This window comes from Telopea speciosissima, chromosome 11 (genome assembly GCF_018873765.1).
Source record: "Telopea speciosissima isolate NSW1024214 ecotype Mountain lineage chromosome 11, Tspe_v1, whole genome shotgun sequence".
Taxonomy (NCBI): domain Eukaryota; kingdom Viridiplantae; phylum Streptophyta; class Magnoliopsida; order Proteales; family Proteaceae; genus Telopea; species Telopea speciosissima.
This window is the reverse complement of record NC_057926.1, coordinates 46328815-46400903: the sequence shown is the minus strand read 5'-3', so window position 1 is coordinate 46400903 and position 72089 is coordinate 46328815. Positions and strand designations below refer to the sequence as shown.

At 38.8% G+C, this 72089-nt stretch overlaps 3 protein-coding genes and 1 long non-coding RNA gene across 4 annotated transcripts; all 4 read right to left on the bottom strand.

Moving 5' to 3' along the window:
• Positions 1 to 18033: 18033 nt before the first annotated feature.
• On the bottom strand, positions 18034 to 21857 carry LOC122646337 (aconitate hydratase, cytoplasmic-like). The gene is made up of 4 exons (XM_043839876.1): positions 21790 to 21857; positions 21579 to 21671; positions 18455 to 18640; positions 18034 to 18234 (listed from the first exon to the last, which is right to left on the bottom strand). The coding sequence occupies exons 2-4, from the start codon at positions 21630 to 21632 to the stop codon at positions 18049 to 18051; spliced, it is 426 nt and encodes a 141-aa protein (XP_043695811.1). The 5' UTR covers positions 21633 to 21671; positions 21790 to 21857; the 3' UTR covers positions 18034 to 18048.
• Positions 21858 to 21859: 2 nt separating this feature from the next.
• On the bottom strand, positions 21860 to 22675 carry LOC122646338. Its single transcript, XR_006330594.1, has 3 exons — positions 22655 to 22675; positions 22182 to 22287; positions 21860 to 21902 (listed from the first exon to the last, which is right to left on the bottom strand). It is a non-coding gene; the product is annotated as an uncharacterized LOC122646338 (long non-coding RNA).
• Positions 22676 to 32371: 9696 nt separating this feature from the next.
• Positions 32372 to 47214, bottom strand: LOC122646085. Its single transcript, XM_043839560.1, has 4 exons — positions 46562 to 47214; positions 40142 to 40366; positions 35209 to 35592; positions 32372 to 33141 (listed from the first exon to the last, which is right to left on the bottom strand). The coding sequence occupies exons 1-4, from the start codon at positions 47102 to 47104 to the stop codon at positions 32668 to 32670; spliced, it is 1626 nt and encodes a 541-aa protein (XP_043695495.1). The 5' UTR covers positions 47105 to 47214; the 3' UTR covers positions 32372 to 32667.
• A 3827-nt stretch (positions 47215 to 51041) lies between these two features.
• Positions 51042 to 61292, bottom strand: LOC122646086 (nicotinamide/nicotinic acid mononucleotide adenylyltransferase). Its single transcript, XM_043839561.1, has 9 exons — positions 61131 to 61292; positions 60656 to 60729; positions 58804 to 58889; positions 57492 to 57575; positions 55163 to 55247; positions 52683 to 52762; positions 51935 to 52036; positions 51279 to 51337; positions 51042 to 51201 (listed from the first exon to the last, which is right to left on the bottom strand). The coding sequence occupies exons 1-9, from the start codon at positions 61205 to 61207 to the stop codon at positions 51099 to 51101; spliced, it is 750 nt and encodes a 249-aa protein (XP_043695496.1). The 5' UTR covers positions 61208 to 61292; the 3' UTR covers positions 51042 to 51098.
• Between the last annotated feature and the right edge of the window lie 10797 nt (positions 61293 to 72089).

Genomic DNA, 72089 nt, shown 5'->3' with positions numbered 1-72089 from the left:
CTAGACCCAACTTCCGGGCTGATTAACTTCGCCTATATTTGTCGAATTCGCTACTATAATAAGAAGTTTTCGGAAATGGGAGATAGATATCTATAGGTGAAACTAATTTAGAGGAAATATCGGCCTAGTTCTTGTATTCTCTGGACCGACAGAATGACACCCAATCCAACAGAAAGTACTAAAATTCTTAGGGCCAACTTCCAGGAAAATTTTATCCGCTACTGTACAGGCAGCGCAGCTATACGCATCGTGCGGTGCAGCAGCGGCCATGTGTGCACAGCGGCCCCACTGTGCAGACATGGCAACTGCTACGCCGCAAGATGCATTCAGCAGCAGCTGCTGTACTTGAGCTGATAAAGGTCGACTTCCAAGCGAAATAACTACGCCCATACTCGTTCGGTAAGCCATTAGAGGTGATACTAATTTAGAGGAAATATCAGCCAAATTCTTGGATTCTCATGACCGAAAGAATGAGACCCATTCCAGCAGAAAGTACTAAAATTCGTAGGGCCAACATCCAGGCGTAATAACTTTGCCCATACTCGCATGGATAGCCATTATAATGATGTGTTTTCAGACAAGGGAGATAAGGATCTATAGGTGACACTGATTTACTGAAAATTCTGGCCCAATTCTTAGATTCTCTGGACCGACAAAATGAGACCCAATCTAGTAGAAAGTAGTAAAATTCCTTGAGCCAACTTCCGGGCATAATTAATTTGCCCATACTCGTCCGGTTCGCCATTAACATGATATGTTTTCGAAAAAGGGAGATAGATATCTGTAACTGAAACTGATTTAAAGCAAATATCAGCCCAGTTCTTGGACTCTCTGCACCGACCGAATGAGACCCAATCTAGCTGAAAGTACTAAAAAACCTTAAGCCAACTTTTTGGTGGAATAAAATTTCCCATATTAATCGGGTTTGCAATTATAATGATACATGTTCGAAACTGGGAGATAGAGATATTTAGCTGAAACTGATTAAGAGGAAATATCAGCCTAGTTCTTGGATTCTCAAGACCGACAGAATAAGACCCAATCCAACTGAATGTAATAAAATTCCTTCAGCCAACTTGCGGGCATAATTAATTAGCCCATGCTCTTCAAGTTCGCAATTATAATTAAACGTATACGAAAATTCAAGATAGAGATCTTTAGGTGAAACTGATTCAAAGGTAATATCGGCCCATTCCTTGGATTCTCAGTACCGACAAAATGAGACCCAATCTAACTGAAAGTAAAAAAAATCCTTGAGCTTACTTACGGGCTGATTAACTTTGCCCATATTTGTCGGGTTCACAAATATAATAGTAAGTTTACGGAAATGGGACATAGAGATCTGTAGGTGAAACTAATTCAGAAGAAATATCAGGCCAATTCTTGGGTTCTCTGGACTGACAGAATGAGACCCAATCCAAAAGAAAGTACTAAAATTCTTAGGGCCAACTTCCGAGCGGAATAACTATGCCCATAATCGTTCGGTTAGCCATTAGAATGTGTTTCAAAAATGTGAGAAAGATCTGTAGGCGAAACTAATTTAATGGAAATGTCGGCCCGGTTCTTGGATTCTGTTGACCGAAAGAATGAGACCCGTTCCAGCAGAAAGTACTGAAATTCTTAGGGCCAACATCCAGGCGTAATAACTTTCGCCATACTCATCTGGATCGCCATTATAATGATGTCTTCTAGAAAAGGGAGATAGAGATCTAAAGGTGAAACTGATTTATAGGAAATTTTGGCCCATATCTTTGATTCTCTAGACCGACAGAGTGAGACCCAATCCAAGAGACAGTAGTAAAATTACTTGAGCCAACTTGAGGGGAGATTTAATCAGCCCATACTCATCTGGTTCGCAATTATAATGAAACATATTCGAAAATTCAAGATAGAGATCTTCTGGGTGAAACTGATTTAGTGGTTATATCGGCCCAGCTCTTGCATTCTCAGGACCGACAAATTGAGACCCAATCTAACTGAAAGTAAAAAAATTCCTTGAGCCAACTGCGGGGCTGATTAACTTTTCCCATATTTGTGGGGTTCGCTATTATAATAATAAGTTTACGAAAAATGGGAGATAGAGATCCGTAGGTGAAAGTAATTTAGAGGAAATATCCATCCAGTTCTTGGGTTCTCTGGACCGGCAGAATCAAACCCAATCCAAAAGAAAGTACTAAAATTCTTAGTGCCAACTTCTGAGCGGAATAACTGTGCCCATAATCGTTCGGTTAGCCATTAGAATGTGTTTCGAAAATGGGAGAAAGATTAGTAGGTGAAACTAATTTAGAGGAAATGTCGGCCCAGTTCTTGGATTTTGTTGACCGAAAGAATGAGACCCGTTCCAGCAGAAAGTACTTAAAGTCGTAGGGCCAACATGCAGGCGTAATAACTTTCGCCATACTCATCTGGATCGCCATTATAATGATGTGTACTAGAAAAGGGAGATAGAGATCTAAAGGTGAAACTGATTTATAGGAAATTTCGGCCTAGTTCTTGGATTCTCTAGACCGACAGGATGAGACCCAATCCAGTAGAAAGTAGTAAAATTACTTGAGCCAACTTCCAGGAAGAATTAATCAGCCCATACTCTTCTGGTTCGCAATTATAATGAAACGCATTCAAAAATTCAAGATAGAGATCTTTTGGGCGAAACTAATTAAGAAGTAATATCGGCCCAATTCTTGTATTCTCAGGACCGACCATATGAGACCCAATCAGATTGAAAGTAAGAAACTTCCTAGACCCAACTTCCGGGCTGATTAACTTTGCTTATATTTGTCGAATTCGCTACTATAATAGGAACTTTTTGGAAATGGGAGATAGATATCTATAGGTGAAAATAATTTAGAGGAAATATCAGCCCAGTTCTTGTATTCTCTAGACCGACAGAATGACACCCAATCCAACAGAAAGTACTAAAATTCTTAGGGCCAACTTCCAGGGAATTTTTATCCGCTGCTGTACAGGCAGCGCAGCTATACGCATCGTGCGGTGCAGCAGCGGCCATGTGTGCACAGCGGCCCCACTGTGCAGACATGGCAACTGCTACGCCGCACGATGCATTCAGCAGCAGCTGCTGTACTTGAGCTGATAAAGGTCGACTTCCAAGCGGAGTAACTACGCCCATACTCGTTCGGTAAGCCATTAGAGGTGATACTAATTTAGAGGAAATATCAGCCCAATTCTTGGATTCTCATGACCGAAAGAATGAGACCCATTCCAGCAGAAAGTACTAAAACTCTTAGGGCCAACATCCAGGCGTAATAACTTTGCCCATACTCACATGGATAGCCATTATAATGATGTGTTTTCAGACAAGGGAGATAAGGATCTGTAGGTGACACTGATTTACTGGAAATTTTGGCCCCGTACTTGGATTCTCTGGACCGACAAAATGAGACCCAATCAAGTAGAAAGTAGTAAAATTCCTTGAGCCAACTTCCGGACATAACTAATTTGCCCATACTCGTCCGGTTCGCCATTATAATGATATGTTTTCGAAAAAGGGAGATAGATATCTGTAACTGAAACTGATTTAAAGGAAATATCAGCCCAGTTCTTAGACTCTCCGGACGGACCGAATGAGACCCAATCTAGCCGAAAGTACTAAAAACCTTAAGCTAACTTTTTGGTGGAATAAAATTACCCATATTAATCGGCTTTGCAATTATATTGATACATGTTCAAAACTGGGAGATAGAGATATTTAGGTGAAACTGATTAAGAGGAAATATCAGCCAAGTTCATGGATTCTCTAGACCGACAGAATAAGACCCAATCTAACTGAACGTAATAAAATTCCTTCAGCCAACTTCCGGGCAGAATTAATTAACCCAAGCTCTTCAAATTCGTAATTATAATTAAACGTATACGAAAATACAAGATAGAGATCATTAGGAGAAACTGATTTAGAGGTAATATCAGCCCATTTCTTGGATTCTCAGTATCGACAAAATGAGACCCAATCTGACTGAAAGTTAAAAAAATCCTAAAGCTAACTTCCAGGCTAATTAACTGTGCCCATATTTGTCAGGTTTGCTATTATAATAATAAGTTTACGGAAATGGGACATAGAAATCAGTAGGTGAAACTAATTCAAAAGAAATATCGGGCCAGTTCTTGGGTTCTCTGGACCAACAGAATGAGACCCAATCCAAAAGAAAGTACTAAAATTCTTAGGGCCAACTTCCGGGCGGAATAACTATGCCCATAATCGTTCGGTTAGCCTTTAGCATGTGTTTCGAAAATGCAAGAAAGATCTGTAGGTGAAACTAATTTAGAGGAAATGTCAGCCCAGTTCTTGGATTCTGTTGACCGAAAGAATGAGAACCGTTGCAGCAGAAAGTACTGAAATTCTTAGGGCCAACATCCAGGCGTAATAACTTTCACCATACTCATCTGGATCGCCATTATAATGATGTCTTCTACAAAATGGAGATAGAGGTCTAAAGGTGAAACTGATTTATAGGAAATTTCGGCCCATATCTTGGATTCTCTGGACCGACAGAGTGAGACCCAGTCCAGTAGAAAGTAGTAAAATTACTTGAGCCAACTTCAGGGGAGAATTAATCAGCCCATACTCATCCGGTTCGCAATTATAATGAAACGTATTTGAAAATTCAAGATAGAGATCTTTTGGGTGAAACTGATTTACTGATAATATCGGCCCAGTTCTTGGATTCTCAGGACCGACCAAATGAGACCCAATCTAACTGAAAGTAAAAAAATTCCTTGAGCCAACTGCCGGGCTGATTAACTTTCGCTGGCTCCTCTACTTGTGACACGGTCCGGAAGATGGCTTTCTGTGCTACTCTCAACCATATTTGGATGGAGCGTAATTTGAGAAAATGGACTTCCATCTCTCGATGTTTCCAAAAGATTCGGGATTCCATTTCCTTTGAAATTAAAGCAAAGCTATCTTTACTTCCCCCCTCTACTTGTAAAGACACCCATAGGAACAGGACCATTGTTCAGTCTTGGGGTCTCTCAAATGTCTCCTTGGTTGCTCCGGCTAATGCTTAGGCTGGCTGGTTGGGCTCTTCCTCTTTAGGGCCTTTTGTAATTTCTTCTCTTCTTCTTTTGGTATTGAAATTCTTATTCACCCAAAAAAAAAAACTTTGCCCATATTTGTAGGGTTCGCTATTATAATAATAAGCTAAAGGAAATGGGAGATAGATATCTGTAGGTGAAACAAATATATGGGAAATATCGGTCCAGTTCTTGGATTCTTTGCACCGACAAAATGACACCCAATCCAAAAGAAAGTACTAAAATTCTTAAGGCCAACTTCCAGGGAATTTTTATCCGCTGCTGTATAGGCAGCGCTGCTGTACGCATCGTGTGGTGCAGCAGCAGCCATGTGTGCACAGCGGGCCCCACTGTGCAGACACGGCAACTGCAGCGCTGCACAACGCGTACAGCAGCGGCTGCTGTACTGGAGCAGATAAAGGTCCACTTCTAAGCGGAGTAACTGGGCCCATTCTCGTTCGATAAGCCATTAGAGGTGAAATTAATTTAGAGGAAATATCGGCCCAATTCTTGGATTCTCTTGACCGAAAGAATGAGACCCATTCCAGCAGAAATTACTAAAATTCTTAGGGCCATCATCCAGGCGTAATAACTTTGCCCGTACTCGTCTGGATCGCATGTTTTTGGAAGAGGGACATAAAGATCTGTACGTGAAGCCGATTTACAGGAGATTTCGGCCCAGTTCTTGAACTCTCCGCACCGACAAAATAAGACCCAATCCATTAGAAAGTAGTAAAGATCCTTGAGCCAACTTCCGGGCATAATTAATTTACCCATACTCGTCCAGTTCGCCATTATAATGATATGTTTTCGCAAAAGGGAGATAGATATCTGTAACTTAAACAGATTTAGAGGAAATATCAGCCCAGTTCTGGGATTCTCTGGACCGACAGAATGAGACCCAATCGAGCTGAAAGTACTAAAATTCCTTGAGCTAACTTTTGGGCGTAATAAATTTTACCATATTAATCCGGTTTGCAATTCTAATGATACATGTTCGAAAATGGGAGAGAGAGATATTTATGTGAAACTGATTAAGAGGAAATATCGGCAGAGTTCTTGGATTCTCTAGACCGACAAAATCAGACCCAATCTAACTGAAAGTAAAATTCCTTGAGCCAACTTCCATGCTGACTAACTTTGTCCCTAAAAACTGACCCATCCATCAATTTGAACATTATCTTCTTCTCCGCACACATGACGTTTGCTGTATAGGTGGATAGCATATTGGAGATAGAGATCTGTAGCTGAAACTAATTTAGAGGAAATATCAGCCCAGTTCTTGGATTCTCTGGACCGACAGAATGAGACCCAATCCAAAAGAAAGTACTACAATTCTTAGGACCAACTTCCGGTCGGAATAACTGCCCCCATAATCGTTCGGTTAACCATTAGAATATGTGTTTTGCAAATGGGAGAAAGATCTATAGGTGAAAGTAATTTAGAGGAAATATCAGCCCAATTCTTGGATTCTGTTGACCAAAAGAATAAGACCCATTCCAGCAGAAAGTATTAAAATTCTAAGGGCCAACATCTAGGCGTAATAACTTTGGCCATACTCGTCTGGATCGCCAATATAATGATGTGTTTTAGAAAAGAGAGATAGAGAACTGAAGGTGAAACTGATTTATAAGAAATTTCGACCCAGTTCTTAGGTTCTCTGGACCGACAGAATCAGACCCAATCCAGTAGAAAGTAGAAAAATTCCTTGAGCCAATTTCGACCCATGCTCTTAAGGTTCACAATTATAATGAAATATTCGAAAATTCAAGATAGAGATCTTTTGGATGAAACTGATTAAGTGGCAATATCGGCCCAGTTCTTGGATTCTCAGGACAAACAAAATGAGACCCCATCTAACTGAAAGTAAAAAAATTCCTTGAGCCAACTTCTGGGCTGATTAACTTTGCCCATATTTGTCGGGTTCGCTATTATAATAATAAGTTTACGGAAATGCGAGATAGAGATCTATAGGTGAAACAAATTTAGAGGAAATATCGGCCCAGTTCTTGGGTTCTCTGGACCAACAGAATGAAACCCAATTCAAAAAAAAGTACTAAAATTCTTAGGGCAACCTTCTGGGCGGAATAACTGTACCCATAATAGTTCAGTTAGCCATTAGAATGTGTTTCGAAAATGGGAGAAAGATCGGTAGGAGAAACTAATTTAGAGGAACTATCGGCCCAGTTCTTGGATTCTGTTGACCGAAAGAATTAGATCCGTTCCAGTAGAAAGTACTAAAATTCTTAGGGCCAACATCCAAGCGTAATAACTTTCGCCACACTAATCTGGATCGCCATTATAATGATGTGTTCCACAAAAACGAGATAGAGACCTAAAGGTGAAACTGATTTATAGGAAATTTTGGCCCAGTTCTTGGATTCTCTGAACCAACAGAATGAGACCCAATCCAGTAGAAAGTAGTAAAATTACATGAGCCAACTTCCGGGGAGAATTAATCAGCCCATACTCTTCCGGTTCGCAATTATAATGAAACGTATGCGAAAATTCAAGATAGAGATCTTTTGGGTGAAACTGATTTTGTGGTAATATCGGCCCAGTTCTTAGATTCTCAAGACCGACAAAATGAGACCTAATCTAACTGAAAGTAAAAAAAATTCCTGGAGCCAACTTCCGGGCTGATTAACTTTGCCCATATTTGTCGGGTTTGCTATTATAATAATAAGTTTACGGAAATGGGAGATAGAGATCTGTAGGTGAAACTAATTTAGAAGAAATATCGGGCCAGTTCTTGGGTTCTCTGGACCGACAGAAAGAGACTCAATCCAAAAGAAAGTACTAAAATTCTTAAGCCCAACTTCTCGGCGGAATAACTGTGCCCATAATCGTTCGGTTAGCCGGTAGAATGTATTTCGAAAAGGGGAGAAAGATCTGTAGGTGAAACTATTTGGAGGAAATGTCGGCCCAGTTCTTGGATTCTGTTGACCGAAAGAATGAGACCCGTTCCAGCAGAAAGTACTAAAATTCTTGGGGCCAACATCCAGGTGTGCTAACTTTCGCCATACACATCTGGATCGCCATTATAATGATGTTTTCTAGAAAAGGGAGATAGATATAAAGGTGAAACCGATTTATAGGAAATTTCGGCACAGTTCTTGGATTCTCTGGCCGGACAGAATGAGACCCAATCGAGTAGAAAGTAGTAAAATTACTTGAGCCAACTTCTGGGGAGAATTCATCAGCCCATACTCTTCCGGTTCGCAATTATAATGAAACGTATTCGAAAATTCAAGATAGAGATCTTTTGGGTGAAACTAATTTAGTGGTAATATCAGCCCAGTTCTGGGATTCTCAGGACCGACAAAATGATACCCAATCTAACAGAAAATAAAAAAATTCCTTGAGCCAACTTCCAGGCTGATTAACTTTGCCCATATTTGTCGGGTTCGCAATTATAATAATAAGTTTACGAAAATGGGAGATAGAGATCTATAGGTCAAACTAATTTAGAGGAAATATCGGCCCAGTTCTTGGGTTCTCCGGACCGACCGAATGAGACCCAATCCAAAAGAAAGTACTAAAATTCTTAGGGCCAACTTCTGGGCGGAATAACTGTGCCCATAATCTTTCGGTTAGCCATTAGAATGTGTTTCGAAAATGGGAGAATGATCTGTAGGTTAAACTAATTTAGAGGAAATGTCGGCCTAGTTCTTGGATTCTGTTGACCGAAAGAACAAGACCCGTTCCAGCAGAAAGTATTAAAATTCTTAGGGCCAACATCCAGGCATAATAACTTTCACCTAACTCATCTGGATCGCCATTATAATGATGTGTTCTAGAAAAGGGAGATAGAGATCTAAAGGTGAAACTGATTTATAGAAAATTTTGGCCTAGTTCTTGGATTCACTGGACCAACAGGATGAGACCCAATCCAGTAGAAAGTAGTAAAATTACATGAGCCAACTTCTGGGGATAATCAATCAGCCCATACTCTTCCGGTTCGCAATTATACTGAAACGTATTCGAAAATTCACCATAGAGAACTTTTAGGTGAAACTGATTTAGAGGTAATATCGGCTTAGTTCTTGGATTCTGAGGACCGACCATATGAGACCCAATCTAATTGAAAGTAATAAACTTCCTAGACCCAACTTCCGGGCTGATTTACTTTGCCTATATTTGTCGAGTTCGCTATTATAATAAGAAGTTTACGGAAATGGAGGATAGATATTTGTAGGTGAAACTAATTTATAGGAAATTTTGGCCCAGTTCTTGGATTCTCTGGACCGACAGAATGACACCCAATCCAAAAGAAAGTACTAAAATTCTTAGGGCCAACTTCCAGGGAATTTTTATCCGTTGCTGTACAAGCAACGCTGCTGTACGCATCTTGCGGCGTAGCAGCTGCCATGTATGCACAGTGGGCCCACTGTGCATACATGGCAGCTGCTACGCCGCACGATGCGTACAGCAGCGACTGCTGTACTGGAGCGGATAAAGGTCCGCTTCCGGGCAGAGTAACTGCGCCCATACTCGTTCGGTTAGCCATTAGAGATGAAACTAATTTGGAAGAAATATCGGCCCAGTTCTTGGATTCTCTTGACCGAAAGAATGAGACCCATTCCCACAGAAAGTACTAAAATTCTTAGGGCCAACATCCAAGCGTAATAACTTTGCCCATACTCGTCTGGATCGCATGTTTTCGGAAAAGGGAGATCAAGATTTGTAGGTGAAACTGATTTACAGGAAATTTCGGCCCAGTTCTTGGACTCTCTACACCGACAAAATGAGACCAAATGCAGTAGAAAGTAGTAAAATTCCTTGGGCCAACTTCCGGGCAGAATTAATTTACCCATACTCGTCCTGTGCCATTATAATGATATGTTTTCGTAAAAGGGAGATAGACCTGTAACTTAAACAGATTTAGAGAAAATATCAGCCCAGTTCTGTGATTCTCTGGACCGACAAAAAGAGACCTAATCTAGCTGAAAGTACTAAAATTCCTTGAGCGAACTTTTGGGCGGAATAAATTTTCCCTTATTAATCCGGTTTGCAATTATAATGCTACATGTTCGAAAATGGGAGATAAAGATACTTAGGCAAAACTGATTAAGAGGAAATATCGGCAGAGTTCTTGGATTCTATAGACCGACAAAATGAGACCCAATCTAACTGAAAGTAAAATTCCTTAAGCCAACTTCCGGGCTGATTAACTTTGCCCATATTTGTCGGGTTCCCTATTATAATAATAAGTTTACGGAAATGGGAGATAGAGATCTATCAGTGAAACTAATTTTGAGGAAATATCGGCCCAGTTCTTGGATTCTGTGGACCGACAAAATGAGACCCAATCCAAAAGAAAGTACTAAAATTCTTAGGGCCAACTTCCGGGCAAAATAACTGCGCCCATAATCATTCGGTTAACCATTAGAAAATGTGTTTCAAAAATGGGAGAAAGATCTGTTGGTGAAACTAATTTAGAGGAAATATCACCCTAGTTCTTGGATTCTGTTAACCGAAAGAATGAGACCCATTCCAGCAAAAAGTACTGAAATTCTTAGGGCCAATATCTAGGCATAATAACTTTGGCCATACTCGTCTGGATCGGAATTATAATGATGTATTTTAGAAAAGCGAGATAGAGATCTGAAGGTCTGATTTATAAGATATTTTGACCCAGTTCTTGGATTCTCTGGACCGACAGAATGAGACCCAATACAGTAGAAAGTAGTAAAATTCCTTGAGCCAACTTCTGAGAATGATTAATCAGCCCATACTCTTTCGGTTCGCAACTATAATGAACTGTATTCGACAATTCAAGTTAGAGATCTGTAGCTGAAACTACTTTAGAGGTAATATCGACCCAATTCTTGGATTCTCAGGACCGACTAAATGAGACCCAATCTAACTAAAAGTAATAAACTTCCTAGACCCAACTTCTGTGCTGATTAACTTTGCCTATATTTATCGGGTTCACTATTATAATAACAAGTTTACGAAAATGGGAGATAGATATCCGTAAGTGAAACTAATTTAGAGGAATTATCGGCCTAGTTCTTGGATTCTCTAGACCGACAGAATGAGACCCAATCAAAAGAAAGTACGAAAAATTCTGTGGGCCAACTTCCAGGCGGAGTAACTGCGCCCATACTCATTTGGTTAGCCATTAGAGGTTAAACTAATTTAGAGGTAATATCGGCCCAATTCTTGGATTTTCTCGACCGAAAGAATGAGATCCATTCGAGCAGAGAGTACTAAAATTCTTAGGGCCAACATCCAGGCGTAATAACTTTGCACTTACTCGTCTAGATCGCCATTATAATGATGTGTTTTCGGACAAGGGAGATAAAGATCTGTACTTGAAACTATTTTATAGGAAATTTCGGCCCAGTTCTTGGATTCTCTGGACCGACTAAACGAGACCCAATCCAGTAGAAAGTAGTAAAATTCCTTAAGCCAACTTCCAGGCGTAATTAATTTACCCATACTCGTCCGGTTCGCCATTATAATGATATGTTTTCGGAAAATGGAGATAGATATCTGTAACTGAAACTCATTTAGAGGAAATATCAGCCTAGTTCTTGGATTCTCTGGACCAACAGAATGAGACCCAATCTAACTGAAAGTACTAAAAAACCTTAAGCCAACTTTTTGGTGGAATAAATTTCCCCATATTAATCCGGTTTGCAATTATAATGATACATGTTCGACAATGGGAGATATAGATATTTAGGTAAATCTGATTAACAGGAAATATCAGCCTAGTTCTTGGATTCTCTAGACCGACAAAATAAGACCCAATCTAGCAGAATGTAATAAAATTCCTTCAGCCAACTTCCAGGCAGAATTAATTAGCCCATACACTTCAAGTTCGCAATTATAATTAAACGTATTCGAAAATTCAAGATAGAGATCATTAGGTGAAGTTGATTTAGAGGTAATATCGGCCCAGTTCTTGGATTCTCAGGACCGACAAAATGAGACCCAATCTAACTGAAATTTAAAAAATTCCTTGAGCCAACTTCTGGGCTAATTAACTTTGCCCATATTTGTCGGGTTCGCTATTATAATAATAAGTATTCGGAAATGGGAGATAGAGATCTGTAGGTGAAACTAATTTAGAAGAAATGTCGGGCCAGTTCTTGGGTTCGCTAGAACGACAGAATAAGACTCAATCCAAAAGAAAGTACAAAAATTCTTAAGGCCAACTTTCGGGCAAAATAACTGTGCCCATAATCGTTCGGTTAGCCATTAGAATGTGTTTCGAAAATGGGAGAAAGATCTGTAGGTGAAACTAATTTGGAGGAAATGTCGGCCCAGTTCTTGGATTCTGTTGACCGAAAGAATGAGACCCGTTCCAGTAGAAAGTACTAAAATTCTTAGGGCCAACATCCAGGCGTAATAACTTTCGCCATACACATCTGGATCGCCATTATAATGATGTTTTCTAGAAAAGGGAGATACAGATATAAAGGTGAAACTGATTTATAGGAAATTTCGGCCCAATTCTTGGATTCTCTGGCCTGACAGAATGAGACCCAATCCAGTAGAAAGTAGTAAAATTACTTGAGCCAACTTCCAGGGAGAATTAATCAGCCCATACTCTTCCGGTTCGCAATTATAATGAAACTTATTCAAAAATTCAGGATAGATATCTTTTGGGTGAAACCGATTTAGTGGTAATATCCGCCCAGTTCTTGGATTCTCAAGACCGACAAAATAAAACCGAATCTAACTGAAAATAAAAAAATTCCTTGAGCCAACTTCCGGGCTGATTAACTTTGCCCATATTTGTCGGGTTCGCTATTATAATAATAAGTTGACGGAAATGGGAGATAGAGATCTGTAGGTGAAACGAATTTAGAGAAAATATCGGCCCAGTTCTTAGGTTCTCTGGACCGACAGAATGAAACCCAATCCAAAAGAAAGTACTAAAATTCTTCGGGCCAACTTCTGGGCGGAATAACTGTGCCCATAATCTTTCGGTTAGCCATTAGAATGTGTTTCGAAAATGGGAGAATGATCTGTAGGTGAAACTAATTTAGAGGAAATGTCGGCCCAGTTCTTGGATTCTGTTGACCGAAAGAACGAGACCCGTTCCAGCAGAAAGTACTAAAATTCTTAGGGCCAACATCCAGGCGTAATAACTTTCGCCAAACTCATCTTGATCGCCATTATAATGATGTGTTCTAGAAAAGAGAGATAGAGATCTAAAGGTGAAACCGATTTAAAGGAAATTTTGACCTAGTTCTTGGATTCTCTAGACCAACAGGATGAGACCCAATCCAGTAGAAAGTAGTAAAATTACTTGAGCCAACTTCCAGGGATAATCAATCAGCCACACTCTTCCGGTTCGCAATTTTACTGAAACATATTCGAAAATTCAAGATAGAGATCTTTTGGGTGAAACTGATTTAGTGGTAATATCGGCTCAGTTCTTGGATTCTCAGGACCGACCATATGAGACCCAATCTAACTGAAAGTAATAAACTTCCTAGACCCAGCTTCTGGGCTGATTAACTTTGCCTATATTGCCGAGTTCGCTATTATAATAATAAGTTTACAGAAATGGGAGATAGATATCTGTAGGTGAAACTAATTTAGAGGAAATTTTGGCCCAGTTTTTGGATTCTCTGGACCAACAGAATGACACGCAATCCAAAAGAAAGTACTAAAATTCTTAGGGCAAACTTCCAAGGAATTTTTATCTCATGCGATAGTAACGCTGCATACGCATATCGTCTTTGTGCAGCGCGCCATGTGTGCACAAGAGCCCCACTGTGCAGACATGGCAGCGCTACGCCACACGATGTGTATAGCAGCGACTGTTGTACTGGAGTGGATAAAGGTCCACTTCGAGGCGGAGTAACTGCGCCCATACTCGTTCGGTTAGCCATTAGAGATGAAACTAATTTAGAAGAAATATCGGCCCAGTTCTTGGATTCTCTTAACCGAAAGAATGAGACCCATTCCAGCAGAAAGTACTAAAATTCTTAGGGCCAACATCCAGGCGTAATAACTTTGCCCATACTCGTCTAGATCTCATGTTTTCGGAAAATGGAGATCAAGATTTGTAGGTGAAACTGATTTACAGGAAATTTCGGCCCAGTTCTTGGACTCTCTGCACCGACAAAATGAGACCCAATCCAGTCGAGAGTAGTAAAATTCCTTGAGCCAAATTCCGGGCAGAATTAATTTACCCCATACTCGTCCGGTTCGCCATTATAATGATATGTTTTCGTAAAAGGGAGACAGATGTGTAACTTAAATAGATTCAGAGGAAATATCAACCCAGTTCTGTGATTCTCGGGACCGACAAAATGAGACCCAATCTAGCTGAAAGTACTAAAATTCCTTGAGCTAACTTTTGGGCGGAAAAAATTTTCCCATATTAATCCGGTTTGCAATTGTAATGACACATGTTCGAAAATGAGAGATAGAGATATTTAGGTGAAACTGATTAAGAGGAAATATCGGCAGAGTTTTTGGATTCTATAGACCGACAAAATGAGACCCAATCTAACTGAAAGTAAAATTCCTTGAGCCAACTTCCGGGCTGATTAACTTTGCCCATATTTGTCGGGTTCGCTATTATAATAATAAGTTTACGAAAATGGGAGATAGAGATCTATAGGTGAAACTAATTTGGAGGAAATATCGGCCCAATTCTTGGATTCTCTGAACCAACAGAATGAGACCCAATCCAAAAGAAAGTACTAAAATTCTTAGGGCCAACTTCCGGGAGGAATAACTGCGCCCATAATCGTTCGGTTAACCATTAGAAAATGTATTTCGAAAATGGGAGAAAGATCTATAGGTGAAACTAATTTAGAGGAAATATCGGCCCAATTCTTGGATTCTCTGGACCGACACCCAATCCAAAAGAAAGTACTAAAATTCTTAGTGCCAACTTCCGGGCAGAATAACTGCGCCCATAATCGTTCGGTTAGCCATTAGAATGTGTTTCGAAATGGAAGAAAGATATGTAGGTGAAACTAATTTAAAGGAAATATAGGCCCAATTCTTGGATTCTGTTGACCGAAAGAATGAGACCCTTTCCAGCAGAAAGTACAAAAATTCTTAGGGTCAACATCCAGGCATCTTTGGGCATACTCGTCTGGATCACCATTATAATGATGTGTTTTAGAAAAAGGAGATAGAGATCTGAAGGTGAAACTGATTTATCGGAAATTTCGACCCAATTCTTGGATTCTCTAGACCGACAGAATGAGACCCAATACAATAGAAAGTAGTAAAATTCCATGAGCCAACTTCCGAGGAGAATTAATCAGGACATACTCTTCCGGTTCACAATTATTATGAAACGTAGTCAAAAATTCAAGATAGAGATCTTTAGGTGAAACTGATTTAGAGGTAATATCGGCCCAATTCTTGGATTCTTAGGACCGACAAAATGAGACCCAATCTAATTAAAAGTACTAAAATTCAAGATAGAGATCTGTAGGTGAAACTAATTTAGTGGAAATATCGGCCCAGTTCTTAGATTCTTTGGACCGACAGAATGAGACCCAATCCAACAAAAAGTACTAAAATTCTTAAGGCCAACTTCCGGGCGAATAACTTTGCCCATGCTCGTCCGGTTAGCCATTATAATAGGTATTTCGAAAATGGGAGAAAAATCTGTAGGTGAAACTAATTTAGAGGAAATATCGACCCAATTCTTGGATTCTCTGGACCGAAAGAATGAGACCCATTCCAGCAGAAAGTACTAAAATTCTTAGGCCCAACTTCCGGGTGGAATAACTTTTCCCATACTCATCCGGTTAGCCATTATAATGTGTTTCGAAAATGGAAGATAGAGATCTATAGCTGAAACAGATTTAGAGGAAATATCGGCACAGTTATTGGATTTTCTGGATCGACAGAATGAGACCCAATCTAGCTGAAAGTACTACAATTCCTTGAGCCAACTTCCGGGCAGAATTAATTTGGCTATACTCATTCGGTTCGCCATTATAATGATATGTTTTCGAAAAAGGGAGATAGATATCTATAAATGAAACTGATTTAGAGGAAATATCAGCCCAGTTCTTGGATTCTCTAGACCCACAGAATGAGACCCAATCTAGCCGAAAGTACTGAAATTGTTTGAGCCACCTTTCGGGCAGAATAAATTTTCCCATACTCTTCTGGTTCACAATTATATGATACGTTTATGAAAATGGGAGATAGAGATATTTATGTGAAACTGATTTAGAGGTAATTTCAGCCCAATTCATGGATTCTCTGGGCCGACAAAATGAGACCAAAACTAGCTAAAAGTACTAAAATTCTTAGGGCCAACATCCGGGCAGAATAACTTTGCTCATACTCGTCCGGTTAGCCTTCATAATATGTGTTCCGAAAATTGGAGATATTGATCTGTAGGTGAAACTAATTTATAGGAAATATCGGCCCAGTTCTTGGATTCTGTGGACCGACAGAATGAGACCCAATCTAGCTGAAAGTACGAAAAATTCCTTGAGCCAACTTCCGGGCGGAATTAATTTGCCCATACTCATCCGGTTAGCCATTATAATGATATGTTCTCAGAAAAGGGAGATAGAGATCTGTAGCTGAAACTAATTTAAAGGAAATATCGGCCCAGTTCTTGGATTCTCTGGACCAACAGAATGAGACCCAATCTAGCTGAAAGTACAAAAAATTCCTTGAGCCAACTTCCGGGAGGAATTAATTTGCCATACTCGTTCGGTTCGTCATTATAATGATATGTTTTCGGAAAAGGGAGATAGAGATCTATAGCTGAAACTGATTTAGAGGCATTATCAGCCTAATTCTTGGATTCTCTAGACTGACAGAATGAGACCCAATAATCTAGCTGGAAATACTAAAATTCCTTGAGCCAACTTCCGGACGGAATGGATTTTTCCATACTCATCTGATTCGCCATTATACTGATACGTTTTTGAAAGTGGGGGATAGAGATCTGTAGTTGAAACTGATTTAGAGGTAATATCGGCCCAGTTCTTGGATCCTCTGGACCGACAGAATGACACCCAATCTAGCTGAAAGTACTAAAATTGCTTGAGTCAACTTCCAGGCAGATTAACTTTGCCCATACTTGTCAGGTTCGCTATTATAGTAATATGTTTTCGAAAATGGGAGATAGAGATGATTTAGAGGTAATTCAAGTAATACCTCAACATTTGGGTTACAGTTAAAACTAAGTCGGTGGTGGTGACCCTATCTAGGAACTTTTCGGTCAACTTGAACCCAACAACACCAGGTAATACCATGCTCATGGGCTGACAATATTGGGGAAGTGAAGCATTAGAGGTAATATTGAAACAGAACTTAGATGCACATAGATGCCCAAGAATCATGCACCTATGTATACCCAAGACATGGGTGTATTAGCAAAAGATTAATCCTAAAATAGTAGTGTAGTGTAAAAGCCCGGTGGTCCAAAAATACACTCGAATATTAACACTAAAAGAGGTTTAGATTTCATCTGCCTGAATGATTACAGAGGTTAAATTCATAATTAAATCCACGACAATAAAATGCATATGTGAAAACATCCATATCCATAACCCCAAAATATATGGAGTTCAAAATAAAAATAAGGGTAAAGGCCGGGCACGCCGGCACTGTGCCCAGCCTGAGTCTGTGTCTCTCCCACCCCCTAAGGAAATGACCTCTTGCCCTCCCCATCCCACTCTCTCCATTGGGCACAGCCGCTAGCTCCAGGAAAGCCAGCGGCGTGCCCAACCCTCTCCATAAAAATAAACTATGATTATAAGGCAAATATTAGGTAGAAAAGAGAATGCACAGGAAGTACGATAAGATATAAAAGAATCTAGATGGCTCTCTCAGAGTTTCCATATTGACTGCAAATTTCAAGTTCAGAGCAAGTATCAGTGGTGGAACAATGTGGTATCCCATAAGAGTTCCTCTATCATAGTATGCACATGCATCCAAGATTCCAAATGCAATGATTTGCTTTCTTTTCTTTGGATGAATACGCCAAGCTTGGATTTCCCCATGACTATTGTTATAAGTACAAGCATTTCCTTAGACAATACAAACTACCAGGTTTCATTGACAATTTTCTAAACATACCTGGCCAAGCATTGCTATCTCTGCTTCAATTCCTCCAACTCCCCATCCAGCAACTCCTAACCCATCGATCATAGTTGTATGGGAATCAGTTCCAACCACACTATCAGCGTACAGCAGGCCATCAGTGTTGAATAAAACCCGATCAAGGTATTCCAGGTTAACCTGAGTTTCAATAGTAATTTACTCAGTACATAAATAAAAAAAATGATAACATTAGTGTGAGTAACACAAGACCATTTGAATATTTCATATATTCTACTTATCAATTGAGAGAAGGAATATTTAGAGACAGAAGAAAGGAAGGAATTCTGTAGATCTGAAATCTAAAGGTAGAACCCATGTCATGTAACATTGCTATTTCTGATGATAGTAACTCCCTAACCTGATGCACGATACCAGAGCCTGGAGGAACAACAAGCATGTTATGAAAAGCAGTAGATCCCCATTTAAGAAAAGCAAATCTCTCCTTGTTCCTCTGGAATTCAAGATCCATATTTGCCTTCACTGCATTTTCTGATCTTGCTACATCCACCTGAACGGAATGATCAACAACAAGATCCACTGGAACCTACATAAAATATCAATTTTTAGAAGAAAGTTAGGAAACCTTCCCCCAAAAGAAAGAAAATATATAACACAAATACAGGAATAACAGGAATACATCTTACACTCAAAATATAAATGCAGCAAAAGGTCATATAGAAAGAAGAAAAAAGAGCAAATTACATGCACCCCTCCTATAGTTTGAAACAATATCAAAACACCCCCCTAGTTTCACCTTTTACGTGCACCCCCCTGGATAATTAGGAGGCTTACAAATTAGCCCTTACCATCAAGTTTAAACTGTTAGTTGTAGTTAAACTTTTGAAAACCCCTATATTACCCTTCAATTTATCCCATGGACCATTTTACCCTTATGAAACATAACCAGCCCAAACCCATCTTCCCTTTCTTCTCCGGCAAGCTGCGAAGAAGAGAATCAACGCCGATGCTGCTGCTGCTGCTATTGAAGAGAGGAAATTGAAGGTGTTGCTGCCGCTATAAATCCCCAAACCAAGCACTGCTCCACTGTCCTCTCTGGCTATCTTCAACAACATTTGGCAGCTCATACCATGGTTACTCTTCTCATCGCATGATACACAAAATGGAGAAGATAGTATTTTCAATAGGGGGAATTTCCTAGATCTACTGGATTAAAAAAAGATTTTCAAAACCAGTAGCAGCAAATTATGTTTTACATTCATAAGTTACTTGATTTAAAAAGATTTACCAAACCCCCACATGAGTAAAAAAAGTTAAATGAATAACCCAAAATGCCCCAACATCCTTCTCTCTCCTTCTTCTTCTTCTCCCGAAGGAACCAACCACTCCCTTGATCCCCCCTCCCCTGCAATCCCGCCCCACCCTTCTCCTTTGAATTTGAAGGATGGGTTTATATGCGGCTTACCTATTGTGAGTGTGCTCTCTCCCTTTCCTCTCTCTCCTCTGAATTCTATCTGTCATCTTTTCCTCCTCTCGTCTCTTTCCCAGGTCCGATTCCCTTCTTTAATATTCTGTTTCACCATGTTTCTGCCTTAGTTCTTCCTACTTTTTTTTTTTTTTTTCTGGTTCAATAATGCTCTTTTCTACTATTTGCATTACCATGGGCTGGAACGAGTTGATACGACTCTTTGTTCCTAAGCCCAAAAGACCTGAAACTGTGGGAGATCATTCCCCTCTCAAAAAAGATTCAAACCCATGATTCCTCGTCTTTACAAATCTCACTACTGTTGCATCTTTCCAACCTGCCATGTCTTGTGATTGTGTTGAACCAGTCCCAATCGAAGCCTCTCAATTCCTATCTATAAATGCTATTCCAGGTTTGAATCAACCCATTAGGTCCAGGCGATTCCATTAATTGATTTACAGACCATTCCGATTAGAAATTAGAGGGCTGCTATTGAAAGGAGAAGGGTGGGGCGGGATTTTAGGGGAGGGGGGTCAAGGGAGTGATTTGTTCCGTCGGGAGAAGAAGAAGAAGGAGAGAGAAGGATGTTGGGGCATTTTGGATTATTCATTTAACTTTTTTACTCATGTGGGGGTTTGGTAAATCTTTTTAAATCAAGTAACTTACAAATGTAAAACATAATTTACTGCTACTGATTTTGTAAATTTTTTTTTAATCTAGTAGATCTAGGAAATTCCTCCTTGTCAGTATCCCTAAAAATATGATTCACCAGGTAAGAATACCTCAGATTAGTATGAGTTTGTGTCGCGGTTCTACTAAAGGATGGTTGTTTATGTTTTCTGATGCATTGGATGGCCATTGTTTCTTATTAAATCCATTCACAAAAGCATTAATTCAACTTCCACCTTTCATTTTTGAACCCCCGAACTCTGTTCTTAATGTGATCTTCTCTTCCAATCCTAAGACCAGTAAAGATTGGATGGTGGTTGCCCACATAGCATCAAGGGAGCTATTCTTTTGTAAATCTAGAGATAGGTCATGGTCTATTGGACCACAAAAGAGCAGATCTGAGTTTTCCTTTGATGATGGAGACATCATATTTTCTGGTGGTGGAGAAGTTTATGCACTTGGTCTGTTAAAGAGAGTTAGGGTTTTTTATATGAATACTCAAAACACACCTTCATGGGTGGAGGTGCGTCAAGATAATATGACCTTTATCATAACGACGACTCAATAGATTGCGGTGATGGGTATATAAACTACCCGGTTGAATCAAATGGAGAACTGTTTTTGGTTGCAAGGTTCTTGAAGAATATTGGGAAGAATTCTTCAAGAACCTTCAAATTTCTGTCATACAACTTGAAAGAGAATGACAATGAAAAGCAGGGGTGGGAATGGTTACAAGGGTGTCTGTTCGGAGGTGTGAGTTGTTGGAATAGCAGGGAAGGTTTAATGGTTCAGGTGTTTGAATTTCACAATAACATACAGAGAAAGAGAGGAGATGGAGAAACTAACCTTCGCCGGAGGGTGGCTGGGCCAGGGGATGTCCATCGGAGAGGTCTTTACAACCTTCGCCGGAGATGGTGTGAAGGTAAAACCCTAAATCGATTTAGAGAATTTTCATTTTGGGGGAGAAGAAGGTCATGAAGGGTAAAATGGTAATTAATATAGGTCACTGAAGTATAAAGGGTAAAGTTGTCTTTTTCACTTTCAAAACTAACAGTTCTCTAACACCGTGAATCATTAGGGGGTTTTTTTGTAAAAGTGAAACTAAGGGGTTGTTTTGATATTGTTTCAAACTACAGGTGGGGTGCATGTAATTTGCTCAAGAAAAAAAAAATCAGATTAAAAGAAAGTGGAATGAGTGACATTATTACAGAATCAAATTTATGCTCTATAATGTTACCTAGAAAGAAGAACAGAAGTAGTTCATTGAAGGCCATTTCAGTAATTATAAGTTCCTCACCGTTTTCATGACGGGGAAGATTTTGGATGTCCAACCCCGAAGAACTTACAAGGGATAACTATTGTAATGAAAAGGAAAAATATCACCACCTACCAAGGGGTTAATCTTGCTAGAATCACAGCCAAGCTTGTTCATAGCATCCCTCATGCAAGCAAGGTCAACCACAGCAGGTACACCAGTAAAATCCTAACCAAAAAATGTAGGTCATAAAATTTATTTGGCAGAAATGTCACAAATTAAAACTACTGTGCAGTTACATCTTCAAAAAACAAAACCACTACGTAATTAGCATGACGATAAACACCTGCAGGAGAACACGAGCAGGCTTGAAAGGAATCTCGACTTGTTTGGGAGAAGTATTCTCCCAATCGATAATTGCCGATTCAAAAAGGATCCTGACGGAGTACGGCAACTTATCTGTGATGCACAGAATGTAAAGATGAGTGGATTTCTAAGAGATTGTGATTTTGGGAACCTGATAACAATATAAAAATTCAGAGTATTTCAATCTTCAAATACGAGATAGCCTCATAACATAGAAGGTATCCTTCAATGCTGAAGAGAAACGGGAACTCATGAGGGGAAAGAAGAAAAAAGGAACGTCGTGAAGTCCAAGACCAACCCAAAGGATGACAACATATATAATTTGCACATAAGAGCGGAAGAACAAACGGGAGCAGCGATAATGCCACTTACCGATCCTTGGATCATTCAGAGCAGGTAGGCTATAGTACTTTCCAAACTCGCCACCCCCAGGCTTGGGAAGACTGGTTAAGATTTACCTTGAAAGGATTCTCAGGAGCTGATCCAACACATATTCACAAACAGAACTCAATCAATTATGTCGATCTCTGGAACAGTATTAACTCGAGAATCTAATCATCTATACAAATCGTCTTTCTCTAGTAATACGCTGAGTTGGATTAGTTAATCCAATTATTTAAGTAGTTCTCTCAATACATAAAAAGCATAAATCAGTGATGAATATCCATAAAAGAACTCTCATCAACCAAGGCACATTTTTAATCCATCTGGTCCGATTTCAAAACACTATTCAGAAACTAAAGCAAATATCCTCCAGGAAGAACGAAACAGCGTAGCCAAAAGATAAAATTCATCAAATGAATGAAATTCTAAGTTGAAAAACCGGTCTGCGTCGAAAGTCGTACCCATAGTAGCGATCTTGCGCTGAAAGCGTTCAATCACAGGAGCAGCAGTCCTAGTCTGAGCTCCAGCGAGGAACCGAGGATCGGATGGAACGGATAGCAGTGGAGAAGCAAAGTGATCGGGCTTTGATGAGAGAAGGACAAGAGGAGCGAGGAAGAGGAGAAGTTAGGGTTCTAGAGATGGAAGGCAAGGATAAGGATGATAAGAAACGAACCCTAGAAGCTCTGAGCAGCGCCGGTGACTGAGAAACGGTTTTGTGAGAGAAAGCGAAAGAAAGAGGAGGGAAAAGAGAAAAGGAAAAGTTGATTTGAAAGAGAGAAAAAAATAACCGTTGAAACAAAATATCTTGAGGTGGTTTTTTTTTTTTTTTTTGGGTAGAAATATCTAGAGGTTGTTGCGTCAAAGACACGCAATCTGTAGTACCGGACACGTGCGAATTCGTGTCAATTAAAGTGAGGCATTTTACACCCCCAAAAAAAAAAAAAAGTAAGACGGTGTGTGTGTTTTTTTTTGTTTTTTTGGGTAATAGTAATCTGGGTAATCACCACGCGGTATTTTATTGAATTCTTGCCGAGCCAAAAGAGTTTTAAATTGGAAATCGATATCATTGAATTAGTTCTAGAATTTATCTCTTTTCTATAAAAAAAGAAAAACATCCTAGAAAGTAGAAACCCCCAGAATCGGTATGCAATAAGCCAACAATTTATAGGAAAATTTTCATTGACACCCCCTCTCATAGTCCGTTAAATTAATGTCATCCAATTAAGGGTCAAAATATCAATTTTTATCCAAAAATTAATAGGGTTAACTGAGTTGAATAAAAATGACTAAACCACCATTTACACTAAAAATATAAAAAACCCAGTCCCACTCTATTTTTAACCAAAAAAAAACCCCTTCAAACAAAGTTGTAAAACGAATTGTTTGGAGTAGAGGCTGAACCCCTTAGATTGATGTCGCTACAAGTCTGATAACAGTCCGTTGTAAAACGAACTGTTTGCACCTTTTGGAAATTGATTTTGGTGTTGACCTTGGAGGAAATGGATTAGGGTTTCAAACCCAGATGAACAATGGCTTCCAAGGGTCTTCCGCTGGATTAGGGTTTCAAACCCATATGAACAATGGCTTCCAGTGTGAAATTGGATCTAAAGAAGATGATTGAAGAGCTGGATTTGTCCAATGTGGGGCAAGGGAGACTGGAGAGGGTGGTGGCGGGGTTGCAGCGGAGCGAGAGAAGTAACCGGCATTCTTTTGTTGCTTCACTGCTCTCATCTCACCTCTTCTCAGTGTAGACGGTATCAGGGGCTTCTCTGGCGAGGCCATCGGGCCCGATTTCGGGAAGAAGAGAAGGATTCATGGCCTTTGAATGGGACTAGGGAAGCAAATCAGACGTCTGATCTAGTCGATCTCTACTCCATTGCGTCAAATCACCGGCAGACGTCTGAGATCTTCATCGTTTCCTCCTTTGTCTTTTTATTTCTTTTTTCAAATTTAGGGCTTGGATCGCACAAAGGTGTGACACCCTTATCCCAACTTTGAAAGATAATGGATAAGAGGTTGGGGTTTTTCAAACCTACTTTGTTGTAGGTCTACCCAATGCCATAACAGCCAAGAAGATAACGATGAGATGTTAATTAAACTTAAAACTGGAAACCCAATTTGGATTTTGGTTTATGATGGTGGGTTTTGGTTGGATCTTCGGGATTCAGTTCTTTGTTTTCAGAAATTATGAGAAAATTATACTTCTATGTTCAGTGTCTTTTATGGGAGAGGTTTAAGGGTATGTGAAAGGGAGAAGAAGAAGAAGAAGCAAGGAGAGAATAGGAGAAAAGGGAAAGGGAAAGTGCACCTGTGTATGGGGTTGGATTGCTGAGATCATGGTGGGGCGGGGTAGACTAGAGAGGGTGGTATGGGGTTGCAGGGGAGGGAGAGTAAGAGCGAGAGATGGAGGGCTGAGGTGGTGGTGGTGTTAGCGATGGCAGCGGCGATGGCAAAAAACAGCAGAAGGAGAAGAAGAAGGAAAGAAAAAGAAATAAAAACAATGGCAAAATTGTCTTTATAAAAAAACTAACATGCTGACATCTAAGGGTGTCAAAACCAAACCAAAACCGTTTACCGAAATCGAACCGAACCCCTTAAACCGAAACAGGCAGACCGTTTAGTTAAATGGTCCGGTTATGGTTTTAGAAATGACACCGTTTATTTAATCGGTTTGGTTTGATTTAGACCGATTAATCCAACAGTTTCAAACCGTATAATCCAATTAAAATTGATTATAACCAAACCGTCTAACTGTTTAAAAACCTAACAACCTTTTTTTTTTAATAAACAAAAAATCAAAACCTGGCAAGTAGCAACTACTAAGTAATGACATTTCTTAATTAATGATTTCCCTCATAAAAAATAACAAAACTAATAACGTAGTAAGTAATAAGTAATAACTAGTATTAGTAAATAGAGTAGTGAATGTGTATAGAACCGTTTAACTGAAACTGTGTAAGACCGTATAGAACCATTTAACCGAAACCATTTACTAAACAGTTCAGGTTTTGATTATGAGACCGTTTAGTTAAACGGTCTGGTTACGGTTTCTACCCTCAAGCAGTCAAAATCGAATTGAACCGAACCATTTAACCGAAACTGGACCGTTTAACACCCTTACTGACATCAGTACTTAACCGTTAAAAGGCTTTTTCCGCTTGTTTTTGGGCCAAAATTGATATCTGGGCCCTTAGTGGGGTGGCATTAATTTAACAGTTAAATGGATTCTTTTTGGTTTAGCCGCTTAGGGGCTTTAACCTATAATTAACAGAACTTGTCGGGCATATGTTAGGGAACTTAAATCACCTGCGTGATACGCGAGGACGAACAGTGGATTTGAATCGTCGATTCAACACCTAAGGTGAGTGAGTTAGACACACGACTTAATTTGCGAAGTGTTTGATAGTTAGAAATTACGAATGCCATTCATGCAATTAAATTTGATTATTGATGATTATGCCATGATATGTTAGTGTAAAATTAATCATCACTATGTATGCGTTACTTGCTTTAATACTGCTTATTTGTAAATGATTATGTAAGATGCTTCTGAATTTATATTTAATAGTTATGTGAATGGTATTGAATCGGGATTCGGGAGATGATAAATATTGGGCCCGAATCACCACCGTTGCTGTATGTATGGAAATGGGATCCAGGAGACGATGAAAATGCCGAGCCTGGGATCGCCATACCAATGAAGTAGTTCATGCTCATATAGAACTAGGCTTTGGACACGGAGTGCGGTATGGTCGTGTTTCCATGACCGTACTCGCCTACTCACTGTTGTACCTTAAATTCAATTATAACTGCTGCATTAGAAGGTAATTGTTGCACTAGGTTGGAAACGGGCGTGTGACCGGCCGACCATTTTTGGCATTCACATTCCCTTACTATTGTATGATTATGCATACGTTAGAGGGGCCGAGAGGATAGTTGGGCTGACCGTCATTCAGTATTGTGGACTCGACCTTTAGCATATACACATGCGTACTCTATCACGTATGTATGCTGGTTAGGTTGAATTATACCCAGTACTACAACCCTTGCTGACAGGGGTTTAGGTGTCGGTCAAACCCATGGTTCCCAACCGCTTTTGGGGTAGCCCACCAAGAAGTTTGGGCGTCGACCGCCTTTTGGGCCGAATGCCAAGATGGGGTTTGAATTGGGGGTTTGCGTACATACTCTTGGTGGAGTCCAGTACAATAGGCTCCCAGCATAACTCGGGTTTGCCATCGCCGGGATACCATCTGCTTATGGTATCGATATCGGGGATGCCACCTAGGGTGTTGTAATAGTATTTCACCTAACTTAGTTTGTGATGCTAGGAGGCAAATCGCAATAATGCATTCATGCATCATGTGAACTATTCATTCCTTTACTTATGTGCTTGTTTGCATGGTTTAACCGCCCATTGGGCTTAGTGGAGCTCACTTCTCGAGGAAATATTCTTTTAGATGCTGCAGGTACATTGCAGTCGATCGGCTCGGAGTGCGATACTCTCGATGGTGGCTGTGGTGATGTGTGGCCTCTGGAGTTTGAGGAGTACGGACCTAACTGTTGTTGTGTGGATTGTTACTTTGGGGAACCTTGAGTTTCGGCCTTGTGGCCTCTCTCTCTTTTGATACTTTTGTCTGTTTGTGTTATCCTTTTGTTTTTCCCTTTCATGATCGATGTATTTAGTTAACTTATGATGTAATCATAAGTCCTGATGGAAGAATGAATATATATATTAGATAAACTTTCACGGTTAATGTATGTATTATAACTTAATTTTCCAACTCTGATATTGTTAGTATTATCCTTTTCTTCTCTTGGATTGTATTTTTTACAGTGGGTTATTAGTTCTACGATACTGCCTAATAGTCTTGAATAGACATACATAGAGATACATGCCAATACGAGGGAGGGTATTTACTTGAATTATGCTTTAAAATTTAATATGTGGAGAATCAAGACCATGTCTTCTCTATTTAACAATCAAAATGGTGTGATCATTTTTCAATGTGGCGTATATAAGGGCGCTAGACCAGGAATCCCACCTATACCTACTAGATTAGGGGGATTTTGTCAAGAGTGAGTAGTCCAATTAGCTACAGAATGATCTCTGTGACTTTTAAGACTTTCTTGTTCAATTTTTTAGGGTTGGAAATTAGTAAGGTTTTTATTTTTATTTTTTTATTTTTGGTAAAAAGATATTATTTACTCATAACTAGATAACTCCAATCATTCATCCATACTTAGGGAGCCTGTTAGATGAATCCAATCATTTTATCTACAATAGTGGACAAATGGCTAAACTTTTCAGCATGGGTATGAGCTGATCAAGGTGACCCAAAATTCTCTGCCACATGGCAAGTTGGATGGGCTCAAAATTTGATGGATAGTTACACCCTAAGATCCCTGCTTACACGCACAACTTTGGCCCAATGAAAGTTTGACAAGTGGTAAAATAAATGTTTGAAAATTCAGGGCTATGGGAAAGTGGATACCATGAATATACATGGTGACATTGTCTTATAAAATTGAGGGTAAGAGATCGCTGTCGGAGCCTCTAGAGCATGTACGCGTGCGCTGATCAATGGAAGCTTATGTACAAGCATCGTCTTGGACATGATTTCTACCTTTTAGTGGGAGTAGAGTGGTACTTTTACGCATTTCTATTTCTAAGCACAAAAACCACGTGAGCCTCCCAAATTATTAAAATAAAAGTTGTAGAATTTTCTATCCTACCAATAGAACTGCCCTTTTTCATTGTCTAGGGGGAAATTTCCATTTGAAAATTCTAGACCACTGCTAAGTTCGTGCGCCACTAACGCCTCTACAGCCCACTGTCCACACCGCGCATGTACGCTCGGACGAAAGTCCTCGCACATACACCGTAGCATCCACCTTGTTTATTAACTTAAACAATAGATACAACTTTATTAAATATACCTAAGTATTCACCTTTACGTTTCCAATGTGGGACTATTCCCAACGTCATTATGTTGAAAACCTCCAACACGATTATTCTCTGCCAAGGAGCGTTCGCCCATGTGTAACTTTAATATATGAAATGTTTAGTTTTAGCACCTTTTCCATGGGGAAATTTCTTAAGTCAACCCCTACACGTGTATGACTACATCTCGACAAGTGTGCACTCATGTGGTTCATTAGGGGAAAGGTGAGAGAGGAAAGGAGGGTTGTAGGGTTGGACCTTTCGGAGGACTACCCGGTCCAGATTGAGCTCCTCTCCTCTCCAGGGAACCTTAGGTGTGTGTCGAGATGTTTGCGGTACAATCCAACCCTTAAATGTCCCCTAGACACTCTCTGGGTGTTGAGCTTCCTGAAAAGGAGCCGGATCCCTATGGGTCCACTCATTGTTTACTCTCACCACGACTATAGAGAAGAATTGCCCCCCATGATAATGGAAGTGTCTAAGAAGCAAGTTCAAAGTGGGAAGTTACTAAAATCGCAACAGATTTCACTGGAAATTGAATCCTTGTGAAAGATTTTGAGTTTTCTATCACATGAAACACCATAGTTCATTCTTACCAGAAAAAAACAAAAAAGAAACACCATAGTTCATTATTCCAATTAGCAATAACGAATATTCTTAGATTCCCACAACCCCCCCGGCCCCCCATCCCAAAACACACACACATATGACCGAATAAAAAAAGAACATTTTGTCCAATGTTGAGTCTAGGCATCCAAAATGATAAAATACACTACTGTAATTAATATTTTTGGGAAGAAAACACTACTTAGTCATGTGGCTCTTGTGTTCAAACATAGAAAATACAAAATGACTCTCCCTCTTAAGTGAAATAAAAAATATGATTGCTTTTCATATTGACGCAAGAGTCACGCAACGTGGCAGCAATTCTCTTCCCTTATTCAAAATTAAATAATGACTATTCTTAATTCCCACACCCCCTCCCTCCCAAAACGCACACACATAAGACCGAATAAAAAAGAGGAACATTTCATCCAATGTTGAGTCTAGGCATCCAAAATGATAAAATACACCATTGTAATTAATTTTTTTTTGGAAAAAAAACACTACTTGATCACGTGGTTCTTGTTTTCAAACATAGAAAATGTAAAATAACTGTCGATCTTTAAGTGAAATAAAAAAAAGATTATTTACACATACCACCCCTGAGGTTTGACGAAAGGATAAATTTATCCTCCAATTTTGAAAAATTCTGCGGATCCCCTTGAGGTTTGCAAACGGTAATAAATACACCCTTTCCGTCAATTCATGACTAACAACGTTAAAAATATGCTATGAACTGACAGAATTGTCCTTACAAAAAAACAAAAAAAAATACCTGTAACTTGTCTTCCCCAAAATCGATTGGGGAAGAGGAGTTGCAGATATGGGAACACCATGGAAACTGAGATAGTGGCACGGCGAGTGAAAGATCCGAAACGATTTGGAGTAGAGTCTACCCAAGCCCTAAGCACTACTTTAAGCTGATCAGTCTCAACTTCTTGCATCCAACCGCAATACATCCAATCCCCAAATCGAAAATCAATTTACACCCTCTCTTGCAGATGGTTAAGCTTTCCATTCTATAATAATTTATAAGAAAGATGTTGTATATTAATAAGTCAAAGCAATGTCAATGCAGTGAAATTGATAACATACCTGCCGATAGTATAATGTAAAGTGTCCAAGTTCGATTGCAAAGTTCTCATCCGAAGTAACCTCTGCACATTCCTTTGCTTTTGCATATACCTGTATTGGGATTCAATTAAAATAAAAACACACAGAGAGAATCAAAAGTTGAAAAATGCCAAAGGGAAGTGAATCAGGATTTTTTCTAGTAACAGATAATTGTTAATCAAGTTATGAGCTTTGCCAAAGGTAGGAGTCATCCACCGTATGATTTGGGCAAGGATCATGTGAGAGATGCTATTAATGAATAGGGATGAGAGTTAATAGAAGAAACAGAAGCGGCGTCGTTTGTGTGCAACCCTAGAGTCAGGGTTTCTGGGGTATGGAGGAAGGTAGATGGTTGTGATTTGATTGTTGAACGGAATGTGAACAGAAGCCTCTTTCTCCGATTGTTTACCTGTGTATGTCCGAGGTGATAACTCAGATTTTGTGACCACCGATACCATGAAAAGCACTGTAATTCATCCTCTCTCTTGTTCTTCTTCTTCTCTGTTATTATTGTTTCTGGTTGCTTTGATCCTGAACCATAATAGATAAAAAAATGAGAGGACTGGGTAGACTCTGCTCCAAATCACTGCGGATCCTTCGTTCGCTGTGCCACAGTCTTGGTTCCCATGGTGTTCCATACCTGCAACTGCAACTCATCTTCCCCAATCGATTTTGGGGAAGACGAGTTGCAGGTTTTTTTTTTTTTTTTTTTTTTTTTTTTGTAAGGGCAATTCTGTCAGCTCACAGCATATTTTTAACGCTGCTAATCATGAACTGACAGAATGGATGTATGTGTTATCCTTTCGTCAAACCTCAAGATGGTATGTCTAAATTACCCATTAAAAAAAAAAACCCCTACTGGTGCATTCTCATTGCTCTCCCCTGTTGATGCAAGAGCTACGGTACACAACCTGGAAGCAATCCCCTTATTCAAAATTATCATTTGTTACTACATGGATGTGTTAGAGAATAATCCCACACTGATTAAATTTTTTAATATTTGATAATTTCATATAGTAGTTGGGCACTTGGGCCTCTCCAACAAATAACTAAAGCTTTTGGATGGAATAACTCAACTTGGTACAAAAGCACCACCAACAATACCATGATAATATGTCATGGGTCTGTGAGTACAGCCTAGTTAGAGATTTCAATTGGTCTGGTTTTGGGTTAGCGGTCTGCATCCTTAGCGGTTCCGGCTCTAAGGTGTCAAGATCATAACCAGACCAATAAGCTTATCAAATCCAAATCTGAGATCCAAGACCGTTAACTAATGGTTGGTCTGATTCTAGTTCCTAATCGATTCTCTTTCTCTTTCTGTGCCATTGTAAGAAAGAAGAGCAAAGAATACAAAAACAGGATCAGTTGGGCAAACTTGTCTTTTTCTTTCTCAGTGGGGATTTTTTTTTTGGGAGACAGGAGAGGTATCCGACTTAAGGCCGACAAAATCTCCCCTAGGCTCGTACATGACCCCGCGCCAAGCACCAAACCGGGAGATTCTGAGCCCTAGTGAGCCTCAGGCGGGTGACCCCAAGAAATTATGCAACGGCGAAGATTTGATCACGAGACCTCGCTTCCTGAGGTGGAGTCTCATGTCCCCTCCAAGCCAGCTGCACTAACCCATTCAGTGGGGATTTCCTTCCTTCTTTGTTTTGTTCTAGTGTTTCCTTGAAAAGTGACGGAAGAGAGAGAGAGAGAGAGAGAGAGAGAGAGAGAGAGAGAGAGAGACTGACAACAAAAAATCAGGAGAATAGGTAGCATAATTAGCTCAAAAAGAAGGAAGGAAAGAGCATTGAAGAAGACGGAGGTGTCGTTTTATTAGGATTACTAGACATATTTTGGGACAGAGAGTGATTGAGGGTAAGTAATTTAATAGTGAGGTGGCTCGAGAATGGACTAGACACGTGGTAGTAGTGGGGTTTTATATTATCGTCTCCATTTCGGTGTGAGATCACTACACGTGTTCATATGTTGGTTGGTTCAGACATTGTCTTGTTTCTTCTCCTCCTTTATCCCACTATCGTTTGTCGTTATCTTCTTCCTCGGTGGTTCCTTCCAGTTCCAGACTTGTTTTTCTACTCCGTCAGCCAAATAACTTTCCAAGTTTTAAACTTTGGTTAGATTGGACGGCAAAGGAAGGACATACTTTTACAATTCACATTCAATTTGCTTACATATCATCTGGTTCCAGTGAGAGCTAAAGCAGAGTTTATTATTTGGGACATATCTAGCAAGGAGTCCTGTGGAAGCAGAACCGCAATTCTCACCGATATTCATGATGACGACAGCACAAATAAAATTGCCATCCAAAGCCTCAAATCAAAGAATGAAGAACAAAATCCATTTTGCAAGTCTGGGCTAAAATGCACTCTAATAACCACATAAGCAGTATATGTAGCTTGAGCACATCTCGTGTACAAGGGAACCCATCTTAGTAGCAGAAACTTCGGGGCTAGAGTAACCCATAGAGCAAAGAACAAGATCAGCCTCAGGCAAAAATCAAGGATTGGAGGAGTTAACATGCTAGGCAAAAATCCATCCAAAACATTTTCGATCTCATTATAAGATACGGTAACAAATCCAGTTCTGTGAACTCTTGTGACGCTTATGAAACAGAAACTATCAAGGAAAGAGATCATGCAATCCCATAACACAACAATACATTTTCATTAGAGTTCTCTACAAAATTTGATAGAACACAAATAAATCATTTCTCTGATATGGCAAACCGAGGGATCTCTCTTCATCTATCCAGAACAAAAATCAATCTAAACCCAAGCTTGAATCTTCAGATTTGTTGTACAAATTCTCAGGTCGTTAATTAGCTTGGAAATCCAGAAAAAGACCCAGTTTCTGTACAAGTATCTCACGGGTCCCAAAAAGAGGCTTGCTATCAGTGATCCAATCCTTCTCAAGCACCCCTGCCTTCATGCTTCCAAGCATCTCATCATGGAACACAGATACTATGCTATAGATTGATGTCCTAATAATGTCAGCCATGGCATAGGCCTTTGCATGCAATGGGCCACCTCTTTTTTTACCTGCGATACTTGGCGGTCCGTCTCTTCTTCCTGTGTTCAATGCGGCCCACTTGATGCTAGCTGGGCCCATTAAATGTGGGGTTTGCACATTGGTCTTTTTCCCCATGCATGCCTCAACAGCAACCAGAGAGGACAAAAGTGTAGACACCACAGCAGCATTACAGCCAGTAAGTTGAGCCACACCAAACCTATCCTCACTGTGTGAACGTGCAGTCAGTGCTGCAATCGTCATTGCACACCATGCACACAGCTGCACAATACAAACACATTAGCATCTGAGTTTAGCATTAGATTCAAGAAGTAAAAGAAGTGAACCAATTATGTAGGTATAATGTTATTTAATTTTGTGTTACACAAACTCTTTATAAATTGTCTTGGCTGTGAATTATGTATGATTCAGTGAAAGGTGTTTTCCTCTTAATCTTTCAATAAACTTTAAATTTCATCTGAATTTTAGCCCGCGGGGGGGGGGGGGGGGGGGGGAGATTCAGGTTTTTACCTAGAAAATTTTTTATTTTATTTTCTATTAAGAGCAATAGAAACCACAAAAAGGAAATATAGAGCATTGACAGAAAATGCATAAGATGCACAAATAATTGATGTTTGTAATTGCAGGGACCATGATTCCCCTTCAAACCAAAATAATAAAATCCAACCATGTTCAATTTGGGGCTAGTGCAATGAACATAACATAATGAATGGAAGCCAATCCACACCCTGGCTGTTTCAGGACAATTCCATTCAGTAAAACAAGGCATGCAACAATCAAAGATATTACAGTCGGCTAGATATGATCCAGTAGCTAATATAAAAATATCTCTACATTATATGGTTAAACTTTTATCATCCACTCAGCAACACATTTGCCATCAAACAGTGACCGGTAGTGATCAGATCCTTTAACTAGCAACATGTAACTGCTGAACCCAAGCATATGGATAAAGGATCATACATTAAGCATTTCCTCGCCAAAGGTATGCTCACATGCAGGCTGACAACACAGCTCCAATCTGTAAGGTTACAATCACCTAAAAGCTGGATCCAGCACCAGTTGTCTGCCCAGGTTCTCTCTCGTCCATGACTTTTCAGTATTGTGCCGGGTGTATTGGCTAATACCGACAACGATCCATCCTATACTAGCCACCATCGTCGGATCAACCAATTCCTTTCAGGATTGTAACTTGTAAGAGTCCAACCCCAGTATGTATGCCAAGTTTTAAAACCTCGCTCTTATTATGGGCTAACAAACATTGTAAATTATCAACCATTACCATGTTCTTTGCTAGTGCCACAATGTGTGTTTCATTCCAAAATCTAAAACACAGCCAGACACTCAATGTCTAAGGCTCTGTCTGGTTGCAAGTAAAGGAAAGGGAAGGGAAGTGAAATCAGTTTAAAGAAAAAGGGCGGTTGTATTATTATATAAAGACCTAAAATTCCTAATTTAACTCGTAAAAGGACTCCTAATCACTCTCACACACACACTCAATAAAGTAAATAAACTAAAACAGCTCTATCTGGCTATTAAATCTTCTAATCGAGCTCAAACACTCAACTTGACTACTAATCCTGAGTACTAACTTTATCCCCACTTTATGGGCTTATAAATTAGGCCTATTACAATGGTAACAAAAAAAAAACCCAACCTATAATAATACTCAATGGTCAATTTCAGCCCATTGGACTGCCATAAGCACTTTATGAGCCTCCTAAGCTTGCGCATTGGCCTCCATACTGCAATTTCTTCCTAATTCAAATGTAGAAACTGAAGTTCTTAAAAACAGCAAAGAAAGATATCAAAGAAAATGCAAATGTTTCACTTTCGTCACCACTTTTTTTTCCCTTAGGATGGCTCATATTCCAAAACTCTACTGTTCAATGCTTCCTACACCATCTAACATAATAAGGTAGTAAGTAAAAGAAGAAAATCTAACATTAGGTGAACAGTAACAGATTCCATAAACTCCTCTCCATTCTACCAAGCGACCTGATGCCAATGTTTCAATGAGAGAGAATAGAAATGAAAAGCACCCAAATTATCGCAAAAGTTTGCTAAATGTGAACATACTTCTATGTGAAGGAACAAGCAACAAGGAGGTGGTTCACAGACTCCTAATTCCATTTGCATCAGAACTCAGAAGCACATCTTAAAGATACTAGAAACCTCTTGAAACTAGATTTCTTCTTTCTTTTTTTGATGGACAATTGATTTTATTACAAAAGAACAGAAATAAGGTGTGAAATTACAGAGAATACAACTAGAGAGTGGAAAACACGAAGATTTGACAATTAACCCCTTAATTAACATACACAGTACCTGGAAGTCATTGAAAGACTCATTGAGCTTTGAATCCATTCGTGTATCAGCTGGTGATAATAACTGATGTGATAATTGATCAGTTCTATCACCTGAACAACCTTCCAAGCCTTCCCCAAGGTTTGAAGTCAGTTGTTCAAGAGGCCTCAAGCATACCGCCACAACTCTTTTATAAGTCTCACCAGTTTCTTCAAAGAAGGCAGCCCGGCGCCATATGTCAACATTACTCTCACAAATTATACACAGATCAAGATATGCAAGATATTGCAGAAGAGATCTTGGAGTACTTTCCTCCAATGCTGCAAGGAGAGGTTCAGATGGATTTGTCTCTGCAGCAGCTGACCCCTTTGGTGGTGCAAATATGTACCTCTTTGTATGAACCACCTATTAGAATGCTCAAATATGTCAAGTAACAGGAAATATCTCCGACAAAAAGTACACACTTTAAGATTTTAGAAATGGGGAAAAAAAAGCTCGCATTATCATAAAAAACTGGATCTGCTCTTACTCCAATCGTTGTCAACCATTCAATAAGCACAATACTGACCATTTACAAGAAAATCAATGAGCATGCTAGCAGATGTACTAAAGGAACTTCAAAAGTAATTTCAAGGGAAATCTTTGCCAACTGGAATAGCAGTGATTACAAGCAAGATCTAATTAATTGCTAATATTGGTTAGCAATTGAAGGGTTTTTTCAAATAATTTATAAAGATCTGTTTATCTATTAAAAAAAGGCTCATATACTGTATGGCTTCAAGAAGAATAAACTTTACAGAGGTCATGCTCCCTTCATTAAACAGATACCCAGCAACACCATACAAGAAAGGATCACCGCTGACTTCTAATTGAGTAATTGGTAGAGGTAGCACAACCCCAAAATTCAGCCAAAATTAGAAATGGACCAGACAATTACCTTACTATGTTCACTGGCACTGGATATTTATAAAAAAAAGGTCCTAAAACTCGGGTTTCGACCAGCCAAAAACCGAAATATGGTCGAAACCTGTGATTTTTTCCCAGCCAACTCGAGCTGGTGCTTTCGAGGCCCAGAAATGCTTTTTTTTTTTATCTGATTTTTTGTATACAGCCTATTTTTTACGTTCTAAACACAATACATGAACTATTTTCACAAAAAAAAAACTCAAAATGGTACTTGTGGTTTTTTACTAAAGTTTACAATAGTGTACTTAGAATCATAGTTGTCAAGACAGACACTAATTTATGCCTAATATCTTAAGATATTATTCATAATTAAGCAAATACCCCCTATTTGAATCCAATAAAAATAGTTAAAAAATAAAATTCCAAAAGGATAAAAAGTCAACCCCCCCACGTTCAAGAACAAAAATTGGATTTTCGGAAGTAGGTGAAATTTTCAACTTTCTAATGCTAGTGTTTTTCTCAAATCTATAAATTCCATAAATCTTAATATAGTAAAACATTGCTAAAAACCAAAAATGCGGTAAATTATTCAGCTTTCCAACACATCCAAGATTGCTTAAATCTGATTTATATTGAAGGAGTTATATTCCAGTCAAAGTTAATTTGATGTGCGTGAATGCTGTCAAAATGGCTCCGAATGAAAATAAATTTTTAGACATAAAAAAATGAATATTTTACCGCACTTTTGATTTTTAGCAATGTTTTACCACATTAAGATTTATGGAATTTATAGATTTGAGAAAAACCCTAGCATTAAAAAGTTAAAAATTTCACCTACCACCAAAAATCCAGTTTTTGTTTTTGAACTAGGAGGTTGACTTTTTATCCTTTAGAAATTTTATTTTTTAACTATTTTTATTGGATTCAAATAGGGGGGTATTTGCTTATTTATGAATAATATCTTAAGTAAATGAAATACATATTTCATTGACTTAAATGATATTAGGCATAAATAATTGTCTGGCCTGGTTTCTAGCATAAATAATTGTCTGCCTAGTTTCGAGCCAGGTTTCCTCAAGTTTCGATGGGCATGAGTATCGAAACTTGCGAAATATGGGTTGCTTCAGCCGAAACAAGTTGAAACCTGTCGAAATTGGTCGAAACCAGTGACCTTTTAAAATCCACCCACATCTCATCTCGGTTTCTTGCGAAGCCAATATATCTCGATGGTTTCGACTGAGTTCTCTTTCCATGTTTATAAAAAACCCTTTCATTCCTCAATAAGTTCTTTAAAAAAAAAAACAAACTTTCATTTCTAGCTATGATGGCTTCTGGAATCAAGACCCACTTTACCAGAGAGCATACAGAAACAACATAGCCTTATCCCAACTAAATGGGGTGGCTACATGGATCCTTACTCTCCTATCAGCTCTATTCGAAGTCATACAAGATACGACACCTAAGCTATGCATGTATTTCCTCACCACTTCTCCTAGGGTTAATTTAGGCCTGCCCCTGGGTCTTTTAGTGCCTTCCATATGAATCAAATCACTCCTCCGTACTGGCCAAAGAGCATCCCCGACTATAATAGCAACAGGGGAGAAGTTATTATAAGTAAAAACCCAATAACCCACTCAGACTGCCTCAGAGAAATACCAATTGTAGAGCACATGATAAAAAGATGCTAAATTCTTGAGGCCAAAAAGGAAAATATTGGACAATATACAATCCCTTAAAATTGAAGAAACTATAGACTAGGACTAGAAGAGACCTCTAGAGATAATATACTGGGCATAGAACTAACATGCTTTGCACTACCAAAAAATCTACTCATATATTAAGAATCCAAGCACATTTTCTTCTGTTTTTTGCTTGTTAATCACTGCTGCAGTTTTTCTCTCCTTACTATCAAACTGCATCTACTAGGCCCAAACTTTCCCCAGACTTTGAATCTGGTGATTGAATTATTAGATCATAAATTCTTTTGATGATTCAGGAGCGTTGTTCTAGCTTCAAAGCTATTAATTCAGTGGATGCAAACATTCAATAAGCTTGTAGTTCAATCTTTGAGGTATCCCAACTAAAACATTCAACTGGACCAACCATTATAACAGCCAACTCTAACCTCACTGAATGAGTGTCAACAGGTATAGAATGGTATTGGTTTTGTTTCTCTTCACCCCAACCACCCCCCCCACAAAAAAAAAACGTGACACTGCATTTCACTTCTAGCTCCGACTCTATGATGTAGATCGATTCTTTGGCAAGCACTATACCAGCCAAAAGAGTCACAGGCCTGGTCCATCACATCAAACAGTGGACCAGACCATAGGGCCAAAGGACAAACCAGCATAGCTGGGATAGCCTACTGCCGGCTGGGAATTTTTGGGTTTCTCAAATGGGACAGTGTGTGCTTCTATTTTCCAATATTCTAGAAGCCCTGGACAACAAGACACTCAAGGATCGATCGGACAGCTTCTAGAAGATTTTTTTTCCTTTTGTTATTTCCTTTTCTGCTATTTCTTTAGTTTTTCTTTTGGCATAGATCTAGTTTCTATTTCGTTAGTTATTTGTTTCTAAGTTGGAGTTTCTATTTTCGTTGCTTTCCATTTGTTACTTAGCAAAGTTCAATTACATGCAACTCAAGTCTCAGCTCTTCTAGAGCCTTTCTATTTTTATTGTTTCTATTTTGGGCTCAACCTTTGAGTCTATATAATGTAATGACCTTCCCCCACGATTTAATGGATGAAGTTATGTTGCTGTTTTGCAATGCATTGTCCTGAGAGAGGCTGAGAAGGGTGAGATGCCCAGGCTGAGATAGCCATCTGTCCCCAATCCTCTTCTTCTACTCGATCTCCCTCTTCCAATATTTTCTGATTTACTTTCCTGCAACTATTCCAGGCCATCTAAGACCTAGATGTGGATCTGTTGAGCATCTTCAAAGATTCTCTAATAGCCCTACTTTTCCTGAAGATTGGTTATTTATTGTGAGACTATCTCAACCCTGCGGCTGGGTTTGTTTCTAATTTCCTGCTGCTGACTTGAACCTGCTCATCTCTGCAACCTGAGAACCAATAGAGCTGAAACTCTGGGGATATATTCCCTTGTCAAAGACCTCTATTCGATTGCAAGAAAGGCTTGATCTGAGGCCTGCCGGTTGGGATTTCAGAAATCTCCAGATCAGTTCTGCGGTTGACTTATTCATCAAGCAAGTCTGCTGCAACTTCATCTCATCATATCTCAGCAGTCATCCATAAATTGATGCTCATATTTGTAGGACTATCCTTACACCATAGGAGCTACCTTCGATTCTAACCTGGTCCTCTTCTGCTGGCTGATTTGGTTTATACTACTAACCAAATCTGCAACTTTACCACTTTGTAAGACTTTCTTGTAATATGAAGGTTTGCATAAGTATTGCTGAAAATCTCAAACCAGTATGACTTCTAAATTCAGAGATAACAGTTGGTAATGAAAATAGAAACTAGAGAATGGAAATACATTTGAGCATAAAAAAAAAAATATCTGCAACTTCTACCATTTTTTCTCCCAAATCTGTTTCAATTCGTGATTTGAGCGACTGTAAATCCCCAAAACTTATTGAAATGAAGATTAGGGTCGTTTTTATGTTAGATGATTTCCTCCAACTCATATTGAAGAGAAAAACAACTTTCCAACGCCTTTGATTGCTTTCAGTTTCGTATTTCACTCACGGTTTCAGTTATCGGCCCATCGGAGTTATCGACCCATATCGGTCAATACAATTTCTTTTTGAAAAATAAGTATTGTATCGATACCCACCAATACTGATACGTATCGGCCAATACGATACAATACTTACAACCCTACATTACCCTTTATAAATAAAGTTTCTATTATTTATGCAAAAAAATAAGTCAAAGGGATGCAGCAATTAATCCGTAAACGACTACAAATAGTAAAGAAAACAGCAACATGCAACATACTATCTACAAGTTTGTGACTGATTCATCAACTGCAATGAAAGAGAAAAGCAACACCAAAGAATGTATATGTTTGACAAGCCAACCTGATGTAAATGATGGCATAGTTCCCAACAAAATGAAACCATGGAGCTTCCAATGTAAAAGATAATTTGATTGACAATAAATTGCACCATTGTGCCCTGGCTCTTATACTGACTGGGCAGGGCCACATCCAGCACAGATGAACATAGGAGAGCCACAGTAGATAACTTTAGAGCCTGTTTAAAAGCTGAAGGAAGCCCCATCTTAAAACTGAAAAAAGGAGGACGCTGCAAACAAAGACAAATAACAAGTTCTTTTTTTTAATTCCATTTCAAAAAGTATCACTAGTCGATTATAATTTAAGAACAGAAAGCATCACAAGCATATCGAGTATATACTTTGACAGAATTTACATGTGCCAAGGCTTATTATACAGACAACATACAAACAACAACAACAACTCAGCCTTATCCCAACTAAATGGGGTGGGCTACATGGATCCTTGCCCTCCAATCAGCTCTATTATACAAACAACATGTGAAGGGGGAAAAAAATCCTTCATATGAAACCGTGAAAAAAAGAAATATCTGCAATATATTCTACTAAATATATGTTGCGAGCTCCTCAAAACAATAGTAGGATTTCCACTGAAACTCTGTTTTAAAGTATAATGAAAAAAAGACAACAATAATATTATAGCTTCAGTGGTAACTAAATATTCTGCAAGCTGTTAGCCATGGAAATCATAACACAAAATAGGTAGTTAACGTCATAGTTCAAAAGTTCACCGAAATGTCGGATATTTTGGCCAGGCCGAGACGAGATGCTATGTTGAAATGATAAAATGCAATATTTCAGAAACTTCGGTCATCTCATTTCGGAATTTTGGTCTATAAATGCACTATTTCGTCGAAATTTTGGTTATTTCGGTCATTTCAGCATTTTACACCCCGAAAATGACCAAGCAAAACTCATAGAAAAAATACAACATTTTGGCAAAATTTCGGTCTGGCCGAAATGGCCTTCTGAGATGAGATTTAATACTATGGTTACCGTTACAGCATCCACAAATTGAGCATAAGTACGTTTTTGTATAAACTTAACTACAACAAGAGCTATCAGATCATGAAATTAAAAATACAAATAATGAACCAGATACCTAGCGACTGTTACATGCATAACCTATCAGTAATCAGCATGGTGCCAATACTGATGGTAGCACAGACAGGAACATGTAAAACTACTTCAGAACATATTCCGTTGCCCCTAGTTTTTAAGTGCACACTGCACACAGACTCATTGTTGGCTCTAACAACTCAGAATAGGGGCCTGGCCAAAGATTTTATGCCAGGTGGCAGGTGCTCACCTGAAACATCCCTTATCTGGCCTTAGAAATTGGAACCAACACTGCAGAAAGAGTCCACATGCAAGCATATTTTAAGGATCGGCTGGATCACCTAATCTGGATTGGCATAAAGGAACTGGCCCATCCATCATACACAATGCATCAGCCCATCCACCATACATTAACTGGACCTAGTCTTTGCCTATAACTACATAACAACAGGGACCAAAGCATCTCTGCTCAGTTCCCTTCTTTACCTTTTTTTTAAAAGATAACAGTAATGTTTACATTCATAGAATCACCCATAAATAGAACTGTACTAGTAGAAAATAAGCCACACACAATTTCAGATATGTTTCAATACATACAAGTTAACCTCAACTACAAAAAAGTCATGCAATTCAATTCTCTATTCATACAACCATCATGTAGCCAAGCAACTCAAATCATGTAAGTAATTATTGAAGCAACTAAAAAAGGGCATTTCAACATGCAACTAGAACGTTAGTCCAAGGCCACCCATCCCAATAATTAAGCCATCCTATTCTTATTTTTGTGTGTTTTTTTTCAACTGCTGCATAAAACTTCATTATTCATCATGTGGTTTATACCACATAGTATAGTAATAGGAACAGATATTACTCCAGAACTGACTGAAGGAATGAGTTTTGCCATGAACGGACATAGACTCCGGACTCTGGACTAAGCTTGAATTCAGACACAACTCAAACCAATGTTGGAGCATGGGACCAACTATTACTACATTTGTTATCCATAGCACAAATCCCCATATATGGCCTTCCCACACAAGAGATCTTGGTGATAGCACTACAAGACTGAAAGGACTCACCCTAGTTTGTACTAAGACAGTCTTTAATGGTTATGGTCATGCAAGGCAATTCTCTCCAGCATGCAGGTAGAATATCAGCCCCATCTCACATAACCACCCTAGAACAAGTTAACCAACAAATAAGAAATCTTCTACAACTTATTACTCCAGCTCAATTGCACCTGTTATGATAATAGATGCTTTTGACGATCCCAGTACTATTGGATATGTTTATATTTGATGTGTGTCCATCAAACCCAATTTAATAAGATTAAATAAATTAACTACAGTTTAAGTTTAATGCTTGTGATTACAAATCATCTTGTGTGCAACAGCCCAAAAGTATCATTTACATGTTCACAATCATGGACAGAATTGAGCACTCTATTCTAGGGTTGCCACATTCTATATTTCCCTAATACAGATTGGCATTGGAATATAGATGTGGACACTGATGATGTGTGTTGAACATTGATCTGTTGAGATTCTTGAATGGTTCACTGTCAGTTGTGTTTGGCAACAGGAGTCTCTAGTAGTTGGTTTTTCCCGTACCTGAGAAGCACTTATTGTTGTATTTGTGCATTGCGTGGCTGTGGTGTATCAATGGTTGATACCTAACAACAGGATTGGCTACATATCGGTACGTTTGGCATGTAGGGTAAGAATGTGAATGGGGGTGACTCTATGGTTTCCACTACCCCGTTAGGGGGAACATCCAAGTGAGTGAGTCGTTGGATTGTAACTGGTCAAAATCCAAGGCCAGTACTTGTTTTGTGAAGAGTTTGCAAAAGGATTATATTTTCTTAACTATATTAAATAAATAATATTTGAAAAGTGTTTTCTAACCTTTTTTGGGCAAGTCATTGGTCATGATGCTCATGTATTGATGTACAATGGATTAGGGTTTATGGAGGTGATTTAATTCCTTGCCTGCAACGTCCATTGTGGATGTTAGTTGTGTGGGGGAGAAAATGTAGTGAAAGTTTCTACCATTGGGGATTTTCAGATTATGTCATCGTAGGATTTTCTTTTGTGCAATCAAGGATATCTTTCTTTGGGCGAGTTTCTATGGATCTTAAGGCTCATTTATATGGTATTTTGGGTTTCCTTGAGGGCCATCTTCCTGAGTTCCTGTTACCTATTTGGGATTACCATTGATCTCTTCGAAGCTCTCTACCCATCACTACTCTCCTATTCTAGATAGTGAAGTTGATGTAGATTGAAATATGAAGAAAAAGAGGCCAAAACACTGTTCATGTGAACAATGTCAAAGCCCTTATTTTGCTTTGGTGTGAATACTACTAGAAGATCTTGTGGGGCGCAAGACCTAATCATGTGAAGACATTATTAGAAGATTCAATTTTGTCTGTGTGGGGGAATTAGGAGTTTAGTTTAGTTTCTAGTTTTAGAATTATTCTCTTAGATATTTTGTGGTTGTCTATTAAGCAACCTGAGCTCTTTAGTTTCTAATTCCGGATTTAGAAAGTAGGCTTAGCTTTTATTTAGAAGTTTCTATTTTCAGTTTGTTTCTTTTTTCTTGCAAGTTTCTAATTTTCTCTAACTTGTAAGGCAAGCATAGCTGCCCATAAATATGTAATGCCCTTAGAGGCCCCCCACCAACGATTATGATGAATTAGAAATTCCCTTTTGAGCAAAATTTTATTGTCCTATTGTTTGGATGAAGGGCTGAGAGGCCTGGCTGGTGAGAGCCTAATCAATCTATCCCCTTACCTTCTAATTCTCTTCGTCTCCATTCTTTCCATCACCAATCAAGATTCCCTGGTGCTGCTACTGTTGCTGGATTACTTCAAGTACTGGAGTTCCCTTTTGAAGGCTGCAACCACATCAACATCCAAGGCTGTTTCTGCTACTGTTTTCCCCATTCGAGTCCAGGCTGCTGTTGTTCCTGGACTTGGATTCTTGCTGCGACATCTGAGTTTGATATCTCCATATTCCTCCATCAAACCCTGCTGGGTTTTGAAGCTCAACACCACACCTTCATCCTCTCCACTCGATCCCCACTTCTACCCCATTCCATTGGCTGGAATCCTCCATATTCACAAACCTTCTATTTTCAAGTTTAACCTTTTAATTCTGTGACCTGCACATATCTTGACATCGGGCCATCAGAATTGGCCCCAATTTGAAGGACTAATCCAGCTTACATAGACCTACACTCGACCTGAATTTCAACCCCCATCACTTTGCTGAATATAGAGGTTCTGTCCACTTTCTAATTCTGATTTGTTTCTAATTTGATGTTCTGCTGCAACCTATCATCGATCCTACTGTCGGGTGGTTCTTAACTGAACCTTTTTTTACATTAGATAGGCTTCGTAAAAGACATCAACTTTGGAAGAGTAAACTTCTTTCCTTTGCTAGGCAATTAGAACTCATTAGATCAATTATGCAAAATTCATATATTTACTAATCTGGGGTTTTTAGTCTCCTGGCTTCTATTTCTTCTAAGATTGAGTCTCTTACGTCCTCTTTTCTTTGGAAAGGCCATGATAACCCCATTTTTTTTGCATTTCTTGACTTGGGCCAACGTCTGTCTTCCAAAGAAGAGAGGGGGGGGGGGGGGGGGCTAGGCCTTTGTAGAGTTAAGGAAGTCAATATTGCTAGCATTATCAAGCTTATATGAAAGATTGCTTCTAAACAAAAGAGCATTTGGATTGATTGGGTTTACTCTATATGCCTCAAATTAGATTCCATCTGGACCGTTCCTTCTACTATGAATGTTTCTTGGGCCTAGAGGAAAATCCTAAAATATAGATACCTTATTTCTGACCATATTTAGACTTGCATTGACGATGGTTCTAACACTTTTCTCTGGCTAGATAATTGGCACCCTGATGGTGTGCTAATATCAAAGTACAATGACAGATTTAGATATGATGTTGGTTCAGATAGGCTTTCTAATGTATCTTCCATTATTCAGGATGGTTCTTGGAATCCCGACCCTCGTATCTCCCATTCTCTCATTGAGGTTTGGAGTAAACTTCCCAATATGTGTATGAGACCTAAAGGTAGTGGGATTTGGTTAAATGGGCTGCGAACTCTTCAAAAAAAATAAATCTTCTTCTTCTGTCTAGAGTTTGGTTAGGTCGAAAGCCCCCATTGTCCCATGGTTTAGGATGGTTTAGTTTAGCTAGTCAATACCAAAACATTCCTTCACTGTTTGGAGAGCTAGGATTGATTGTCTTCCCACTCAAGAATTTCTTTTCCAAAGAAATTTGTCAATTCCAAATTGTTGTCTTTGTTGGAACTCTACTAAAAGTGTTGTCCATTTATTCTTTTCCTACCCTTTCTCCAAATTTGTTTGGGATGGTACTCTTAGAAAATTATATATTCTTCCCTTTGACAAAGAATGGAAGTGGATCTCGGATAAATTTAATAGTTAAACTCCTTGTGACACTATTAGTAACTTGGCTTTTGGTGTAGTGATCTATCATATATGCTGGGAAAAGAACAAAAGAAGATGGACATCCTCTTCACATACTATTGAGCAGATCTAGGACACTATTTCTTTCGAGGTTGAAATAAAATTCTTCACAAATGTGTTGCTTATCCAAATACTAGTAGAAACAAGCATCTTGCCTCTTTGCGGAATCTTCCCCTTATTTCTCCCAGCCATAGTTCGAAAACTTGTCTTGAATGCCATTTCAGCCAGACCAAAATTTCGCCGTAAAAAACTTTGTATTTTTTTCTATGAGTTTTGCTTGGCCATTTCAAGATGCAAAAGGACGAAATGCGCGAAATACCAAAACAAATTGACCAAAATAATAGAAATTTGTAGAAACGATGCATGTTTTGGACTGAAATGAGTGAAATTCTGAAACAAATGACCGAAATTTCAGACAAAACATTGTCTGTTTTGGGTTTCGACATTTCGTATGATGTTTGTCTTGCGGGGTTCAAAATATTCAAAATTTCGCTGAGTTTTTGAACTATGCTCCCCGCTAATTTTGTTGTATCATCAGCTTTTCTTTGATGGTTGTTTCTACCCCCACCCCTCATTTTTTGGTATATCCCCACTTTTATTGGGTGTTTAGCCCCCCGGGTCATCTTGGTTCCTCTCTTTTGTGTCTGTGTTGTTTTGATAGGGTCTATGCCCTTGGATAGACGCTTTGGCTCTTGAGCTGTTTTATTTTTTCTTTTAATATACTTTTTCATTCACCAAAAAGAAATTGTAACAAATAAGCAACCCAACTACATTTCAACAAAAATTATGTGAATATGATAAAACCAAAGGAACCCAAATAACTAGTATGAAAGAACCCTTGACAATGCAACAGAGCTACTAACCTGTATAATGGGAAACCCCAAAACCCAACGCTGCTTATAAATGTAATAAACTCCATATAGCAATCCAAAAACAGACCCTCTCAACCCTATGCCAATCAACGGCAACCCACTAATAGCCTCCGAGTTCCGACACACAGAAGCCACAGAAACAAAACCCGATGCAGCAGATATGATCACAAAGAGCAGAAACCCAAGTGAAGTTCTCACACGGCTGCGGAAGCTGGGAGCAGAGAGCTCCGGGGACCCACCTCCGCCAAGGACCGAGTTGAGTAGGAATCGGAGGAGAAACAGAATGAGTTCATAAATCGAAGCAGGACGATCAGGTTGGGAAGAGGAGACAAGGAGCAGAGAAGTGGAGAAGAGGACGAGAGAGAGATGAAAGGTGAGGAAGGAAAGGAAGGTGAAGATAGAAGGAGACAGAGGGTTATTAGAGAAAGGGGAGAGAAGGAAGATTTTGCAGAAGAGGAAGAGGATAGTTGAGTGGACCGATTGCCATATCAGAAACCCTAGATGTCGGTTCTTAACGATTTCTGTCGAAGACATAATCAGACGCTTCAGAAGCAGAGAGAAAAAAAAGAGAAACAGGAAGATTTACAGGAGAATTTAAGGAGGCGGGAATATCACAATTGTGATGCAGGAATAAATTTTTTGTGAATTGACCAATTAATCCTTTACATTTGTTGTAATCCAACAGTACCTAGAGAACGGGAAGCCACCTAACTGAAGACACTTGACCCATATAGATGTGCCACGTCGGACATGGGGAGCAAAAGATTGGGCCAAACTGGGCCTAGCAGTCTACCCCATTCGAGTAAGAAAGAAAAGGGTATCCTATGGAAAAATAAAAATCCTCTCACCGTAATATCTGAACTCTCTCATTGAATCTAAGAAGGGTATTTCTGACCATGAACATTAGGGTGTAGAAGGTATCCAAACATATTTTGGGGAACATACTTTTGGGAGGGGAAGGTGGGGGAATCATTATCCTCTCCTGTCCGCTGCCTGGACAGGACCGTGCTGTCCCCTCACATGGGGTGCAAAATGACAACCTTACCCCTTGCCCGAACACACTGCCTAGACAAGGTTAAGTCGTCATTTCGCACCCACATGTGAGGGGACAACACAGTCCTGTCCTGTTAGCAGATAGGAGAGGAAAAAAATTTGAAGGTGAGGTGGGCTAGTTGAGAAGATGATATCCACATGTTGGTGGGGTTTTGTTGGGAATGGAAATATTGAGGTAAAGTTACTTTTTCCATGAACAATATTAAAAGATTGCCCTAAAAAGCATAATGGGGACCAATGAGAACCTAAAAGAAATTTCGTAATCAATGGTAATGGTACACATAAAAAAAAATCTAGACGATACTAGTTTTGCCATGTGGCAATTTAGATAGGTTGATAAGTAGATTCCAAGACTCGAAACTTACATTACATGTTAAGGTTTAGTAAAATCATAATTAGCCAAATGGCAAAATATAGCATTGAAAATGTTCAACGCTAATTATTCATAGGGAGGTAGTTTTCAATCCAGGAGTGTGGCCTACGCCAGCACTCTCATGTGTCTATCTCGCTCCTCCTTAAAACAAGGGGGCAGAGGTGTCTTTTCATATAAAGAGGAGAAAGATAGATTCATGGGAGTGCTGGCATAGGCCACACTCTCAGACAGAGGTTGGAATTGCTTTATCCCTCTTTCATGTGAAAAACTATGTGCTCCGTCCAAATATATCTTTAAATGTTCTACTAACCAAGAAATATTTCACAAAGAAATGAGGGGAAAATTTTGTCATACTCCTAAACTTCATGTATATTTACTCAAGATTCTTTATGGGAATACATCTTTTCTAGGTCTGTTAATAAATCAAAATTTTAGTTCCCCTTCTCACTTGGTTGTTTGAAATGTTTATATTATCCCTTGGAACATGTTCATTGATTTTTTAGCAAATTTTCTAAGTATATATTGAAATTATCTAACTGCATACAACAAAATCATTAATGTTGCATTAGCCATCTAAAGTCAATGTTTTATTTTACTATCCAGTCAATTTTAAAATTGAAAGGAAAATAGTAACTCCCACAAGGATATCAATTCAAACACCATGTGGAGTGAAAACATGACATTCTTAATCTTTATAGTGAATTCTCACCAAGTTAAAATTGCAATAAAGATCCAAAATTATCTATCTTTACTTATTAATGATCTTTTTAATGTCAAGAGTTATCGATCTTGTTTATGGGTCTAATTGCACCAGGTGTGTCAGAGACAACCACATTAATAAAGGATCACCCAATGGGTAGGGTTCTTCCTCTAATTTTATTTATTTTATTTTTTAATGCTTAGTTAAACATATACCAAACTTTTGGTGGAAGAATACATAGACCAGTTCAATACACTTAAATCTCACACCGACTTGACAAAGAGAATGGGCCATCTCTTCTCCCGTTTTTAGGTCAAGGATGAACTTGAAGTACGAGACAAAATTGGGATGACAATCATATGAAATTTACAAGACAATTTCGATAAAGGTTATACTAGTTGAAGACCTATTGAAGACTTTTGTTTGGAGATTCAATCTTCAATTCGGAGAAGGCAGGCGAGACACTCTAGCCACAAGAGGTCGAGTTCTGCCTTCAGTTGCAGAGAAGGGGAAAACTCTTATATCTAGTGAATGAGAAACTAAGTGTTACAACTGTAACAGCTACGGGCACTTTGGTAAGTTTTGTCCACAATGACGCATGGATAATTAGCTAAAACATAGATACATTAAGCCCTAAAAATATCTATACAATCTTATGGACTACATGATTAAAACATCATGTTCCATAGTTAAACGAAATAGAACCAAATTCTTCTACAATTTGAGCCAAATTATAAGATACAAGCCATGACTAAAATGTCAATGTACATCCTGTAATGATTTATGAGAATCAAATATTCAAGTTCCATGAGAGAGATAGAGAGTCTGAACCCTTTCAACCACGTTCAAACAAGTAAGATAGCCATCAATTTTGCTTCAATCATGACCTTACACAAATGCAAACAACCGCTTGGTTGGTTGGTTGGTGATTTGTCGGTTGGAATGTATGTTACCCGGGAGGTCAAAGGATAGACTCTCATGATTTAATAAATTTGAATTTTATTGGCACCCATATGATGATCAAGTGGCGAAAATAACTCATACCCCTAACCTAATTTTGATATCCAAACCTTTCTTAACTAAGCATTCCCAATATTCATCAAAATTTGACACTATTTGATTTTCACTTACTGATTACCTTCCTGATTTGATTAAGAAAAAAAAAACTCTTAAGATGAACTTATTTAGCTATTTTGAGCATGCTTGTAAAATTTCGTTCAAGTATGACAACATTTGGTTTTTACTTAATGCAAAAATGACCATTTTACCCCTAATATTTTCTCAATATCTAAACCATCCCGATTTGAGTCAGAATCCCTCAATAAATCTTATTTAACTATTTTTAGCTTGTGCATAAAATTTTATTCAAATCCGATATCATTTGGATCTCAATCAATGCAAATAATCATTTTGTAAGTCCCGTACACTTGTCGGACATTTTTTGTCACTTTCCCAGCAAAATTTGCCCTTAATCGCCATATCAATGGAGATGAACTTGAAGCAAGCTTCATGGAGATGTAAAGGTTGTAAGGCCCAATAAAATCAACCATAGGGATTAAAAATTAGGGCTGATGTTCTCTGTGCCGCAGTGCAGGCTGCGCCCAAACACATGGACCTACCATTCAGGGGGTAGGGTGGTCATTTCGCCCACCTCCATATGTCTGGGCACACCCCCGCCACAGAGAACATTTGACCATTAATGTTTTAATTTTAAATTATTAAAAGTTTTTAAATAAGAAAAAATATAATCGGACGACCCAAGGGCTACCACACGCCTAGCCGCAGAGGCAGCCACCCAACTCCCAAGCCAGGCCAAAGCTTGTGTGTGCGCTAGGCTAGGCCTAACATGCACACAAGCCCGCGTTACCGATCCACGACCACCCCCATGCGTGCACCCATGCCTTAGCCCGAATCTGGGCCTTGAAATCCGGGTTTTTTTGGTAGTTAGATCAGCAACTTTGCATACTCACTTGGCAATATTTTGCATCTTGAGCTTCGCCACATAAGCCGTGTTTTGGCGGTCCCTACAACAGAATCCAATGCATAAGTGAGGTGCACCGTCCGATGCACCACACTTGAGAGGATGAAAATCCTCTCTTGCTCTTTAATGAGCACAGGGTTAATTTGATGGGCAAGTAGTAATTTCAAGTTAAAAAATAAAAACACCATCCTTGTTCTTCTCCTAATGGTCTCACCACCACCACCCTACCAAAGAAATATAGAGAATCTATTCTCATAAATTGAACTGCCAAATGAATTTTTTTATTCTTGAAACATTTCATATCGATACAACCAACACAATTTCAATTTCTTGACCAAAAATAAATCTATATGCCTATTTCCTGAAATCACAGAACCACTCATCCTTAGAAAAAGGGCCAAGAAATTGATTCCATTGAGAATCATGTGTTGTTCGAGTTCAAGTATAGATGCTCTTGCCTGATGTAGTCAATCACTTCATCGGCCGTAAGATATTTCACAGACAATCCTCTTGATATGCATTCCCTGAAAAAAAATGCACTCTTTAGTGTTGTACTACTAAAAATAGCTCATTCCATACATCAACTAATGCCATAACCCACCTTACTCTTGTTGAACTGATTTGATTTGGTATCAGCTCATCCACAATTTTGACGTTGTCCTGAAAAATAGATAGAATAACTTAAAAATGATAGTGCTGTGTAAAAATGATAATATTGTGGGCCAATCCACCAAGGATGACTGAGACCTGGTCTTCTAAGTCACTCAATACTAGTTCAACAGATAATGCACCTCTGGGACATGGGGGCTACCAACAAAAGCAGTGACAATGGGATTACAGTATCTTATTGAAACCATTTTAACTTTTAAGAACCTAGATCTTGAGCCTAAGAACTAGAGATACCCCAGTTGCAGCTTTCTTGTTAGGGTATTATGCAACTATACTAGAAAATGGATTTTATCCCTAATGTCTATCCAAAAATACCTTAATGATAATTTTCCAACCACATTCCTTATTTAGACAGATGAAGGAAAAAAGAATCCTAACTTCCATGAAAATGTTTACAAGATTTTCTGGTTGCACAGCCAATGAGAGTTTTGCTTAATCCCAGAACTGACCCACTGATCAGATAACCTCAATTATGAGGATATAGAAGTCTTGGTGAGTAAAGAAGCAGTACACATCCATGGTTTACCACTATTATGTACACAGAGGCAAGGAAAGCTGCTTCTTATTCAGTGAAAAGATTTTCAGTACCTTATTTTCATTTAGAATGTCATTGGAAGATATGATCTTCTCAACATCTTTTCCTTCTCTCCTTATGCATACTACTCCATAGTCACTGCAGATGGATCTGACCTGAAAAAGAAATTAAAAAGGAATATTTTTATAACTACTATTTTTCTTAACTGTTCCCTTCCCAATTACATTAGAAATACATAAAATTTAAAAACTCATTTTGTCAAGAGGGAGAGAAGGGGAAAAGGCATGTAAAAATTAAATGCAGCAACCAGGAACATAAGCACAACACTGGACATGAGTCAAATCTGGCTTCTTGAAATCCAGTTATGCCCTAGCACGGGAAAGAATAAACGCAAGCCATCAAATGTCGAATAATGACGTAAAAAGGCATACGACAAAACAAAGTTTACTTGGATTGGATAACTTGCACCTTTGGCTAAGATATTACTGAATATAAACTACTAATTTAACTTAATAATTAAAAGGATACAAGATCTACGATTCAAGGAAGAGAGTAATATGGTTAGTCCTGTAACCAAAAGGATTGAAGCATGCAAAACTTCTTTGGCAAGCATACTTCAACAAAACTTTCAAGCTGAGAACTGATATGATCATCTATTTAAATTTCAAAAAATTAACATTGAACTCAAAAGCAGATATGAACATCGACTAGCTTTTCTCTTTTTCCATTTTTTTTCTGTAATTTTTTTTCTCCTTTCCCTTTTGTGGTCTAATACCAACAGCTGTATTCCAAGAAACGTACCTGCTCAGGGATCCAAGCTCCAGGGATGCTAAAAGATTCAAGTAGATCAGAACCACATACAAGCATGACCCTGAGGGATTCTACAAGGAAAGGAAAGAGCAGATCTTTCAAAGTCAACTTAAAATATACAACGAATAATCAACTAGACATGCACCCCTCATCTGAGGTATTAACATAAACTATAAATCTGTAACTCATCACTTAAACAAATGAAGAAACATTAAATTTGCAGGTATTAAAGCTGCAAAAATAATAGTCGATACACATCAATGAGTCAATGGCAGTATCATAATGCTATAAAACACATAATACCACTAAATCTTTGTATAATATTTTATTTTCAAACCTTTCTAGGCCCAAGTCCATAGAAAAATAAAATTTTGATTCTTCTGATTATCAAAAGAATTTTATTAAAGTACCATACAAGTTTGCAATCAAAAGCTTTACAAAATTAAAGATCAAAGGACTCCCACTGACTCATATTATCCAGGATACCCATGTTTGTAAACTCTTTACAGTTAAAAGAGCAATACACCACTTTGCTTCCAGTTCTGTTCAAGATCATAAGTGAGGGAGCTGCATAATTATCAAACACCCTTTATTCCTTCTTGCCAAATACACCAAGTAACTGTTGCAGGGATCAATCTCGAGGTAATAAAAGTGTAATTATTTAACTATTAAGACCTGCACGATAATTGGGATATGAAAGTAGGAAAGGCTGGTTATGCTCAGAATAGCATTAAAACTCCTAATAAGCCAATGACTTATGACACTATTTAGGACTACAAAATAACTTAAGTCATCATGAACTAAAACTCCTGCAAAACAGTAAAAATTGAACTCCTAAGAAACCTATGTCTCACACAAAACATCATACGAATGGATTTTAATTGAAGGGGAAATTATAAATTCTATTTAATGCATACTGCATACTTTTTGGGTAAAACAGTATTTGGGTCCTTTTCGCAGTATTTATGCAGTGAAGCTGAGATAGCAGTTCACAATCAGTTTTGCTTATTTTTCCACATCACCTTCTGCCTATTTTACAAGTTATAGGTTTTCACAGCAGCCCATATTGGAAAAAGGAAACAGTCACCTTTTCTATTTCAAACCCAGTTTATACTAACCTATTTCATATATTATGTACCAGACTCAGTGATGGAGACTTACCTCAGTCCACTGACAGATTCTTTTTCGACACTAACTAGTACACTACGCCTTACCTAAAAACCCAATACACAAACTCGCCCCCAATCTGTCATGAAACTGTAGATAAGCTCTACCCGAAAGTAAGTGTGGCCCTTCCTAAATCAATTCAGCTGGTACAGAAAATGGATTGAATTTGGACCAGATATAGGCATAACCAACTTTGATCCAATTGTCTATATGCATGATTCATGTGGACCTGATGTTATTGGAATCCAGTCATATTTATCTGATTAGGAAATGTTATACTTACTTTAACAAGAAGGAATAGAAGTATCACATTTGGGTTTGAAGTTACAACCTTTTAAGGTAAAACTTAACCTGGACATTTTAAAATATGAGCCGCACAGCTGTACCCATATCTGACACTTCAAAGTACAAAATGCCATACAAAAGATATGACTTGGAAAAAGCTATGGGATCTGGTACGGGTACGGGTACGGGTATGGGTATGGGTATGGGTGTGGGTAAGGAGTCAGATTAACCTGCCCCCCAAAACTTATGATATGGATATGTGTCCAACTACTTGGAATAAGGCTATGTTGTTGTTGTTATGTGGCCAACAACTTATGATTTGGAGACTTCACTAAACTGTATCAAAAGGAGGGGTTAATATGTTAAAAAAGAGGTTAATGTGTTAAAGAATAGGGATTAATCTTCTTTTTCTTCTTCACAGCCAAGTCCAAGTGTCTAACTTTTGAATGCGTATTCAACAAGGGTAGTCAAGGTACATGAAGTGTCTTATTAAGAAAGGTCATGCCCTTTTCAGGTAATGCAAAATTCCAACTAAGTTGATGAGCAATTTTTTATTACATTCCTAATATAGATAAAAAAACATGACTTTATTTTCCAACTTATAAATATATAAAGTGACTACTGGTAAAGGTCAATAGAATAAGTTGTGATGCCAATGATGATGAGGACAATAGAAATATTATATTATATTATTTTACTTTATATTCTATTCTACTATATATCAGATTAGATCAGATCTTAGTCAAATCAATGTCAAGATAGATCCAAACTGAATCTGATTAATATATGGATCCAGCATAATCAGTTAAGACAAGAGAATATTAAAAGCCACTAATTGGCCCAAATTTGGATCCTGATCCTGATCCAGTCCATTGACATTTGACAAAAGTATACTCAGCCATATTCCCCATTTATAACAGAAAATATAAAAATACAGTAATACATGAACCATACATCTGGAAATAAATCCACACTAGACAGACAGCTCAGGATCTTACCGAAAAAGTCAAAAAACTTACCTCTGGAAATCAATCCACTCTCAGACAAGCAGCTCCGGATTCGAGCCAAAACAGTCAAAGTTCGCTGGTAGCTACTTTGCCTTGCCTATAAAAGAATTCAGAGCATTTGCTTCAATGATGCCATGATGAATGAGAACCAAAAAACCTTTAGCACAAAAAAACGCTTTTCCCTTTCCCTTAATGAGAAGGGCATAGCATAAGACATTGTGATGACAGAACAGAGAATCCTACTTACACTGAAATGCAGAGCTGGAGGAAGGTGGAAGAAGGGGGGGGGGGGGAGAGAGAGAGAGTAATGTTAAATACATTTAGCTCTTCTATATTGAAGGTAAGACAACATAATGAACCATACCCGAGTTCCACGCATAATGACGTGCCAATGACTTACTATGAAGTCAATTCCACCCCCACCCCGCCAAACTAAGGATGTCGAAAATTTCCAACTTGTGCTTTGTTGTGGTGACTGGTGAATGTAAACCCTTCAGAAGCACAGACAAATTATGTTGCTAAGGTTTGCTCTTGAAGAGAACTATCCTATATGCCTCATGAAAAATTTTGTCCATTACTTTATCTAATGTCTCTAAAGTTTTTTTTATTATTTGGGTGGGAGGATAGAATAATTTCCTGGTCATCCAGTTTTCATGGTCCATAAAAAAAAAGGGCGTACCCAGGGCACGAGGCTCCCGCCACTGCAGGGTCTGGGGAGGGTCATAATGTACGCAGCCTTACCCCTGCTTTAGCAGAGAGGCTGTTTTCATGGTCCGTATAACAAACAATTATTAGTCTGCAAAACTAGAAGAAAACCAATTTCCCTAGTCATCCATTTTACAGATCTCTGATCCTAAAGGCATCATTGTTATAGTCAGGATAGCATTCTTTAATATGAAATCCTTCTGCATTTGCTTGCATGGCATGTGTAAAGGCTAACCATGCCCCCTGTTCTCTCAGACAATTATTAGTCTGCAAGACTACAAGAAAACCAATTTCCCTAGCCACATAGTTTATTGGCTAGTGATACTAGAAGCGAGGTAAAAAAAAAAATTCCACCATTGCTTTTGTCTTTGAACCATTACATTTGAAAAACAAAACAAATATGACTTTAAATAGAACTGAATGGAAAATTATTAGATTCATATAGTTCAAAGTTCAAACTATTCAGTTGGGTTATGGCATTTTCCCTTTCTTCATAACTAAATAAGCTTGGGATACGGATTAGTTGAAAGAAAGAAAATTGGTCAAAGTTAGAGGCAATGTAGGAATGCAATCTTACCATCACAGACCAACTTCATAAGTTCGGAGTTTTCGAACATCAATTAGTAAATAACTAACATGATAAGGATACCCTTTCTAATGGATCAACACTAGAATGAACTATGCAATACCTAGTAACTGCATATGTACAGAGAGGCTAACATACAAATGATTCGACAAATATGCAATATAGCCAGGTTCTACGAATACGAATCATAGCATTATTGATGCCAGAAGAATTCCCAATAACTTCATTGGACTTTTGGATGGGGACAAAAATGGCTGCAGATATGCTAGGATTGAATCATGATGTTTATCTTTTCCTCGATATAGTTACAGTCTTTACCTTCCTAAAAAAATTAAAAGAAAAAACAAATTTACCTTGCATCACTATCTAACAACTTCACATGTCACATCTTGTTGGTATTCCATTCTCTTTAGCTAGTCTTAAGTTTTCCCTAATCTATTCCACCACCCCTAAAAAGATAAAATACAAATAAATAAATAAGACAGGAAGAAAAGGAATCCATAGCACATCTAGTTATACCAAAAGAACTGAACCGCCCCCACACCCCACCCATGCATGTCAAGGCCTTGACCTGATTCCAACAGTACTCCTCATCAAGGTTTCACTATAATACATCAAGGATCTGCTAACATCTTCTTTAGATTCTGGATATAGCAATCAATAAATATAAGCGACAAAATGAAAGTACAGTGGTAGCTAAACAAATTCAAGACCTAAGCACCACCCCTGCCACTTATGTTACATCCCAAACAATATAAATGGGTCTTTGCTCTTCATTTGATATTTTTATTTATACTCCAATCTCATTTGGATGTCTTATCAGTTATCACTCTTAAGCATCAAACATTCCAACATTACCAAACCAAAAAACACAAAATACAACATAGAAACCCATTATCCCCACAATGAACTAACGTTTTCTAGAGAACAAGCTTCAGTACACAGAAAAAGAATAACGATAGCTGAGCGAACTACAAAGTTTAGTTTTTCTCTGAGAGAGAGATTGAGGGAGGGGAGAGAAAGAGAGAGAGATTATTAATGATAAATTACCTCCCATGAATCCAACATTATGAATGAAGAACTTCTGCAAGCTAGGTCACACATCTGAATCCGATGTTCAGCAGATATAAGGCCCTAGAAGAAGATATCCACTGGAATTATTGTTATGTAAGACAAAGGGAAAAGTACCCCTGGATGTCTAAAAATATACTTCAGTTTTAGCATAAGACTTTCTATTTCAAGCAACTAGGCTAAAAGTGCGACATAAAACTATGTTGGTACAGAATGTAAGTAACAAAAATCCCCGAGCCAAAAGAGACATACTAACTACATTAAGGAAATCAAAATGAACATTACTTTAAATTGAATATCAACAACAGTGGGTATTCTCATTCAAACTCAGTGATGCTATCACATAGAAAACCATCACTTGTCTTCTTAGGGGAGGAGTTCTTTTTGAGATGAGAAATCTAAGAAAAGCTTCCCAACGTGAGGATTGACAGGATTTCCCCAACTGTTTAAGAGAAGTCTCTCTCACTAGATAAATTAGGAGATAATCTCAAGTTCTCAACAACTTGTTTTAGATAAGCCTAGAAGCCGATGTTGAGAACATTATTTTATAGTTCCATGTAAAAAGGGCGTACCTAGTGTACGAGGCTCCCGCCACTGCAGGGTCTGGGGAGGGTTATAATGTACGCAGCCTTACCCCTGCTTTCGCAGAGAGGCTGTTTCCAGACTCGAACCCGTGACCACTTGGTCACAATGGAGGAACCTCACCGTTGCACCAAGGCCCACCCTCTTATAGTTCCATATGTCCCTCTCATATAAGCCCAGAATCCACCAACATTAGTATTCCTGAACTTCAAAAAAAAAAAAAAAAACACAAAAACAGCTTATTGACACTATGCAATAAAATTTAAAAAGCAAACACCCAGAATCCATTGTGGTGCAGGATACAGAAAGAATCAGGGAGCCTTTGAGGGAACAAAGGCTCCAGTGTGGATTGAGCTTCTCATATTTTTGTGATATCCCACCCTCCTTCATGCTTACTTTGTCAGAGGTTGATGTGCAGTTTTCACAATTGTACCAACAGAGTAAAGCCATTAAATTTATCAAATTATCCCATCATTTCCTGTTGGACCAGAAAAGAAATCTCTGTAATCATCGCTGCCAGTCGCAAGCGAAGATGAAGGAGGAGAGTTCTGTCTGATTAACAGCCAGCATAAAACCACTATGCCTACCCATTTTAAACATGAATAGCAAACACCAAGTAGTCTAAATAAGGTGGTGTTGAGTTGGATCGAGTCTCTAAGTCTCCTTAAGCATTTGCATACATGAACAAAATATGTAAAAGATTACGTACCGTCTTCTTGTATGCATCGTTCACAGGTGACATGTAGCCTCCAATTACGTAATAACCTTCTGAATTCAATGCATCCTTAGCCAATTCTAAGCATGAAAATAGAAATGATCAAAACGTAATAGATGCCATCAATAGCTTCCACTGATTACGAAATTTTAAAGGCAATCATGTACGTGTTTATATTTTTCAGAACGCTAATAATTCAAGATAATGTTTATAAAACCTTCGGTAAATAAAGGAACTATGCACTTCATTCATTATTGCAAGTATTAACAGCTCAAAAAAGATAATATGTAGACTTCTTTCGCAAGTCAGTCAAGAATTCAACAAAGACACAATTCATTATTCCAAGTATTAACAGCTCAAATAAGATAATTATGTAGATTTCTTTCACAAACCAGTCAAGAATTTAACAAAGACACAATTATTGGCGATTAAAGACTGGATATGAAATGGCTGATGTATTAGATCCTTCCAAGGAATCCTAAAGTGCTGCTTCCATCTTATCTTTTTTTATCTTTGAGCCTCTCTCTGTAAACTATATGCAACACAAAGTTGGAATCCCGAAGAAAGTGTTTCATGACTAGGATGAGGAAACATGTGACCAGTTCTCCTACAGAGAAAAATTAAAATATGTGCCATTCAGACAAAAGCGGAAAAGGCAATGCGACTTGATTCAATATCTTTTAAGTAGTTTATTAGCTCTTCATTAAACTTCGTATTAGACACATACAGAGGGTGGTTAATCTCCAAGAAAGGAATGAAATAGCACAGTGCTTCTCATGTGCAACTGGAAGCTAAAATACTGGGGGGGGGGGGGGAACTGTGTATGACAAACTCCAGAGAAACCAATGGTAAGAAGAAATAAAAGTAATCATGGATTCAGTTCTGCTCCTTGAGGGGCACTTATGGCTTGATCTAGATTTTGGCATCAGCATGAATGGCATGCATTTAGATTCTTTACTCCTATACGTTACTGGAAATACTGAACTCAACTAAGCCTATCCCAGATACTTCTGTCCACCAACACAGATCCCATTCCATCATTATACTCCATCCAGTGCCATTTCTTCTCTTAACTTGTATGCATTTTTGCACCACTTCAACCCACGTCACTTTCTGTCCTTTAATACATTCCACTTGCATAGTAATACCCCTCACTATTATTGAATGGAAGTAACAATGGATACTCATATCAAACTAGACTTTGACAATACAATACTCACCTCATTTAAAGGAGCCTAAACACAGAGATTTTTTTTTTTTCCTTTTTTTAAAAGTTAGCAAGTTCAAAAAACTCATAATGATTGTTAAAAATGACTAAAGAAAGCAATGAGAAAGCTCTTCTATGCATGACACAACAAAATATACCATTATTTAATATTTCAAGTTGCAATACATTTGTATGTGCCTCACATTTCTTTATAGTGCCAATTTTTGTTTGCTCCAGTTTCCTTTCAAACCCAATCTGCATTACATTCCCCAAGTAATATTTGGATCTTAGAGAGAGAGAGGGTTTCCCATAAAAGTTTGAGCAAGCGAGCAAGGATTTAAACCTCAGTATCAGAAACAGGATCAGCACAACCCTGCCTGATCTTTGGTGGATAATGTGATGCATAGGCAAGTATTGGATGGTTAGGTGTTCACCGATCCCCCCCAAACCAATCCCAATACATGAAAGCTTCATGCAAGTGCCAGAGATAGTGAATGACTGTGTGCAAGTAATTGCATTAATTGTAAAAGAATTAAAAAAGCAAATTAGTAGTAGAACAACAGAAGAAACTTCCTGTAAGATTCTTTTAAGCAGAATATTAATTAATGGAAGGAGGGTGTGGATCCAGCTAAAACTTACCAAACATACGTAAGTGCATATAAGTAGGAGGATTGAAACTTCCAGTTGCTAAGAGAACCACATAAATAAGGTTCCTATTTCAGAGCAGAAAGAAAACAAGGTAGCATGTTTTAGAGAGAAAAATGATGTTGGTTTAAGAAAACAAAAAACAGAGGATAAAAAGAGGCAAGAAAATTTAGTATCAAGACTCGTAGAGCTATAGTAGATATTTACACAATGTAATTGACTAAGTCTGTGTCCATATAAAATGCATAAAACTACAAGTAGCAAAAGAAAAGAACATGGTCTATATTACAGCCTAGCTCATGTCCAACTACGTAAAGAGCTTTCCCTTGAGTTATATTAAGACCAAGATATTGGCCAAGCATGCATATATTTTTTTGTAAGAAATATAATAATACTTCAAGAACCTAAAATAACCAGAATTAAAAATAATAATTAAAAAAAAGTAGACAATAACAACAAAATACTTTACTTGGTTACACCATCTGATGGGCTATCTTGATCTATAGTTCCCAAAGATAATTTGTTCAAAGGTAGTGGAATATCCATCTTTCCTGATAAGAAAGGGGTCCAGAAAAAAACAAATTAACTTAGTAGCTCCAAGTTGTAGATCATGAGCATGGCTTCCTAGTTACAGAAAATATAATACACAGAAGGGAAAAGTTCTATCACTTTCATTTATTTACACTATATATTTACTCAAACTCCCCTACTCAAAGTTTCTTTTCTGATTCCCCTAAAAAAAAAGTGAACTTCTACCTCTCTTTCTCCCCAGTTACTCTTAGTCCCTGAATTAGCACTGCTCCCTTCCTCTCCCACAGCCTCTCCGGTGGCACCCCACTCCTGTCGCCTTTCTCCGGCATCTCCACTCACCCTCCGTCACCCTACCACCTCTCACCCCCGCCTTCCCCTCTACCATGAGCCACCCCTCTAACAACTCCCGCCCCAACCCCCTCTTCATAACCCAACTGGATAGTAAAGCAGAGCATCCACTGGGTAATAATATCGGAAGAAACTGACCTGTTTTTTTATTGCTGAAATGGATTAGAAGAAAAAGATTAAAAGGTTGCAGAAATAGCACCGGAAATCACATGTAGCAGCCAAAGAAATCCACCATTCCACCCTGTAAACGTTGAGGAATCTGCTTCAATATCCCCAGTGAATCCACACAGCAAACTGAGAGCACCAACATCAAATTATATTGATTGAAAAAGGTGGTTTACAAGCAAGTTTACATTGACCCTTATTCAATGGTAAGGGATCAGCATTAGGGTTCAATTACAAATAACAGAGCTTCATAAAATTCCAAAATTGAATGGCAAACTAGTAGATAAATCAAGATTTATAAAGAGAAATGGCAAAATTGTAATTAATCTGAAGTTGTAAAAGAGGAGTGGCAAAACTGTAATTAATGGAAACCAAGTGAATATATGCAACGCAACAGTGCAAGGGGTAAACTTGGAAATAAAAACAAAATAAGGAGCAAGGAGATTATGGTAAAAGGCAGGGGTATTAAGGGAAACTAAAATAAAATAAAAGGACAAAAAGAATCGTTGAAGGGGGTTGTTTTTCCTCAGGCCAAGCAAGAGACTCTGCTTATCGTTTGTGAACCTCTCTCTCTCCGCCTTCCTCCTCCTCGAGATCTAGGATTGTTGCCATTCCAAAGATTGTTTGGAAGAATATTTGGTCATTTAGGCTTTGTATGGTAAAGCTTCTGTTTTTTTTTAGTATTTTTGGGTCCGGTATACTTTTATGTGTTTCTGTGTTTTTTTAGCGTTTCTGGGTCCTGAAATGCTGTATGGTAACCCCGAAAAATAAAACATTTCTGAAATTTAGAAGAAACAGAAATCTGTATGGATCACACTTAACAGAATCATTTCTGCTGTTTACCAAAAATTATGTAATTGCCTCCTACACCATGGCTTTTGTACTTATAATTTTGCTACAAGCAGGTCACAAGATATGATTAACTCATGAAATGGAGGTGTATAACTCTGGAATATTTGGAAGAAGCAGTCTTTCAATTTTCTCTTAAAAACTCTGGTATTTGTCCCAGTTTCAAGGATCACTGAAACAGACATTCCATAAAAAATAATACAAAACCTGGTCCTATTACAAAAGCTTAGGGAAGAATAGTAAAACAATATAGAAGAACTAGAGAAAGATAAGATAAACTGGAGAGCAATAAAAACATTTCTCTCTTTTTTATTAGAAATTCTTACAGCAGAGCACGGCTGAGAAACATAATCGGTAAGGCCAGTAAACAAAGATCAATGAAAAGGCCTAAATCACCTTCCAGCTGGCTCTCAACACCAAAATATCATGTGACCAGTGCACCAAACAAGGACAGCTGCACTAAGCAGCAAATGGGAAGCCATTTTGCACCAACACCTTAACTTACATGATGACAAAAAATATATATATATAAGAAGGGCCTCCTTTCTATAAATCCATCACCTCAAAGAAGAATGATTTTTCATTGTCAAACTCTCCAATTTTGTAATTTTCAAATGAATCAGAATTAAACAGCTCTGTTTCTGCTTCCCAGAATTGTCAACAAATATACACATTGGTTCAAGGGTATGGCAGCTGACACAACAACATCAGGATAAATTGTGAAATACTAAGAATAAATGATCATTCTACACTTTGTTTTACCTGGTATCTAGTAGTTCAATGGATGACAGAGCTGTTGCATTATTTCCTGAAGATGCCCCTACTGTTTCTATTACAATCTCATCAGATTTGCAAGATGGATAAACTTCTCTAACAAACAATTCATCAGAAACAATACACAACTTTTCTGGTTGAACTTCACACTCCCATAACAGAGTTCGATTAGAATCTGTAACAGCATCTGCTTTCTGCTCTTACAACTCAATGGAGTTGAAATAAAACATAAACAAATTAACCCTTCTAATTCATACCTTGGGATGAGGAGCAGAGTCTCGAAGTGCAGCAGAGGTCGTGCTCGAAGTGCAGCAAGGGTCGTGCGCGAGAGAGAAGATGGAGAGGGCGAGGGTGAGTTCAGAAGATGGAGAGGGCAGAGAGAGAGAGAGAGAGAGAGAGAGGGCGAGGGCGAGTTGAGAAGATGGAGAGAGGAGAGAGAGAGAGAGAGAGGGGGCGAGGCGAGTTGAGAAGATGGAGAGGGTGAGGGCGATGGTCGTCGTTCCTGCACTGAAGAGGTGAGAATGAGAGTGTTTTGCGATTTTAGGCTTAGTTTCACCAAATGTTATGTTTTTCTATCAAATTCCAATATTACCCCCGTTAACTTCAGTCTGACTGTTGTTTCTCCGAAAATTGGTAGAAGTGTTTCTACCACGTGAGAAACACCAATTTGGTGTTTTGCGAATGTGTACTAAAAGTGTGCCAAGTGCCCGATTCGTTTAAAAAAAACAAAAAAACGAACTAGACTTGCCATACAGTTTTTAGCATGTTTCTATTCCAAAAAAGCGAAAAAAACACTAAAAACGCTTAAAAAGAATGTTACCATACAGAGCCTAGCATCCCCCCCAAAATCCAATCTTTTGTTTGGAAAGCGTGTGTGAATGCTATTGGGGTCTTGGCTAACCTCCAACACAGGAACATTATTGCTTCTGACCTTTCCCCTGGGCTGTGGGGAGGTCTCTGAGTCTATTGTACACGCTCTCCTACAATGCCCCCAAGCTCTTCAGGCGTGGTTTGCATCTTGTGTATCTCTTCGACCATTGACTCATCCTAGTTGGTCTGTTTCAGATTGGGTTATCCATTGGGGCCATCGTCCTGGCTTATCGAAAAAAGAACAAAATGACTGCTTCTCCGTTCATGCAATCATCTTTTGGGAGATATGGAAGCGCCGAAATGCTATGGTATTTCAGAAGACTATGTCTGCCTTTCGATCCTAGGTGACTTATGTTGACAAGTGTGTGGTTGAATCGCTCTCGGCCCTTGCTCCTCATAGCTCCTTTGCCACCCCCTCTACCCCCATCCCCATCCCTCTCCTGGCCCAATAGTAAGGGCTTTTCACATCTTTATTGATGCATCCCTATCCAGCAGGCCTAGGGCAATGGTATAGGGGCAATTATCACCACTGATCTTGGGCGCCTATACATGGTGTCTACTGAGCACGACTTCCCTAGCTCAGCTATTATTGGGGAAGCTAGAGCAATCCGTCTAGGGTTGAAGGCGGCTACGAATGATGGGCTTCGTCGAGCTATCCTCCACTCCCACTATCAAGTCCTTGTGAAGTGTCTACTGGACCCCTTGCTCGCCCCTCCTATTGAAGCCTCCACCATTATGATGGATTTAAGGCTTCTTTCTTCATGCTTTAAGTCTATCTCTTTCTCTTTTGTAGGTAGAGATGACAATGTTTGTGTCTACAATGTCTCTAAGTGGGCGTTGTGCTACCCTTATTTGGGTTTGTGGAAATCTTCATTTCCAGAGGACCTCCTCAATATTGTATCTTCCCTTTTGCCCTCCGAGCCCTAATATATCACCCCGCTTGCGGGGTTTTTCGTGCCAAAAAAAAAAAAAAAAGCCAAGCAAGAGACAGAGAAACAAGAATTACTTTCGAAGAAGAGAACTCCTTCAATCTCTGTCGGTTGGATTTGAGACTTCATGTGAAGGGAAGTAATTCGATCCTCTACTGATTATAAACCTAACAGTAACAAGCATCAATACCCTAGTGAGATTTAAAGCTCTGAAATCACATCTGGCGACATCAAAGTTGTAGGGTTCTTCAAAATCTCGAATCTCACAGCAAGGGAGACTTATGGGTATGAAACTTCCAGGTATGGATCGCCCAAGAGAAAAGAACTAGTGAATCAAATCTTAGGACCAGTCGATGTATGTGCAACGATCCAACGATGTCTTTCCTGAATCTGGTAGCTAGTACCACCCAGAAAGAAAAAAAACCTCAGAAACCAAGGCCATGAATCAAATCTCAGGACCAGTCGATGTGTGTGCTGGACGGAGGTGGGGTGGTGAGGGGCGGTTTGAGGGATAAAAATCTCTGTAATTCACGATTCCAATCGTGCGGCTGTTAATACATTTAATCATTTCAAATTAAAAACTCCATGTTATAACCCGAATTGCAAATTATCCGCCAAACATACGAATGGTCTAATGAAAAAATCTAAAATCCCACTATTGTGTTTCCTGTCCTCTTCCCGCACAAGGGTTTCTAAAATGAAAAAAACCAAATCACCTCCCTTCCCTCTCCCGATTGTGTCTTCCGTACTCCTGCTAGAGGCTTTTGGGATTCCAGATCTCTGCGAAGCCCTTCCAACTTTAGACGGACACCCTTTGATAGTACTCGAAATCTCTGAAACCAGATCTAGTGGTAGCATTGAAACAACCTGGTTTGCAGGTTTTGGTTCTCACAATAGGTGCTTCTTTAAGGGATGAAATTCAAGGGACTATGTCAGCCAAGGAAGCTTAACCCAAACTCTTACAAACAAGACTGTTAAGAGGGTTATGCAGAATTTCCTCTCTAATTCAGCAATACAGCCCAACAAAGGAAGAAAATGATAATAGAAAATAAAATCAGTAAAAAAAAAAGAGGGAAGTAGTAGAGAATGGAAGAAGAATGTGGAAGGAGAGAAAGGTAGAAGCCTAGGATTTTTCGATTTTCTTCCCGCGATTACCCGAGCTAGGTTCTATGTCGAGAGAAGAAAGAGCAAGGATGACGCATGGGATTTTTTATTTTCTTTCTCGGGCAGGTAAACCCATTCAATCGGGTCTGTCTAATGGGTAATATGGAGTGAAGTGCACAAACGTTTAACAGTCGTTGGATTTTAGTTCACCACGTGTCCCTCACTGGAGGGTGCACCACCAGTGCATTGCCAGATCGTGAATTGCAGAGGATTTTTATCCTGGTTGGAAATGTTGGAGAGATGAGATGAGATAAGGGTATTTTTGGGTTTTTGGATTATCAGGAGAGAAGAATAGGGTGAAAGTTTACTTTTTTTTTGGGGGGGGGGGAATCATAAAAAGTTTTGGAGCAGGGACTTTGAGTAAATATAGAATAAGTACAGGGGAGAGATTCATTTTCACACAACTGTCTGGGAGTGTAGCCTACACCAGCACTCCCATGTGTCTCTCCCTCCCACTCAACGCTTCTGCCCCTTGTTTTGGGGAGGGGAGAGATAGACACATGAGAGTGCTAGCGTAGGCCACACTCCCGGACAATCATACCACACGTGCAATTTGGGGCTAATGGATGGCAAAGTGGGTTCCAATCGTACAATAGGGGATTGGGGTTCTAATGGAGAGAGAGAGAGAGAGAGAGAGAGAGATTGTGGGTCCCATGGTGATTTGTGACGAGGGGTTGTCTTGCGGTTCCTTTATATATTTATTTCTTTCGGGAAAGCGAACTACCCAGTCGCGTGCAATGCGTGGCTCTTAAGTTTAGGACACACGAAATAATCGTCGTACATTTCCATGGGGGTGTAACAGTCATTTCGTGTGACCCTGTGTCTAGGCACAAGGGCCGGCCGCGCACCGCATGCGACCAAGTAGAGTTCTTTCTCCCATTTCTTTATGTGAAAAGGTTCTTTAAAATGCATGAGTAGGATACACTAGCATTTTTGTGTCCATCTCTCTCCTCCAAATATAAGAAGACCTTTTTGTGCCCTTCCCATGTATGATACTACTTATTGCTCTTCTTCTACCAAAAAAGAAAAAAGCTCTTTTGTATCTCATTGATGAGTTTGCCTGTACCACTTGCTTAGAGAACCATCTCCCTTCATTTATTTATGGGAAAAAGAACTCAATGGGAGAGCTTGCGTTAGTGATACGCCAGGCACAAAGCGGGGCGAGGGGAAATAATTGCTCCACCCACCCCCATGAAAGGTGGAAATGCCCGCCCATGGTGAAGCTTTTGCGTGCTCCCATTACCCTTCCTGTGCATGTGCAAGGGCCACACTCCCCCCACAAAGAGCTCTCTCCCTTCATTCGTTTATTTTTTGTCGAAAATGCGAACCTTTTCCCAAATTTAATTTAAGTAACTCAAAGATGAGAAAATGGTGTTAATGTGTAGCTTCTTGTGCATGTCCTCTCACATCCAACCAATGGATGTCACATCCTCTTTCTTCATTAAATACTCATCCCTATTGGATGATTCATAACCCTTCCCCCATAAGTGATGTAAAACTGTAGTGTTGTATCGAATTGAGGCGTTGTATTAATATGGTGAACCCAAATTAAAAACACCATTTGGGTTATGAATTCTCTCCTCATTGAAGTATAATAGCATCGATATGGATTAGAGATTTTAACACCGTGATAATTATCAACAACGGACTCATCCCTTCAAGCGAAAGGATATTGTAATAAGGGAAGCTCTTCCGAGGCGAGACAAAGAGCCCATCTTGATCTTAGAGTGAGAGCATGAGCAGAGAGATGCTCGACGAGGCAGAGAAGGCGAAAAAGGCGTTAAAAAAAAAAACAGGGAAAGTGTGAGAAAAGAATGGTTTCTTCATTAGTTTAAGGTGAGACAATGTGGTACACATAACGGCATATGAAAACATGGTGTAACGCCACCCACTTCTATCATCCCATGGTGACATTGCTAGTCACAGACTCACATAGTCACATGCAACAACACCACTCTCTAAGTTTAAACGGGAAACAATTGGTGTTAGAGGTGTCACCAATTGTCAATTGCCATTGTCTGATGATCATTTTATGAAATCTAGTTCAATTCAATTCTAAACGAACTCCAAAACCTTAAAAATTTTGAAATCAAAATCAAACTTAACTAAGAAAAAAATTGTTCTTATAAAATCAAAACGAAACAATTTTTTTTTCCAGTTTGATTTGGCCTATTGCGTCAAGAAATCGTCGGGTGGTCCTTCGAGTGCCGTAACCTGCAAAAGAACGTCAGGGACAAGGGAGAACTGGTGTGGTTCCAACCTAGGACTCTCCGATGTCAAAGTCAGATCTCTCTGAGCAACAGATATTGAATAGTTAGCATTCAAGATGGGTTAATGGGGTAGAGTACCTCAAAATTTATAGTGAAGTATGGCAGTGTGTAGAGTCCCAGTTGGTGATGAGTAGTCCTCATAGTAGATAAGTGTTCCTTGTTGGTAGGATTTATCACTTAGTTGGTTGCTCCCCCATGGGAGGTAGAGTCCCAGTAGGGAAGATGTTCTCGGTAGATAGACACGCATGTGCCCTTGTATGTTGGATAAGATCCTCGGTGCATGAGTCCAGCTGAGATTGTACCTCTTATGGATGGTACCCGTCAAGTGGTGAGGTGAAGTATATCTCCACGAAGATGCCAGTGGCTTGCGTGCGGTACTTGGTCTTGAACCTTGAGTGACCTTGTTGGTTCCTTTCCTTCTGGGCCAACGAGTGAGTCTTGAAGTGGCCGGGCTTGGGTAGTCTCCCCTCTTGTGCCAGGATACGTGGTGGCTCACGATTGGCTTGTATAATTTTGGTTTATCATGGCCCAATTTTAAATGGCCGATTTTGATTTTTGACACACTTATATATTATTTAAAACCTTGGGAGGGATGGGATTAATTGCCAAAGCCCCAATCCTCCTCACCTCAACCTCAGGGCTCAGGCTTCAGTCCCACTAGTGACGCAACCCATTAATAGTAAGTTCCAAAAGACCCTCCTGATATCCATTCTCACCCTCTCCCACCCCTCGGTGAATGGGATCCGTGGGTGGAGAGAAACTCAATCCAAAGCAAAAATATAAAACAATTTTCATAGAACAAGTATGGGCAGCCACAATGGGGTAGGCCCATGAGATATTTGGGCCCAAATTTGAATTACATTGGGCTAGTATTCAGGCTCAACTGTATTGAAGATTCATCAACTGCCCAACCCCAGCCTAGTCCAATTAACCTAAAGTTGTACCTCCACCTGACAAACATTAAGGCAATGCAAAGGGTTCATCGAGTGATCTGCCTAAGAAAGAACTCCCATATGGCCCACCTTGTATAAGATTTCTTTATCAAACATGGGATACAATGAAAACACTTGCACTTCATCACCATTGACACAAATACAACATATATGAAGAGAAAAGTACAATGGAGATGATTTACTATGTAATAGGAGAAAAGTACAATGGAGATCTCTCAAGAACACCTAAACACAACCCCCCCCCCCCAAAACCGCCTTTCTTTCTTGCTTACACAACAAGACACTAAAGCAAGATAAGACTCTTCCAAGTTGGGTCGATCCATCGGCCCAAGCCCTCTGTTACCATCATAGATCTCAGAAAAAAAAATCTCATTCGGTCGCCACAAAAAAATGTCTGAGCGGATCAATCTTTGAAACAAGTGCAAGAATTCGAGACACACATAAAAAATCTCCACATTGGCTTGAATTCTCCTTCAACAAGCAAACACATAGCAAAAATCTTCATCTTCTTCAACAGCCATTCCAAGGGCTGAACTCAAATGCCACAAACACCAATTAAATTCAAGCAATGCTCGAACTTAGCAACACATAAAGGCTTCGTCAACATATCAGCTGGATTGTCTTCAATATCAATCTTCAATACTTGGATATTACCTTAAGCAATTATTTCTTTAATGTAATGATACCGAACATGTTCAGGTGGTTGTCAAATAAAACTTGTTCTGTGATGCTTATGTGACCGCGAAACTTAAGCGCTTTAGCTTTCACACGAAGTGAAGGTAACATGTGCTAAGATCACTTAGAGTGCAAAGAAAACATAAATAGTTTAAGCTTAAATGTTGGAATCAAGTCTATTAAATTCCTGTTCATGAGATTCACTAAGTACTTCATCCTCGTACACCCCGGCCAATACCCTTTTCCACTTTAGCAAATGACACTGTTAAGGCATTATCACCTCCAATTTGCGGGAACCTCCAATTCCTCCAATTCCTCTAATAGGGGGGGAGTGGACCCTACCTTGGGCAATGTTTTCGGGTAGGGGGTAGGGTGGTCATTTCCACCCCATGTGAGGAATTGGAGGAATTGGAGGGGATAAGGATTTCCCTCAACACCTATGTACCATTTCAACATACTTGAAATGAGAGCTATAATAATTTTCTCTGCAGTTGATCTCTCACCCTAGTTAGATTTTTTCCCCATTTCACTAGATGTGTTTTTCTATTACTTTACAAGGGAAAGAAAACTGATTAAATGGGAATGGAAGAGATACTAATGAATGTAAAAGGAATCTTCTAAGCATATCATATGAGTTTTGTTCAACCTCATATGGATAATTTTTCAAAACTGGTAGTTGGGTCCTACTAAGGATATGTAAAAGTTGTAGAATCTCAATGACAAGAACCCTATGTTGACTTTATGGATTTTAATTTAATTTTAAAAATTGAATAATATTTTATTAAAATTCCATGGCTTGTAATTAAATATATAAATAAGGGGTGAATTACACTTGAATTGCCTAACATTTAGAGAAAATATGCTTAGTGTTTAAGGGTTTTTTTTTTTTTTGTTTTATATTTTCAACTTTGACCATACTCTTAAACTACAATCTATGGAGATCTAATAAAATATGTTTTCTTTTTTACTTTCAAAAATTTTAAAAAGGGAGAAGGTTCTCTGAACAAGCAGCATAAAAAAGTCTACCTCTGAGGTGCGATAAAATGATATTGTACATTAGAAGACAATGAGGACATTTCATGTGAAATGGAGCGAAATAAAAACAAAAATGCTAATTTATCCTTTTTTTTTTCTAAAAAAAATAAAATTCATAAAATCAATTTTATTTTATTGTTATTAATTTTTTTTAGTTGACTATGGACCCTTAAGTAGCATAAAGTCAATAAGTGGTCCTTCTCATTGAGATTCTTCCACTCTTCCATATCCTTAGTAGGACCCAACTACCACTATTGGAAATTATCAATAAGAGGTTGAAACTCATATACGTAGAAGAAAAACACATGTAGTGGCGTTGAACTACTTGAAGCACTTGCTTGAGTACTCATTTGTGTGTGGTCAAAAGCTCTTACTCTAAACCCTAAACCTTGAACCCTAAAACCATAAACCCTAAATCTTAAATCATAAATCCTAAATCCTAAAATCCTTAATAGGTTTTCATTCTCTCTTCCTCTCTTTCTTTTGTCATCATAGGTGTAATTGTTTATTCTAAAAGAGTTGATTACTCTCTCTCTCTAAAATGAAATGTTTTAGGTAATGTTTGTGAAAATAAAAACATAGTAATTGGAATACTTCTGTCTTGATTATGTCTTTGTCATGGGAAAGATTACTTTATCTATTGATGAAAGCGGGTATCTTATATGATGCATTTGGTAGAGGGTTGAAGGCATTTAGGGAATGAATATACGACCAATAAATTGTGGAAATATGCGACCAATAAGTGGTTACGGTTCGAGTCTGGAAATATTCTCTCTACGAAAGCAGGGGTAAGGCTGCGTAAATTATGATCTTCCCTAGATTCTGCAGTGGCGGAAGCTTTGTGCACTAGGTCTGGCCTTGCCTA

Excerpts from the sequence above, each read along its gene's own strand:
- LOC122646086 (XM_043839561.1), bottom strand. The coding sequence starts at position 61,207 with ATGGATATTCCACTACCTTTGAACAAATTATCTTTGGGAACTATAGAT. Across the intron at positions 52,763-55,162 it reads GAGTGGATTGATTTCCAGAG|AATCCCTCAGGGTCATGCTT; the intron begins GTAAGTTTTTTG and ends CTTTCCTTGTAG. Across the intron at positions 51,202-51,278 it reads ATCAGTTCAACAAGAGTAAG|GGAATGCATATCAAGAGGAT; the intron begins GTGGGTTATGGC and ends ATTTTTTTTCAG.
- LOC122646085 (XM_043839560.1), bottom strand. The coding sequence starts at position 47,104 with ATGTCTTCGACAGAAATCGTTAAGAACCGACATCTAGGGTTTCTGATA. Across the intron at positions 40,367-46,561 it reads TGGGGTTTCCCATTATACAG|CGTCCTCCTTTTTTCAGTTT; the intron begins GTTAGTAGCTCT and ends CTTTGTTTGCAG. Across the intron at positions 35,593-40,141 it reads TATGCCATCATTTACATCAG|GTGGTTCATACAAAGAGGTA; the intron begins GTTGGCTTGTCA and ends GCATTCTAATAG.
- LOC122646337 (XM_043839876.1), bottom strand. The coding sequence starts at position 21,632 with ATGAGGGATGCTATGAACAAGCTTGGCTGTGATTCTAGCAAGATTAAC. Across the intron at positions 18,641-21,578 it reads CTAGCAAGATTAACCCCTTG|GTTCCAGTGGATCTTGTTGT; the intron begins GTAGGTGGTGAT and ends TATTTTATGTAG. Across the intron at positions 18,235-18,454 it reads GCTCTGGTATCGTGCATCAG|GTTAACCTGGAATACCTTGA; the intron begins GTTAGGGAGTTA and ends ATTGAAACTCAG.